The sequence below is a fragment of the Triticum aestivum genome, chromosome 1B (genome assembly GCF_018294505.1).
Source record: "Triticum aestivum cultivar Chinese Spring chromosome 1B, IWGSC CS RefSeq v2.1, whole genome shotgun sequence".
Taxonomy (NCBI): Eukaryota; Viridiplantae; Streptophyta; class Magnoliopsida; order Poales; family Poaceae; genus Triticum; species Triticum aestivum.
The window spans coordinates 675,399,419-675,469,526 of record NC_057795.1 but is presented as its reverse complement, the minus strand read 5'-3'; the positions used below and the strand labels follow the sequence as shown (position 1 = coordinate 675,469,526).

Sequence of the window (70,108 nt, the reverse complement as noted above, 5' to 3'; positions counted from 1 at the left end):
TTGATATTCTGGATTTTCAAGGGCGAGAAGAGTAATTTCTATTTTGTGCTAAATCTATGCCTAGTTACTAAGGGCATCTTCAACGCCGATTCTCAAACCCCTCCCGCGCACGTGCGCTTTCTCGCCCCAAGCTGGTCAATGCCGCTTCAGAGCGTGAGCGGACGCGACCGCTCACTCGAGCCGGCATTGAAGTGGCGTGCCAGCCGAGAGTGCTGCCGCGCCGCTTCCCAGTGCACATTCAGATGGTGCAGTTTGTCCGTCTCCCTCCATTAAACGTACGTGTTTACTGGCCTCGCTGCCTGGCCCGGCCGCTATTTACCCCCAGGCGGCAGCACAACCGCATCAATCCACCCTCCTCCGCTCTCTAGCTCCTCTCCTCACCACACCCGCCATGGCCTCCTCGAGCTTCAAAGCTTTGTGGGAAGGCCTCTTGTCCAAACAAGGGCGCCAGACGCGGATGCGCGTATGGCAAAGTTGGCCGAGATGGTGCCACTGTTCGCGCTGACCAATGTCGGCATTACCATGGGCGAGGCTTGTGCTCACTACATGGACATGGTGCTAGAGAAGCGGGAGGGCGCATCCCGACAGGGGCAGGCCGGCCAGGCCTACAACCTCCGCCTTGTCGACAAACACCGGCGTGCGGAGGAACTACTCGCTGCCGGCACATCATAATGTTGGATGTGGATGTGCCCGAGCAGGAGGCGCTTCTCGAGTCCTATCACTCCGCCCGTGACATCCACCATGACTGTTGGCGGAGTTAGAAGCCGCCTACACGGAGTTCAACGAGGCGGCGAATGAGGTGTTTGGTAGGAGCGAGGAAGAAGACGAGGTCGCCAGCTGGGCCGCGCCCTGTCGCCACCACCACGAAGCCGGCATGTCCATGATCGCCGTCGGCAGCGATGAAGAGTAGCGCATGGGAGGTCAACGGTGCTTGTATCCTAATATCCCATGAAGGCCAAGCTTGGTGGGCTCCACATTGGTGACCGATTAGCCTTGGCCAGCAACGTGGAGGCGGATAGCTTCACTTCCCCGCGCTTATGGCTGCGGAGGAGGCAGTGATTCATTTTCCGGGGCTCATGGGTGGCCCGGGATGGGTAACGGGCCACGGCCATCATTTTAGGCTAGGTTTAGAGTTCGGCATAGTTGAAATATGTATAAATCTAATAAATTTGCTCCCTTTGGATGAAAAGTATCTGGTTTTATGTAAAAGTTGTCCATGTATGAATGAATATTATCGGTGCATTCAAATATGCATCAAATTTGTCCATTTTCGTTTAAATCTTCCAAAATGTAATCGGACATATGCGAACAGCTTTGGATGGCTGGCTCTCGCGTTCGTGTCTGCGGACTAGCCCCCCCCCCCCCCCCCCCCCCCCGGGTCCGCGGACAAATGCAGTGTCCGGATTAGGGGTTGGTGTTGGAGATTCCCTAATAAAGGGAGGAAAGCTTCTGCTCCCCATCACGCATTTTTTCAGAAACCCTCCTGCCATTTTGATAATTGACTCATAGTCCACTTCTAAGTGACAAAAATGGTTTTTTTTTGCGTTTTTACGGAAACCCCTGCCTTTAAGTGACAAGAATTAAAGAGACACACCACCCCTTCCCGTCTATCTGGGTTAATAAAGCCGCGGTCCATCTAGAACAAATGCTTTTCAAAAACACCCATATCTTTTAAATCATGACTCCAACGTTAACAAATTCTATATGAAATTTGATTAGAAAAAGTTGTAGAATCTGAATATGATGTTATTTTATCAGTTAACCATTTTCCAAATGTTATTTAGGGTGCCAGCTTGATCAATAGCGCACGATCCGTATGTATGGAATTTGATTAGAAAAATGTGTAGACTCTGATGTTAATTTACCTGCTAAACATTTTTAAATGCTATTTAGGATGCAACCTTAATCAATCACGCATGATCCATCTTTCCTTTGTAGTGGTGCTGATCTAGATTGCAAATGAACTCCTCAGCAAAACTAGATTGGAGTTGAAAGAAATCATCGATGATCATGCATGCATGCCCGGCAAAACCTTGCAGGCAGTGGCGGAGCTACGTGCAAGCAAAACCAAGCCGTGATCCGCCCAGCTTTAATGCAGAAATAGTAGGTCTAAGGGTAAATGTAGGCAATGTTTGCAAGAAAAGAAAATTTCTTATCTTATGCAGAGAGGGAGAGAGAGAGAGAGAGAGAGAGAGAGAGAGAGAGAGAGAGGATTGACGACATTCAAATGCATTATGGTTGAGTGAGCACTGAGGCCACCACCGGCGAGAGTAGGAAGGATCATAAGTGGCAACACAGATGTGATGCCAAGTTGAAATAAACGACGTGGACCTATTGGGGTCTTGAGTCATGGTTATTCGGTTAGGGGCGTGTGATATATTGTTTTCTTCCGTTTCAACGCATGGGCTCTTTTGCTAGTGAAACCCTATTAGCCCTGTAAGAGCTTAATGAAAATATGTTTCTGTGCGTTGACGCCGCCAAAAGAAAGGAATAAAATTTGTAACTTTTTAGTAAATAATTTGACTTTATTTATTTATCGACCAGTACATCAGATCGAACAAACAGAAATAAAAGTTAAATCAAGCCTCTTCAACGTCATCTCTAACTTCACCTCTTGCATCTGCAGAAAATCAAATTTGCACAGGTTGAACTAACCTTTGAGATTTTGAAGAGCATCATGAATCGCCCACCATTTGTTGCTCCACCAGCACAACTTCTTGCCTCATTTATGGGGCCTCACGCCTGCCCAGTGCCGAAAGGTCAAGGAAGTTGGTTGCCATTGTAGCATGTATGTGGCCCAGCTCATAAGAGCTATGCGGACTTGACGCACGTCATCCTCACCTTCCTCCAATATCTCACTAGCAGTCCCTCGTGAGCCCAGTTATCAGACATTGCAAGCTTAGCATCTATTTTTTGTATAGGTGGAAACCTTTTCTTTGCGAATACTATAGGTGGGAACCTAAAGTATGGTTGAACGCATTGTGGCCCGGAAGACACCTCCCGCAAGGCAAGGTAACAGCTAATTCATCATCAACATGTTGGTCAAGACCGGGAACACAAAAAATCAAAGTAGGAGAACCTCTACCAAAACTCATGTGACACTATTGCCGCCATGGCCATGACTGTCAGAAGCAGCGGACGATGATCCACAAGATCAGAGATCATTGATCTGCGAGACTCGAATACCTTAGGCTCTCCGGAGCCGTGGGAATTATTTCTTTGTACGATGTCGTCTTCACAATTATGATGTCGAACACCAAGGCAATACGAACATAGCATAGTAAAAAAAATTGAAACTGCTCTCCAACATTAATCTATGGTTTCCCTTGTCTCTGCCAGCAGTTCCCCTCATCTTGTGATGCCTGGAAGGATGCCGAAGACTAGTGGAACTGGCGGACAAACGCGAGCTCTTCTCCTTTGGCAGCAATAGAATTTGTACAGTTCGAGAACATAAACTTCTCCTTTGGTGGCATCGAGATCTATCCCCGGCCCTCCATCTCCTGGTCTCTGGTGAAACCCGAAATCCCTCGGATTGGGCAGCGACAATGCTATGGTGTTGTTTATAATCTTGAAGGAGCTTCCTGGGATGGTGGAGTGGTGGTTGAGGCTTGGCGTGGGTGGTGGTCTGCCGGTGATGCATCAGCGGTTTCCCTGCTCGGGAACTTGCGGTGGGCTTCATGGTGCTTGTCAGAGGTGGTGACGATGTATGGGGTGTGGTCTCCATGCTTGTCATCCCCTCCTGGCAATAGGTCGGTCCTGTCCATGCACGTTCAGGGGTGAGTTTTTCTCCTACTGATGGCATGGTGTCCTACGATCCAGGACGAGAGGGCCGAGGGGCTTCTTTGGAGGAAGAGACAGACGGCGGGTCTTCCTCCGTCGACGGGCTGCTCCCTTGTTGTGGTTGCATCGATGGCATGATCTGGAGTTGCCGTAGGATTAATTCAATGGTCTACCTTGTTATGGGTCCATTGGGAGCCTGTTAGTAAGCTGTTCATTAGCATCTTGTATCATTGTCACTTTATTTTTTCTTCTTCTTTTTCTGTTGTTCGATGGTTGTAAGGCTTGGTTGGTGCTTTATATATAATATAAAGTGAGATGAAAGCCGTTTTCAGTAATTCTACACTATGCATGATGAATTTACTTTGGCTTGCTTACCACGTGACATATGTGGTAAGCAATTCAAATTAATCCAGTTTTTTTTTTTTACTTTTGCCTGCTTTATTTATTGAGAATAGGGCAGTAACCCAATGGCTGGGATCACAGTGGTGCACCAGGCAACCGGAGTTCGACTCCTGCGTGGAGCGAATTTATCTGGATTCTCACTAAGGAGTCATGGAATAAGCCAGCTATTCTATATACTAGACGATGCCCTGCGCTTTGCGACGGGATTTTGTATGAAATAAAAATTGTGCGGAACTAATCATCTAGCTACTGTGTGTACAATTCTATATATATGTTCAAAGTTAGATGAAAACAACATAAAATATGCATGCACGACTAACTTTTCTTCCATGTAGAGCACTGAAGTATGACGTTAAAAGTTGCATGCATGCGTCAATTTATATCGGGATTAACACAATCGTAGGAGGTAGTTACTGTGAGCATTCATCAGTTACCACATATGGTGGGTGCAGCATCTCTTAGTGTGTAGATCGGATAGATATTATTGACTGATGTAGTATATCCAAGGGCTAAATTAATTTGAGTGATGTGACTAAAGGAGAAGCGAGAGAATTCCTAGTAGTGGGGGCTAGCTATTTAGATATAGTAGATATGGTGCCGGGTTCAAAAAAATACTTTTGCCTGCTTATTTATTATGCAAGAAAGAAAGAAAAAATTAGAACAGCAAGAAAGAAATATTGAGCATGTGGGCCAAGCGCGCAGAGATATACTCGTACGTAGGAGTACTATTCCGTAAAAATAGTCAGACTAAATAGGGGTTTCATACTTCATCCACTAGTCGCGATCTCCGTCGATAAGCAGCTACCGATCGACATATCTCTATTGCGTTGGAAAGCGAACCACCGGCGCCGCCGCCAATGGATCTGGTCCCGCCCGTCTCCGACTACCCCAGTCCCACCGCCGCCCGCACCAGGTCCGTTCACCCGCCTTCTCTTCTCAACCCTTCTTCCTCTCCGGCCCGAAAACTAGACCGAGGAGGCTAAGCTAGCTTCTGCAGTACTATATGTACGTGTGCACTAGAATCTGCGTTGTATGGTGGCAGGATGTCGGTGCCGGGGTACGACGTCATGTTCGGGAAGCTCTCGCTGCGCGGCCTCTTCGACGACTACTTCATGCAGCGCGGCGGCATCGACACGCGCTTCGTGCTCAAGGCCAAGGAAGATCCTCGCCTTCAGCTGGCCGCCACCGTATCCATCTCCATCCATGCTATTTTGCCATATACAAAACAGAAGTTTATTTTAGTTCGACCAACCTAGCTAGCCTTTTCTATTCTATCAGTACTATGTAAATCTATCTAGCTAGATATAAACTAAGTAGCTGCTGGGTACATAAATTTATTTGCAAGAAAAACATAGTAGTATTGTACCTATTCGTTCCCTAACTTGAATTAATTCACTAGATTTCTACAAGCAGCGACATGGAGGCCCAGTTTCGGTGGCACAGGTACGTAGTAACCGAAACTTGATACATCCGTATTTAGGCAAATCTAAGACAAGAATTTTGGGACGGAGGGAGTATCTCTAAGTTACTTAATTATGTCATGTGCTCCAGCTTAGCTTGCTGTTATCTAAACATAAAATGTTTTTTGTTTACCTTTTTTAGGGATTTAGATAATCCACACACATTTGTGGACTTGACTGCGTCCGCTTCGGAACCGTAAGCGACTTCTTGCTCAACGGCCCACATCTAGGAGATGCAAGCTGCTTGCATCCTTGTGAAACTTGTGAGACATACATGCGTACATATGCTAATTTGGCTTTCAACTTGTATATCCAGCATGTTGCGGCTAAGATCATGCGCTTACTATCCAAAGTACGGTATTGGCGCCTTTGGAACATTCCCTTTCCTTATGACAAACAGGTAAACTTGTAAGGCTCTTGTTTGATCGCACAGCATGAATAATGCACGCAGATGTTACATAGCTAGCTTTCTAGCAAAATATACCTCCATGTGTTTGAGAAGCATGCATTAAAATCCATACTTCTATTAAAGTTATAGCCTCACTATTAATTCTGAATATAACTGCTAATTAACCATATTGATGACTAAATTCAGTTTTCTCTGTTTGACAGGGTGCGTTCCGAAGACTACGGTATCATGGGTTTAAGATATGGTTCAAGGAATCTGTCGATTGGAGCATCTTTTCTACCATTTGCTTGTATGTTAATATTTATATATTTTTACTTGACCGGATTATTATTTATAAAATCTAATAGAGCTTGGTGAAAGGAGTAAGAGATTTTTTTAATCCAGTTGATTTCCATCTTAGTTTGATTCAATTTTGGACCCCTCAAACAATCAAGTTTTGTATCTGGTCACCCCTGGAGATTCTTGGCTAGCTATGCTAGTGCATGCTACTATGTGCTAATTACATTTTTTTTTTGTACGCAGTATCTGGTGAGGTACCCTATAGTGCATGGTTGGTCGGAAGAAGAGGAGGTTTAAGTGCAGGGGTCCAATACAAGCCACTTAGTGAGTGTTACCAAACTTACACTATCACCGGACAGTAGTTTCTTTACTCCACTGTTCTCCCCTTTTATGTAGATTTAGTAGTGCTATTATGTAGCCACATGATGCTTTACAATTTTGAGGGTTTTTCCTTTACAATGTTTCATTCCACACGGAAATTAAGGACCACCATAACCATTCACATGGAAAATTTCTTTCAGATAAAGGTCTAGATGGCTTATTTTATTTCTTCTTGCCAAAACAAAAATGTCTTTTACGTTCCAGTCTTAATCAGTAGTGAAGCTAAGTCCAATATATGCAAATAAAAGATTGAACATCACATATCTTCTAGGTTCGCTAGTTTGGCATCAAGAATTTATTTCTCCTTTGTATTTCATATACATTTTTCGATAGGTGGAAGCAAGCATCCTGTGCCGTTTACTGACCCGATGAACTGGAATTGTGCAATCAGTTATTGCATGGGATCAAATAGCCCACTCAGCCCTTCACTCAATTTTGCCCTAGAGCTTGTCAGAAATACACAGGTTTGTTGAAGTTGTTGTTTATTACCTAATACAATACAGGTTTCACATTGTCCGTTAGCTTTCAACACCAAGGGGCGTTTTTTTATAGAAAAAAGCATCTGGACAAGATTATACCGAGTACACGTGCTTAAATATGATGCTTGCAAAACATGGTTATTCTCTCCATCCCTTTGAAATTCAGTTTCCAGTTCCAAGCTCCAAGTTTACATACAGAGAATGATTTATTAGAAATATTGCTACTTGTATAATATCTATACATACACATGTGTGTGTGCGCGCGCGCGCATAAATTTATCTTATTTAAAGAACTCAATTGTCGATCACAGTGAAACATGATTCATATATATGTTTCTTTCTCTCTTTTCGTCCTTTTCGATGTTGGATATAATTCATACATATGTTTCTCTCGCTTTTCTTTCTCATCCTTTGTTTTGTATGGAACTTTATTGTCTACTAAAAGAAAATGTTGTTGGATATCTTAAGCTACTTTTTCCTTTATTGGATCTCTCATACGATGCAAATTTACTTTTATTGATTCTGATGAAATTTCTGTTCCTCATATGCAGCTGGTTGCATCGTTTTATCGGAACCATGTTGTGGGCTGCACGGTAAGAGTAGTTATATTTCATTTAGTACCATAGATGTTTAACTTCCTACTTTACCAAATTACCTATGCAATTCTTCTGACGTCCGTTGAAAGTTCGTTTAGAGACTCAATAAAATAATTATGGATCTTGAATTGTCATATGCAATTATTCTGTTTAAACGTCTAGATTTACACTGTGTGTGTCCCTACCTGCAGGAAGGAAATACTGAATACGACTTCATTAGTCCGACAAACTCCATTGATCTTGGGCTTGAGCTGGCCAAAAGGTAAACCGAAAGAAAGAAAGAAAAATATTCTCATTTTTGCAACAATGCCCCTGACTACATTTCTTTATGGTTGATCTTTAGGTTGAATAGAGACAAACCACCAGAAAATGCAAACGATTTGTCGTTTCAGATAGCTGCATGTTGGAAGCCTAATGAACATGTGTTAGTAAAGGTCAGCTGCGCTTCTTTATCAGATGTTCCTTTAGGAAAAAATGCACCTATATATGTATATGATTCCCTTCTAGCATTTGAATATGTATCCTAGTTTGCACTTTGGACCATCGATGGGTCATTTTATCAAGAAAGAACGGCAACGTGTCATTGCTTAATTTTTCCCGTGAAATGTTGGTTTGCCGTAGGTCTTTCAGTTTAATTATTGTCTATGTATGTGCACATTTAATCATGCAAATAATTACTGCTTTTTTAACAGGGGAAGGCAGGTCTCTCCAAATCGTCCTTTGCTATGGTGCTAAACCATCCGATCATGACCTTCTTAACATTTAATGTCGCAGGTTTGCCTCCTTCAGATCCTTACGAAAAGACTTATTCGAAGAAAAATCTTACTCCCTCCGATCCATATTAGTTGTTACTGAAATGGTTGTATCTAGATGTATTTCAGTGCTAGATACATCTGTTTGAGCGACAAATAATATGAATTGGGGGAAGTATTATACTTTTGGAAAAAAAAAAGATAGTAACCTTGTCACCGCAGACTTTTAACTTCAAAACTATGTACTATATTTGTATAGTTTACTTCTTAGTATAGCAAATATCACCATGGATTGTCGGTAGCACAAATGATGGTATCATTTGAAGTGCCTATCGAAGATCTCAACAATGAATTCCTGTTTTGCAGTTGAACGTGACCACAAGCAGGGTACGGGGTCCTATGGATTTGGGTTTTGTTTTAAGGATATATGAGAACCCAGGTCCGTTACTGATCTTACTATGTTGCTCTGCTTTTTGTTCAAGAGTTCTTCTTGATGTTGTGCTACTAATACTATTTCTATCATATTATTGCAGTTAGCAAAAGCTTGTTAAACCATGTGGTCTTGACACAATACAATGATGGATCATGTTTTGAGCACTGAGCATGTAAAGAAGCGTGATATATGTTCATTACCACTTACCAACAAGTCTTGTAGCCTAAACATATAGACAAAACAATTACTTACAAGAATTATGTTTCTTTTGTGATAGCTCCGTTTTCACATAGAAAAGTAGCTCGTTATGAACTCTATATATAGAATACCATAAATGTTTGTTTTGTTATCTGCATTTTAAGATTGGAACAAGCATCAAGTATCACACAGGTCGCAAGTGTTAGCAGGTTGCTGATTGATAGGTAAAGTGGCAAGAGGTAGAACTAAAATGAACAACCCTCATAAACTAAAACATATTTTTCCACTGAAGCAGTCAATTCTATTTTTTTGAACTTCATGCTAATGATCGCTTGATTCAAAAAAATCCAAGAGAGAAGACGAATAACGAGGTGGTCTGGGTCACCGTTCTCACATGCCCACACATCACATCATCGCATTTCTCAATTTGCACCGAACACCCCCGCTGCCATGGCACCTCCTTTGTTCCTGCATGGTGACATAAACAAGGAAAATTATTTCCTTCACTGACTAATTTTAACGTTGCGTCCGCCACACACTACTCAGTCAATCGCGCTCTATCGTTCGATCAAGGCATGCAACCTTCCTAAATACACGTGTGTGGTCCCCCACTAGGCCACTACTTTCTAGTACACCAGCTTGCTTTTGACTTGTACTCTTTTGCTAGCACGAATTGATGTGTTGCTATATCAGAGATGAGGTAGACGATAACTACTGCTGCCACAGACCAATCGACTTGTGATCGTTGCTGTTTTGCACGCGTCGGTGTTGGAGCTGCTCCAGCGTTGCATCTGCTCGCCTCTCAGCGATGCGACACAAGTGTCGCTCTGTTTCTCATCCTTTTATGCTGATCGAGTGTGTGCAAAGTTTGCTTCAGGGTTGTAGGTGCTCGCTTCCAAGCCACCCGGTTGCACACAGAATGAGATTTTTTTTTCTTCTAAAATAAGCACCCCGGTTGTTCCACACCGAGCGACGTTGTTGCAAACCAAACACAATATCATTGATGTTGGGCCGATGAGCAGAGCACCACGAGCATGTTTGCAACATCACCAATATTGCAGACGTGCCCGATTGCAATATGGCTAATGTTGCGATTATCCCTGCATCATCGCCAATGTTGCAGACATCGTTGTGAGTCCGCGGCCACCGCCCTGTAGCAAACCAAGGCGGTGTCCTCACAACATTAGTGTGGCTGCCTCAAGCCCAAACGCAGCCAACCTGCAAATGGCGTACAACATTGCAAGTTAGACCACCAGTGCTGCAAAGGCGCAACATAGTACTTGCTGGAATGGGTGACCGTAACTTTGTCGATGTTGCAATGGGTGACCATACCTTGGTCCATGTTGCAATGGGTGACCACATGCCCGCATCATGGAAGCTCTGGAGGTGACCACAACATGATCCATGTTGCAATGGGTGACTGCAAAATGATTCATGTTAAAATATTTTATAATGTGTGACCGAAACAGACTACAACACACCTCATGTGTTGCAAAGCCCTAAGCAAAACATGGTCCGTGTTGCAAATGACCGCGGCTGACGTACCGTCCAACAACTGTGCAGGCAGCCAACCCAATCTAAATATCACCCGGCCGGCGACTTAGCGCCCATCAAGGATTTTTGTAGATATACATCCAAAAAAATCATGTACGATGATGTTGTATATGAAAAGAAATGTTGCGGAAGTTTTCCTAGTCAGCTGTCCTATCACCATGCAACCTACAATCACTTTTTAAGAGCATGGTTAATAGTATAGCCAACAACAGGCTATATGGAGTTGTCATGTCATATATAGTCAACATGTATAATAGCTAGTTGCTAAGTAGTACTACTTTATTAATGCATGGCCTAACTTACACTCTCATAATGTTTCTTGGAGTCCATGATGTAGTCGGTTGTTAATCTATGCATAATTGGTTTGCTACCAACATTTGGCATTGTCAATATTTGGCAAGCCAACATTTGGCAAAATTAAAAGTTGCCAACATTTGGCAACTTTTTGTGAGATTGGCAACGAGAATTGCTAAGCAACCAATCTCTAGCCAATATTTGGCAGTTGCCAAAATTTGGCATGCCAACTTTTGGCAGCAAACCAATTAAGCTCTATAACCCGCTTCCCTTCTCTCTTCTCTTCTCTCTCATCCAACTCAGCACAAATATAATAGCTGAATCCTTAAAGCCTGCTGACTGTATCTTATTGTACTTGCTCTAACACATGGGTCGAGTTGGTCCCACACGAGAGAGTGCATGACGTTCACTTGTTGGGAAAACATGATGAAAATAATGATACGGCATAATGGTAGTGGTGGGATACACCCACATGGAAAGGAGTCCTTTCTCCAATGCGGTTTGTAGGATGACACGTTCATCATCCAACAACAGTGATCTGACTTAGACTTTGTCGATCGTACGGCTGATCAGGCAATTGATCTTTCTTGGTTTACAACCGACGGACATGTAGCGTTGGCCCATAAACAATCGCCCCACCAGGGGCATCAACATCAACAAACATATAGGTGAACAGTGCAGGGAAGCCACTCATTCTCCGTTCCTCATCATCGTCCTTGTTGTCCCAACACTGCCTTGGGAGGTTGTGATCGCCGTGACGAAGCTCACTAAGCCTGATGCTCCAACGTGATAGACTCAATGTGTCACAGGTACGACCATAGCACTCACAAGAATCTTTTCCAGCACAAGGAAGTCATCCTAAAGCCAGTGTGTTTTATTGGATCCATATGAGAGGATTGTTGTAGTAGTTTGGCGGTGACGGGGTCAGGCCGTCGCGCTGGCCACTGCGATTTTATGATGACCCACAAATATAGAGGATCAATCGTAGTCCTTTTGATAAGTAAGAGTGTCGAACCCAACGAGGAGCAGAAGGAAATGACAAGCGGTTTTCAGCAAGGTATTATCTGCAAGTGTTGTAAGTAACAGTGATAGATAGTTTTGTAGCAAGATAATTCGTAACAAGTAACAAGTAAAAATGGTAGCAAGGGTGCAGCAAGGTGGCCCAATCCCTTTTATAGCAAAGGACAAGCCTAAAAATTTTCTTATATGAAGCAAAGTGCTCTCGAGGACACATGGGAATTGTCGTCTAGTCACGTTCATCATGTTTAGTTGATCCGCGTTCGCTACCTTGATAATTTGATATGTGGGTGGACCAGTGCTTGGGTGTTGTTCTTAGTTGAACAAGGAACCCACTTATGGTTACCCCCTCTCGCAAGCATCCGCAACTACAAACGAAGAATTAAGATAAATCTTATCATAGTATGAAACATATTGATCCAAATCAGCCCCTTATGGAATAACGCATAAACTAGGGTTTAAGTTCCTGTCACTCTAGCAACCCATTATCTACTTATTACTCCACAATGTCTTCCTTTACGCCCAAATATGGTGAATTGTCATGTACTCGACGTTTACACGACACCAATAAAGGAAGCAACAACATACATATCATCAAAATATCAAACAAATGTCAACTTCACATCATTACTTACAACAAGACTTCTCTCATGTCCTCAAGAACAAAAGTAACTACTCACAAATCATATTCATGTTCAAGATCAGAGGGGTACTGAATATCATTAAGGATCTGAACATATAATCTTCCACCAAATAAACCAACTAGCATCAACTACATGATGTAATCAACACTACTAGCAACCCACGGGTACCAATCTGAGATTTTGAGACAAAGATTGAATACAACAGATGAACTAGAATTTGAGATGAGATGGTGCTAGTGAAGATGTTGATGAATATTGGTCCTCTCATGATGAGAGGATCGTTGGTGATGTCGATGGCTTCAATTTCCCCTCCCAGAGGGAAGTGTCCCCGATGGAATCGCTCTGCAAGAGAGCAAAAGTGCTCCTGCCCAAGTTCCGCCTCGAGATGGATGCACTTCATCCCAAAAGTCCTCATCTTATTCATTTTTCTAGGTCAAAACCCCTAATATAGCAGAAGATGGGCACCGGAGGCCTGTTGTGGGACCCATAGGGCATCGCGGCGTGCCTGGGAGGTGGTCACGTCCTGTTGCCTTGTGGGCAGGTGGTGGCCCCCTCTAGTATTTCTTTGCTCCAACATTTTTTATATATTCAATAAAAAATCTCTGTGAAGTTTCAGGTCATTTGGAGCTCTTTAAAATAGGTATCTTTATTGTAGATTTTCTAGGTCCAGAATTCCAGTTGTCTGTAATCTCCCTCTCCATGTAAATCTTGCAAATTAAGAGATAAAATGCATTAGAATTGCCTTATAAATAACAGTAGGGAATCATGATGCAAAATGGACATATCAGTTTAGCGCATCTGATATGGCGACAACTAACACCTTATGTTCTGTGATTCTTCGGGGTTGTTTGTATGTTCTACTGCGAAACTTTAATTTCTCTCCCACAGGAATGAGTGGCTATTCTCATCGAGGGCCCTTAGTGACGGGTGATTCTTTGAGAGACTTGTTGTTCATGCTCACCAGAGTCTCGATTTCATCTTCTGTTTGCCTCGTTTAGTTTGGTAATTGTGTTTCCCTCTTCTAGATTTCTTGTCCGGATCGTCCTATGATGAAAGGTCCCATTGAATGGCTTCATGTAAGCCTATCTCTGCACACGCAGAGCTTCTTTACATATCTATAATTTTGCACAAATTGAACTGTCCAAAGAGTTGTATTAAGCAATAAGGAATATGACAATGGACAGTGATACCTGGCAAATGTTATGTTTCTTACAATAGCGTTCGAGTTCTATCCCATTTTCCTTTTTTTATTTCCACATGGCTCGGTTTTATGTCTCCTCTTTTTCCAGTTGTGGTTATTCTTGATAGGGGAGAAAAAGGAATGAAGTGCTTAAAGGGGGATTTGTACCTAGGACAATTGAGTAGTTATTAAGCCTGAGAACCAACTCAATCATCTTTATTTGTTGTCATTGTACTTAAAAAGGGTTATTTAAACCCTTCTTTCTTTCTACCATATTAGCCAAAAATAATAATTTTAGGCTTGGTAACTTTGGCATAAGCAACGTGATAACTTTGACATTACCATCCTGGTAACTTCAACATTAGCACCCTGGTAATAAATAACATGATAAAGGTTGATAACTATATTGTTAGAAGGCTGATAACTAGAACGTGAGAAGCATGGTAATTTTAGCATGATAAGGTTGATAACTTCAACATTAACACCTTGATAACACATATTATGGTAAGGTTGATACTATATCCTTAGAAGGCTGATAACTAGAGCGTCAGAAGCATGGCAAGTATAGCATTGGAAGCATGATAACTTTATAGATACATTATTGGGATATACTTCAACAACTCTCCCCTTCCCCCGGGTTTAAAATTACCATGTTGTCTGGACGTGAGTTATAAGTTTTTCAGCAACCCCCCCTCCCCCCAAAGTTACCATGGTGTCTGTACATAAGTTATCATGCGTGCGGTACATATATTACTATCATGTTTATGCAGAAGTTACCAGGGTATATTTCAACAACAACAAAATTCCCCCAGTCAAAGTTAACCTACTGTTTTATATGTAAGTTATCAGGTACGTGGTGCATATATTATATATTATAATGTTATTTATACATAAGTTGTCGAGAGTTATGTTTAAACTATTTTTTTCTCGGGTCAAAATTATCATGGTGTTTATATTAATTTACTTGGTTTTGGTAGGTAAGTTATTATGCAATTTACACCGAACTTAGAGCATCTCCAAGGGACTCGCCAAAAGACGCGCGCGCGGTAAACTGACATTTTAGCACGTGCGGCAAGTTTTCGCGCACTCCAGCGGAGGCAGAAAACTAGCGCTCGCGGGAAGCGATTGCGCACGCGTGGGAGATAGCGGCAGCTCGCGCGGTATATTTGGCGTCGCTTCACGCGCGCCTATAAAATGCGGTGCTCGCCACGTGCTCCACCACACTGCCACGCGCCCATCCCCTCGCCACCTCGCCACTTCCACCGCTTTCTCGCCGCTTCCAGCGCCCCGCCACCACCACGCCACCATGCCGCCGCTCCGCCGGGGATCTTCGGGCTACCGCGGCATCCGCGAGCGCCCCAACGGCTGGTACTCCGTCGAGATCCGGTCCGGTGACGTCCGGCTCGGCCTCGGCACGTTCTGGAGCGCGCACGAGGCGGCCCACGCGTACGACACGGCATCATGGCGCCTAGAGAGGTCTCGGTCACAGATGAACTTCCGGGACGTCTACACGCACAAACAGGCGCAGGCCGTCACCCCTTCGCATCGTCTGATCACGGACCAGGACCGTGCGAACTATCTTCGGCTGCAGCGCCGCCTCCTCGTCACCGAGGAGGACGAGCGAGCCATGGCGGAGTGGCGCCGGCGTCACCCGAAGGACGTCGCCGACGATCACGCCTACTGGGCGGAGAGGACCGCAAGGCGCCGCGCGGAGCGGGCGGACCAGCGCCGGCGGAAGGCATTGGCGATATCGCAGTGCGATATCGTTGAAGCAGGTGGGAGGTCGATCTTCACGTCAGACGATGAACGTTGGGAGGACATATGGATCGATACCTCGAACAACACCACCGAGGATGAGGAGGATGATGAGGACTCGGAGTAGTTCTAGCTGCACCGTAGTTTCTCTAGTTGCACCGTAGTTTAATTTTATATAGTTGCACCATAGTTCGGTTTTATCTATCTACTAGATGACCCGTTGCGCCAATGGCGCAAAGGACGTGAGCAAATCAAGTATTGAAAGAGTGAACATTAAAATATTTAGACACAGATTGAAAAATATGGAAATGAGTAGCAAGGAAATGATACATAGTGTTCTAAGAACCTTACAAACGATTATTTACAATGTTATTAGCAAGGAAAGTAGATACCCAAAGATACATCATATAAGCGTTATGAAGTGAAGGGACATTAGATGGACCCATTGCCGCGCGTTTCATTGGTGTTGAGAATGATTTTCTTGTCCAGGCAACTCTTCATAATAGTTGCGATCAACGGCGGAGCTTCGTGGCGGCGAACCTGGGCAGTCGCCCCCCCCCCCCCCCCCCCCCCCAGCGAAAGTGAAACTTTTTTAGTACCCCGTCATGTGGCAGGCACACTCGAGCGACCAACTCTGATCGCTCTCGTTTCCTATATTGTTTCCGCTTGTTCTCTTGAGTGGACTGAGCCTTGCTGCGTAGAGGTGGGCCATTGACCAGTGACCGTGCATGTGCTGGGGTGGCGAGCAGTTGGCTCTGGGCGGCCAGCCAGAGGCGGAGAGGCCAGAGCTGAGCTCTTGTCTCATAGCTGGCGCGCTCGAGCATCAAGCAAGCAGGCGACGTCGGCGCCGAACGGAGTGAGCTAGTGAGCAGCAAGTCAGCAAGAGTAGTCTGCCCTCCCTCTCCCCGCAGGAAATTTCTTGCTGGTCTAGATTCTTGCATCTTAGTAATTTGTTGGCGAAGTTTTGATTAGCTCATAGCTAGATTTTGTACTATTTTTTTGTTGTTGTTAACGGAACGGGCAGTGATGTTTAAAGGAAAACCATTGATCCATTTTATAAAAGAAAGAGAGTCGAATGTGAAGCCTTTTTGAGGGAACATTAACTGAATCAGAGTGTGAAGCTAATGAACCAACATTTTGAGAGTTGAATGTGAAGCTAATGAACAAACAGTAACTCAATCAGAACCCCCCTGTTCAGCCTCCTCTATTGTTGCAGATGTTCTTATGCAAATTTAGAGCATTAAGAAACGAAGAGCTGATCTATAGTGTGATTAATTCGATACTTCTTTGTTTAAAACTATTTTGGTACAATTTCATTTTTGATGGACTAGCTTTTATAAATAATCAAAGTTAGAAATGTATCTCACAAGTTAACATGGACAAGATTAATAGTATAATTATTTAAGTTTCTCAACTGCAATAACGAACTTGTGCAATTTCCTATTCCGGAGAAAAAACCATCTTCGCCCCTCCTGAAATTTCTTTCAAGCTCCGCCACTGGTTGCGATTGTTGGCTCACATTGCCCAGAGCAGAAATTCCTTCAATATGTAGTCCTTATTGAAATCTCTAAAAAGACTTATATTTAGAAACGAAGGGAGTATATAGCGAGAGAACATGATCATAAATTCAAACTTAATGTACTATGTAGCACCAACTAAATTTATGGCAACTCCAAAAACATAGAAAGCATAGAAAATAAACACCTATGCGGTAGAAATATGTTACATGAGGTTTGAGGGATGGAATTAGGAGGGTTTGCATGTGAGTGAATCAGTACATGTTTCTTTTAACAATAGTCTTAGTTTCTAAACCTAATATTGACCTGCAAATCAGAACATGTAATAGTCGAGGTCCATCAAGTTTATTCAAATTACTTCTTAATTTGGAGGAGGTAATAACATGCAACACCTACAATAGACATTGTATCTCGGACTATGAAAGTAGGATTCGAGCATGCAGGACAATAGGAGCCCCCACTTACTTTTCTACCTCTTTTCGCTGTAAATCGACCAATCTCATATTAGCATATTATGAGCAGATTAGTCTAGTTGAGTAGCTTTTGTCTCTTTTTCGAGGAATCTATATCATTTGCCTTACAAATGAAAAACTACACCTGACCTCAAAGCAAACAAAAAGTAAAGAGACAAAAATTTGTCAGGATTAGATATCAATATACAAAAGAACTTGTCCGACAACCTGCAGAAAACTACAATATCTGAAACCCAAATATAACATTGCAGCAGTAGACAACTAAAACAAAGAATATGATATGTGCATAATTCAACAAAGAATCATTGTTAAAAAAATCTTAAACGAAAGCAAATCGCCTTCCTGGATTATTTGTATTGGGGAAGGCAGAACTGAAGTTGCTAGTGTAAATAACAAATAAATTGTGCTAATTGTATAGAGAACAAAACTAAAACTAATAAAGAAGTATAGGTAATGAAAAATTATTTCAAAGTATTAAGTCACACGGGGGATCAAATTTAAAAGCACATTTTGTTCCCAGATATTGGATGAAGTAAATAAAAAGCAGAAAATGTTGGATATTCCAAACTCCTATACATGCGTGTTGATGTAGTTTGCCGAGTCCAAGTTGTAGCCAGTGTTAGGCTTGCCCTTGTCCGTCATGTCCTCTCCGCCATGCCCATGCACATCTTCTCAGGGGTAGCTTTGAACACCACCACTTGAGAGCCAACCGGGTGATCCGCGACTTCCTCTGGCACGGCGGAAAGATGTGGCAGCCGGATCTGCCCCGTGAACAGACATAAGGTGTGTATGCCTCTGCACCTGTTTGTGTTTGGGCTGAGCACCCCGGCTTCTTCTGCTCATTGTAGATCCATCCTCGCCCTCCGGTGTACGAGCTATGTATCTACCACCTTGTAAGTTGTAACTCTTGTTCTCCTACCTATCAATAAAATGATACACCGCTTGCGTATTCGCGAAAAATAAGGACAGAGGCCACCCAAGTGAGAACAATGACCAACACGAGGAAATCAATTTAAGTAGTTCCAAAGGCAGAAAATAGTAGAGATGGAAAAACAATTTTGCAAGCAGTCCATGGCCTCTGCCACATCGATCAAGAAGCGAGAAAAACACTACATTGAACTATAGTTTTTGTTAGACCTCATGTCCAGAACAGTGTGACAGTTTATTGAAGTTCAAAATTCTCATTGACCATAGTGTGAAATGAGCATCTATGAATAAAGAGCGTGCAGTAAGAAATGTGTGCACTGTACCGCCATTATTTCTTGACTGACTCTACCAACCTCACATACTTTCTCCTGCTAGCGATGTCGGTGTTCCTACAAAGGGAAGCAAAACATTCAACTATCACCACTCCACTTCCAGTATATATATATGGTACCAACAGCTTGGCATAGAACCTAATGTTTTTCTGTGAGTTCATGTATCGGCCATTACAGGGTGGAGGCAGAAGGAGAATAATTAAATAACAAGACCGTACATGAAAATAAGCTCCAACATGCAACTCATGAAAGTAGAAAAGAGATCTTACTTCTCAAATGTGCTTCATAGCCATCCAAACACACCCTTTTTGTAAACTTATACATTGTTTATCCCAAACCGTTTGGAACCCACACAGCAGCAGCACGATTTCTGCAGAAATTATCAAAGCAAACAGTCTTAGCATGTCTGCGTCTCACACTCGAGATTTATATATTCATATTCATTACTGCTAGCAAACAAATAAACTATCGTACCTAATAAAGCAAGGATCAGGAATGGTCTATTAAACCAAGAACTGAACAGGTCATGCATTTAAAACCACTCCCAGAGAGCACAAGCAGCAGAGGTCAGATATATTTGGAGCCCAAAGAACTCAACCTTAGCATGCTAGCATCAGAAACTAATGTAGAGAAGAACAACAACTGCCAATAACTTTTCTGCAAATCTAGTGGATCATCAATTGGACAGATATAATGAGAAGACATTTGTGACAAAGAGAAAGAAAGCTTTCAACGAACAGCGCCACAGGGAGGTGCCTCGCTACTGGTTGTACCGAGCTTTTGACAGACAGGACAAGGAGGCATGGCTCTACTGGTAGGACATAAGCAATGGGAGGTCCGTCGGCAAGAAGCACACAGCACACCGAAACAGAAATACTAACTGGAGAAATCTTGATGATGAAAAAAAATAAACTGCTGCAACAAAAGAAGCTTATAATCAATCGAGTTGTGGACTTGTTTAAATGAAGAAGGATCACCAAAGGAAATAGCAGATCAAGGAAGAAAACCAAAAAACACATTAGAAAGTAAACATGGGGCAAAATGAATAAAGTAAAACCAAGACAGAGGCCACCCAAGGCAGAACATCAAAGGTGCGAGAAAGGAACATCAAAGAAACACTAAAGAGAGAAAACAGCAAAGAGGAAAAAAGACCATGCAAATATAAAAAGAAGCATGCCCAAGGCCTCCAAAGAACTGATCAAGAACCGGAAAAACCAGTACACCGATCAACCTCGCCCAGCAATGCATTTTTCAGATTTAGAACATACCTAGGAACTTTTTTTTGAGAATACGAACATACTTAGGAACTACCCCGTTGGGTACTATTGGTGAAGTATCTTGATTCTTTCTATAACCTAGTACGGTAAAAGGAAAGGCACAGACACAGATTACACCCACAACACCGAAATTATATCAACCATGACCCATAGAATAAAGGTAAAACCTTGTAAACTCTGAATAAAAACTACACCCATTGGGCTTATAATCAAGTAAGGTAACATATATCTTTTCTTAGATAATACCTCAAACAGAACATTATATGTACATCTCACACTACAGGGAAAAAACCATACTATACACGAACTACATATGACCAGATTAGAAAGTCCACCATGCTGCAAAAACATTTAGCACCCATTTAAATATTGATTTGGGTTCATACCTACACAAAGCACAGTAATTATTGTGAAGCTAGAAAAAAATGCTCCTACCATAAAAAATATACGCCGACAACAGCATCATCCAATTAGAGCTCGAAAACATGAACAAAGAAGGCACCTATAGTTGTTCATGGAGCTGTGTCTGAACCTCTATTTGCATATGTATAGCTTCTGCCAAGTTCCTAAGAAAAGGCATTTGTTTCCAACTTGAGCACAATAGTTTAAACGCAGCCAACCTTCACTGAATATGTCTGTTCCCATCTCCCTGAATTTGTCTGTTCCCATCTCACTCTCAGAAGATATGTCCAAATACCAAACAACAGTAATAGTAACTGCGTTTCCATCTTCCAAGTAGCCAAGATAAGACTACTCCAAACTGACCTTTTTGCCAATGGAATTCTCGAAGCTATTTGTGATGTGGTCTTTAGTTCTTTGTAACTGAACTGACAGTTATCGAATTGCATAGAGACAGCATCTCCATTCTCTTCTTTTGAGTTATTTCCATTCAGCGGTCTGACAGAAGGATCTGCATAGGTACTACAGTATTAGCAACCAAGAACACGATACACTATATTTTTCCTGAACAATAATTATTCAAGTACTTGGTTTCCAGTCAATAGAAGTCACCATTTTCAGTTCTTCTCCTGCAAAAGCACAGTGTAATAATTACCACCACAACCACCAGTACATAAACTACAAAGGAAGCCCCATCCAAAGCTAATATAGATGAGCTCCGGATGGTGGCGTCGAGGGCGTCAGGTTTGGCTTTAGGCGTGAGCATCTTCACCTCGTGCACGATCAGCCTATGCTTATAATAATCCAAAGATTGGGGTCGTAGCAGCCACGGCCGAGCTTGTGCCGCTGCAACAACTAAATCTACTTTATCGATTGAATGCACTTCATCGATTGGAAAGTGGAAAAATAATCAGCCTGCATTGGACATGCAAAAATTCTCTTCATATATCTCAACTTGTGGCACCATAAGAAGAAATGTCATAAGTAAACTGAAGGGTGAGTTCGTATGTTGATGAGTCCGTAATGAGACAATTCGGCTCAAATGGCAAATAGCCAAATACGGATCAAGAAAATTGAGCATGCAAAGTTTTATAGCTCAATAGCATATAAAATGCCCCCATACTCTAGCATGCTCGAAAGCAAATTAAACTTTTCAACATAAACAGGCAGGATAACAATGCAATGGTTGTGATCAAAATGCAGGAACAAATGTGTGTGTGTGTGTGTGTGTGTGTGTGTGTGTGTGTGTGTGTGTGTGTGTGTGTGAGAGAGAGAGAGAGAGAGAGAATTCACCTTATTCTTCACCAAACTCTTCCCGAAGACTATTGCTCTTCTCTTCTTTCTCAAATCTGCACACATATCTAGAAAAACCTAAACATTATTGCTCTTCTCTTCTTTCTCAAATCTGCACACATGTGTATAGAAAAACCACAAATTGAGAAATCAAAATAAGACTATCAAGACCAGAAGAATCGAGGAGTAAAAACTGAGGGAGGAAGACTTCCATTTGTTTTCCGTCTTTTCTATAATCATGTATGATACCACAGGCATATTCCTTGTCAAACTAACAAGAAAATTCACTGAAATCTAGAAAGGGATAATTTCTTCACTCCCATAATCATGGGATCTAAAAGTTAAAACCATGTGAAATTAGTATAAGCCTGCTATAACACTAATCGGCATAAGGGTTGCCACTGTCCAACCTGAGTAAAAAAATCAGTTGCTTTCAAGACCATCATCCCAGTGCCAATAGTCCTCAGGTAAAAAATGCTTGTATCCAGTATTCAATTTACCTACTTGATGCAAATGTAAAAGCTCTATAATACCTCATAATGCAAGAAGATTTTCAGTATGATTGTTATAGAACTGAATTGAGTAGTTCACTCAGCCCTTCAGGTGCAACATTTTTATCTCTCTAAGCTTCAGTTTGGAAGGATCGGTACAAACAAAAACTGATACCCATGCAGCTACAAAGGCAATATTGTAATTCTCATTTGACACACATTGTAACCGAACCTTGCTGCATATTTCAGATTGAGTTCAGAGAACTACAAGATTTGTGTTGGCATGGACTCTCTCAAGATGCACAGTCAGAACAATTTTGTCAAAACTATGTGTCCTCCTCAATCTGCAGGCCATGACCATGCTCACGACCTGTGCCGTCCTCCTCAATCTGGGGCTGCTTCTCTCCCCGCAATAAGGCATCTTCCTCACTCACCGTCGAGGTGGTCATGGCCATCACCATCTCTCCACCAACGAAAATAGAATGAGAAAGAGAGAGTTAGCAGTCGCCCCGATCTGAAGGAAAACAAGAGAGAGAGAAAGGATGGACGAACGGCGGCATGGGAGCAGGACGGAGCCGGCCATCTATGCGGTTCGTGCTCCTCCTGCAGAGGACGACGGCGACAGTGCCGTGGACTATCACTGTGGCTTGAGCTCCTCTAGGTCGTCGCTGCACGTATGGAGATGGAGTACGGGAAGAAGGCAGAGCTGCTCCGCCCCGCCCCGATCTGAGAGAGCCAGGGTGGACAGACAGCGGTGCGAGGAGCTGCGCCGGCCGCCACGCACGGAGAAGAGGAGGGGAATCGGAGGAGGCGGCGCAGAGGAACGGGATGAGAGAGAGACAGAGAAGGTGGAGGCAGATACTTTTAGGCCTCGCCCCATCTCTCGCACGTACGCTCACGCCTTAGCCACGCTATAAAGTAGCTGATTCATTGGACGCGTAGCTAAAGAGGTCCGCCCTGCAGCGGCTTTCGAAGAGGACGTGAATGTATAAAAGAACGGGCGGTTGACCATGCGCCAGCAGCCAAAACGGAGGTATGGTTTATAGGTTCAATGCTATGAACTTGTTTATCTATCTATGCTATGAACTATGTAAAATATCTTTGTATCGTTTTTTATATCTATGTGAAATTTATTTTGTGTCCAAAATGCAACAAATATGGACATGCGCGGGCTGCTCGCGCGCGCTGCATTTTAGCATGCTGCTGAAGCTGCGCGCGCGCTGTATTTTAGCACGGCTGCTGGAGCCAGCGCTGTGCGCCGCGCCAAACCTGACGATGGGCGCGCCGCAAACTACTTTTTAGCGCGCCGCGCGTTGCGCGGCTGTTGGAGATGCTCTTATCGGAGTATGTTTCAAACAACATTTTTTGGGGTCAAAGTTACCGTGATGTTTGTATGTAATTTATCATGTATGTGGTGCATATATTACCATACTATCTACACATAACTTACCGGGGTATTTTTTTAACAACTTTTTTTCCTTTGGTGAAAATGTTATCATGGTATTTATACGTATGTTATGATGTCTGTGGTGCATAAATTACCATATTGTTTACGGAGAAGTTATGGCGGGGTTGGACTTAAGTTATCAGTTAAGAGGAATGGAAACAAGGGATGAAGGTTCGGGCTTTAATTTATTTGTACAATTCAAAAGGACCAATTCAAAAATCTTAGTTTATGTGCATGCAAGTAAAAAATTTAGTTGGAACCATACACATCCAATTGTTAGCTGAGTTGGTTAGTCTTGTATGGACTGATTGGTGGGGGCAAGAGTTCAATTCCTATTTCATGTCCACAGTTTTTTGACTTAAAAACAAAATAACATGTTTTAAATGGCAGTGCACGTAATTTAGCGGGAGATTGCACGATCTGAAATCGACTGGCATCCGGATCGTTCGGATCTGAAGCAAAAACTAAGTGGTTCTCTATGATAATTTGTGTGATATATTGTTTCTCTCTCAATGTGGCATCTGATTTTATTTTTTTTGCGGTGTATTCCATTTATATCTTTTTTTTGCGGAAAAAACTTCCAATCTATTCATCTTCAATCATGGTAGTACAACGAATACTAGAAATAATAAAAATTACATCCAGATCCATAGACCACCTAGCGACGACTACAAGCACTGAAACGAGCCGAAGGCGCGCCGCTGCCATCGCCCTTCCCTCATCGGAGCCGGGCAAACCTTGTTGTAGTAGACAGTCGGGAAGTCGTCGTGCTAAGGCCTCATAGAACCAACGCACCAGAACAGCAACCGCCGCAGATGATGAGTGCAGATTAAAAGGATCCAACCTGAAGACACACGAACGAAGACGAACGACGAACAGATCCGAGCAAATCCACCAAGGACAGATCAGCCGGAGACACAACTCCACACGCCCACCGATGATGCTGGACGCATCACCGGAACGGGGGCTAGGCGGGGAGACCTTTATTCCATCTTCAGGGAGCCGCCGTCGTCTCGCCTTCCTGAGCAGGACACAAACCCTAACAAAGATCGAAAAAAGATCTAAAAACGGAGCCCTCCCACCGGCAAGGGGCGAGATCCACTCCGCCTCCATGGCCCTAAGGCCACCGGAGACGGGAGGCAGAGTACCCTAGCTTTTGCGGTGTATTCCATTTATATCAGATTGGCACTTCCAGTACTTTGCCATTTCCTATGTAATTTTTTTGGCGAGGACATTTCCTATGTATATTCTAGCTTCTCAGATTTGCGCGTAGTACACGGCACATTTGACTCCCATCAACTACACACACATTTGATCCTTTTTCTGGATTTCTGAAAACGTGGCCGAAAAAATAAATCACATTACTGAGTGTTCATTTTATTTTAATTTTTTGACAAAATGCATGCTTGTAGGGAAAGGATAGGAACGTGTCTTTGTCTTGGTTTAAAAAGGATACGACTATCCAAAGCAAATGCTAGTAGTATAAGATTAGCCTTGCACACAGCAATCTCTCTCTGTCTGAAAAGAAAAATACCTTGTCGAGCAAGAAAGAAGGAAAGAAAGGAGATGTATAAATAGCAGGCGCGAACGAAGACGAAGGCATACACAAACCCCATCTCCCACACGTCGGCTAGCTGGTGAGACGAAGGCGAAGGACGATCGAGCAGGAAGGAAGCAAACAAGGATCGATGGCGCCAAGGAAGATGGACTCTGTGGTGCCGCCGCTCTCCGAGTTCCCCAGCCCCACCGCCGCCCGCACCAGGTCCGGCCGCCATACGTCTCCATGCATCTCCGTCGTAGCTTCCATGTGAATCGGTCATGCATTATAGTACCTTGCGCAGCATGCAAGCACAGCAATTTATTTTGAATCTTACTCCATGCAGGATGGCCGTGCCGGCGTACGAGATCATGTTCGGCAAGCTCCAGCTTCGCAGCCTGTTCGACGACTACTTCCATCAGCCAGGCAGCGTCAACGCCGGCATCATATTGAAGACGCCGGAGGATCCTACTGTTCAACTCAGCGCCGCCGTATCCTTCCACACAAGAAGAAAACAATTATGCTTGTTCGTTCAACCTGATACGATTTTGACCCCCTTTTTAGTTAATATAAAGTTCCGGGGATATGGAAAGATCACAGAAGTGCTGTTTAACTTTCCTAACTTAAAACTCACTAGATGTCTCCAGCTGGTGGGGAGGCCATGTTTCGGTGGCAGAGGTGCGTGATTACCTTCATATATATGTTCAACCAGCCTATTATATTCTGTGACATGTACCCTAAACACTGATTGGATTTACTGTTTTCTTTGCAGGGATCTGGATAATCCCAACACATATGTGGACCTGCTCGCGTCAACCGCAAAACCGTAAGCGCACGGCTAGCAACATTTACTAGTTGTGTTGTTGCGAGATGTGAATTGTGTTAATTTGGGGTTCTTATGACTTGTATATCCAGTATGTTGCAGGTGAAATCATGTGCTTACTATCCAAAGTATGGCATTGGCGCTTTCGGAACATTCCCTTTGCTTATGGCAAACAGGTAGGCTAACTGTATGTGTTTCTTGGTTGCACATCATGCCTAGAGTTGCTGCGTGTATAGCTTAATTCCGTTAATTCATGTTATGATAAGTGTGTATTTTCATGATTCACTAAAAGATTTTTCTCGTTGTTGATTGATTCTGAATATGATTGCACGCCGTAAGAATGACTAATGAAGTCGAATTTTCCTGGCCCACAGGGGGCAGGGTAAAGAAGATTACGGTGTCATGTGTGTAAGATATGGTTCAAAGAATCTGTCGGTTGGAGCGTCCTTCCTGCCATTTGCTGGTATGCTATTATTTATATCTCTAGTTGGAACTTCGAAGTATGGTACAGTGAAAAATCTATGCCCAAGTAGATGTTCATCTTAGCTTTGAAACAATTCAATTGTTCTATAGTATACTTCTAATTACATGCCATGATATGCTGATAGTATTACTTGTCTTTGCATAGTATCTGGTGAGGTACCCTATGGTGCATGGCTGGTTACGAGGAAAGGAAGATTAAGTGCAGGGGTACAGTACAAGCCACTTGGTGAGTGTTATAACTTATTAAACCTTCAATCGTCATTAGGATCTGTGTTTTACTCCACATAAATATTAATGACCATCATCAAAGTTCATTGCCATTCACATGTATAGTTAGAAACTTTGCCTTATATACAAAGGTCTATGTACATTGTATATTTCCTATATGTTACTAGTCTCAATCAGTAGCCAAGCCAAGTGCAAAAAATAAGCAAGAAAGCCTCGGTCAGATACATATCTTCTAGTTTATCTCTAGTTTGGGCATCAAGAATTTAATTCTACTTTTGTGTCTATAATACGTCAGCAGGTCCAGCAGGTGAAAGCGAGAACACTGCACCTTTCAATGACTTGAAAAACTGGAATTGCGCAATCAGTTATGGCACAGGGTCAACTAGCCTACTCAGCCCTTCATACATTTTTGCTCTAGAGCTTCTTCGAAGAACACAGGTTTGTTGTAGTTTCCTTCTTACCTGATAAGAGACTCGCATATTTTTGTTAACTTACAACACTTAAGGTCTTTTGACAAGATTGTAAACAGAGTATGCTGATGGACACTTGCAAAATGCTATTCCTTTCAACTCTAGTGAATATGAACTCATGTTTCTGAACAATGGATTAATCAACTTTCACTTCTACACATAAGAGTTATATTTTTAGAATTTAAAACTAGTATGTGCTTCATTGTAAAATATCTGGTTTTTGACTTAAAACAGAGTATTCGGTAAATGATCCATCAGAGTGAAATATGGTGCATATGCACGTTTCATTCTCTCTTTGTTTGTTTTAGGCTATTTTTATTTAAAGAGAACAATTCTATTGCTAAAACAAAACCATAGTATGTATTAGGCTACTTTCACCTTTATTGGAACTCACAATGAAATTTTCTTTTCTTTGACGTGCAGCTGGTTGCATCATTCTATAGGCGCCATGTTATCGACACAAAGGTAAGTGTAGTTATATTTCAATTCGTGGTCGAGAGATTATTTCCTCTCGTTTGCCAACTTATTTAACTCTATAACTCTGCTACTAGGGGAGCCTTTCTCCCCGTTTAAAGTTTAAAAAATCAAAAACTCTGACACTCCTCATACTTCAGTTTGACTTCTGTTTTGCGAAGGTTCAGTTGAGTTTTTCAGTTCCATTGAAATACCATGTCAATTTGTTAAAGATAGGCTAATTTGCCTTGTCTGAATGGTAGTATTTTAGCCTCTAGTTGTAGCAAAGCAATATCAGAATTTTATTGGATACCTTTTGTCCCTATCTGTAGGAAATAAAAAAAGGTGTTCCCTTTTTTGGAACCAAAGGCTACGTTGATTTTGGGCTTGAGTTGAACAGAAGGTAAATCTGAAATGCGGAGATATTTCTCGGTTTTGCATTGATCCACCTAAGCACCTGACAACCTTCAGTTCTGTATGATTTTTTAGCTTGGAGAAAGACAAGCCAGCAGAAAACAAGGCGGACGATTCCTTGTTTCAGGTAGCTGCCAGTTGGCAGCCTAATTCAAGTTTATTAGTAAAGGTTAGTTGCACCCCTCTTTATTAATTATATAGGCCTTCTTTTTTTTTGCGAGGTAATTATATAGGCCTTCATTGTGAGATGTTTTATGTATCCCTGTATTAGTATGTCCATATAGAAAAGAAAGAAAAAATCAGTGTGTGTGCATATGTATATACTTCCCTTCTACTCGAATTTGTGTTTCAGTCTGACCTTTGATAAAATTGCAAGCCAAAGTAAGACATGGCATCTGCTAAAATGTTCCCACTAAAATGTGTTATTGCAATGAGTAGACCTTTGTATATAGTTATCTATATCTATTTATGTCTATTTATATCTGAAAATCTGTATTGTTTTCTAAACAGGGGAAGGTGGGTTCCTCCAAGTCGTCTGCTGCTTTGGTGTGCAATTCTTGGTGGAAACCCTTCTTAACATTTAGCGCCACAGGTTCGCATCCTTCAACTTCTTAAGAAATAATCATTTGCGAATATAACTTTTTTATTCTTTTGGCGAAAGGCTACTACCAAACTCGTTTTGCTTCTATTTTTTCGTGTTCCTGCATAGGTCATTAATTATAATTTTTTTTGTTCATCGTGAATTGGGATAGGCTAGCGAAAAGTGTTTACCCTAAGCCTCTGAGTGGTACAACTAAATTAATTATAATTTCTTGCTTGCAGTCGAAAATGATCACCAGCAAGGCACTAGATCATACGGAGTTGGATTCCGTGTCGAGGATATATGATCAGAAGCCAGGTCCGTTATTTATCTTACTGGTTGTATTGTAAACTTAAAAATGGTGCTTTTATCCAAGAGTTCATATTGAATGTTGTGCTAATAAGACTACTTTCCCAATATTATTGGATTGCAGTTACCAAGTAGCTGATTCGGTTTAAACGAGGACTTTGCACCAGATCTTGTGAGAGAGAATGGGAAGAACCGCATATGTGCATTGTCACATTTACCAGCAGGGCTCAGAGCCTACACATAGGATGTTTATTTTGTGGTACCTCGGATTTCGTAAAAGTTACTTGTCAATAGAAAATTTTATTAATTATTATGCTTCATGTATTATTTTGCATTTAGTTAACTCCGGGAGATGATGATATTAGAGGCACACATCATGCAGTGTTGCAAAAATCAGCAAGTATAATAGCATGTTGCTGATGTTTCTGATTGATAGTTCATCAACGATTTCTACATGGACCAACATCTATTATTAGAGCATCTCTAGCAGCGACCCGCAAAATAACCGCCAAAATACGGTTCCGCGTGGAAAATCCTTTCCGACCAGACCTCGCAAACGCGTCCAACCCATAATTTTTTTTGCGGGGCGCGGCATAATTCCCGTCCCAACGCGCGAAAACGCGGGTTCCCCCCTCGGCCCGTCGGCGCCCTGAGGGGCGGGGGGACATTTCAGTCCGCGCTTTTCCCCACCCACCGCCGCCCCTCTCCTCCTCGCCCCGCGCTTTTCCCCACCCCCCGCCACCGGACCGCCGCCTACGATTCCGGCCAAACTAGCCGGCAGGATCACGCCGGAGGGCCGCCACAGCCCGAGCTTGCCCTCCGCCACTTCCTCCTGCGTCGGTGGGCCGGAAAGTTGCAGATCGGCGGTTGTTCGACGCGGCGGCCGGATTTGGCGTTTTCCGACCACCTGTGGCTGCGCCAAGCCATGGATTGGTTGGGGAGCACCCCGCGCAGCCCCGGCAAAGCCCCAACACCGCATGCAAGTACGGGTTCGTTCAGTAGCCGCCGCCGTCGGTTTCTCGGTAAGGATTCGGCCGGCCGGTCGCCGGGCTCAGCGCTCTCGCAGCGGCTCGCTGGCTCGCCGATGCAGCTCATACAGTACGACGACTGCACGCGGACAGTGTTGCGGCTAACTTCTGGCACACCGAAGCACCCCGGATGGTTGTTCTTTAAATGCGAAAACAACGGGGTATGTGTTGTTTCCACTCGGCTTTGTCACTGTATTCTTTGGTTCAATTTCGATAGCTCATTTTGAACATCTTCATGTGTGTAGGAAGATGGATGCTCATTTTGGTTTTGGGAAGGAGAATATATTGATTTATTGATAGAAGTAAACTTAATAGATGTTCGTGCACTCCTTAGTAGAATTGAGGCTAATGATGCGGCTGCATGTGCAATTAGAGAAGAAAGTAGAGGTGAAGCAGCATCTACTTCTTTAGAACCAAAGAAGAAGAACGAAGAATGCAAGATCAAGAATCCGCAGATCAACAACGAATGCATGGAGAAGATATTGGTCCAACTAGTGGAAGCAGTTATGGAAGTTGGATATCTTTTAAAATGCATAATTGTGGTTCTTGTTTTCTTTGGTCTTGCTATTCTAGCAAAGATTTGGTGAATTACTATGTATCCAATGCCGTTGAAGAAAATAAAAAAGTAAAGAAATGTATTTTCATGTGTGAAATTGAAATGCAAATTTCGGATTTGCGGGCCGGCAGGGGCGGCGCCCGAGCAGACCCCGCAAAGCCGACCCGTAAAAGAGCATATTCCGCGAATATCTTTTTTTACGGGTCCGTTTTGCGGGGTCTGACTGTGCCGCCGCCCGCGCCGGCCGCAAAGCCATTTTTCCGCGAATTGTATACGCGTTTTTGCGGTCGGGGTTATACGGGGTCTGCTAGAGATGCTCTTACAATCGCTTTGTTCCCTCATGTTGAATTTGATTCGTGTTAATTTTAAAGCCACTTATAACTCCAAGAGCTTTGTATGAGTTTCTCTAACATATAAACATTTCTTACTATAAAAACAACACCGAAATTGCAATTTACATGTTATAGTATATGTTATTTGAATGATGTTTCTAATATTATACTAATTCTGAAGCATCTTTTATGCTGTCAAATTGCAGATTCTCATGATTGTTGTCCTTCATGAATGTTAGGCTTTGCAAGGTGCAATCATTTCAGGGCTTGCCACTTTTTTTGCTCAGGTCGTATGTACTCAGCACAGGATTTTAGTTGCGTCTTACAATTTCTAGTTGTTTCTCCTTGGCATGGTACATGATAAGAAAAACTGGTGCTTAAATTGGAGAGGTATGGAGATGTAAGATAACGGAGTTGTCTTCCGATATACTCCCTCCGCCCCAAAATAAATGACTCAACGTTGTACTAACTTTGTACTAAAGTTAGTACAAAGTTGAGTCGCCCATTTTGGACGGAGGGAGTACAATATTGAACTTGCCTTGACGAAGGTGATTGTGGCCAACACTGCTGGTAGATTGGCAGAATACTTGAACATATGACAGTTGTAATCTTGGAGCCTCCAAGCAGAGACCTGGTTCTGAAAATGGCCCCTTTGTTGTTAACATCTTATTCTGTTTATTTTCTATAATATGAAAAAAATGTTGGCAAAAACATTCTAAATCCCCTCCAAGTTTATGTGGTTCTCCAAGTTTATGCATGGCTAATCAGGCCGATCCTCATGCTACTTGGAGGTTTGCAGTGGCTGGCAGGTGGGCCTTCGTGCTGGGACTGTGTGCATTCCTATTTGACGCTGAAGGCGCAACACAGTGCTGGGCTCGGCCCATTTTCATTTTCTGTTCTTTTTAAAGATCAGCCTAAAAAAATATGTGTATGGGAGGATTCGAACTCCAACCCTCCTCGTTCAGTCCGACAGCTTCTTCTCTTGTGCAAAATTATTTCTTTTTTTCTCTTCTTCAATCATAGAGCTTAAAAAATGACATCTTTATATGTTTTTTCTTTCTGATTTTTTTTCTATTTGGCAGTTTTTCTGTGATTTTTCCATGTTTACTTTTTTCCTTTTTTTTCTTTTGATTAATTAGCAAACTTTATTCAAAAAATTTGTCAACTTTTCCTGAGAATCTATGAACTTGTATTCAATTTCATAAACTCATTTTAAAAATTAACAACCTTTTTCCAAATTTTTGAACTCTATCAAAAATCGATTAACCTTTTTTTCAAATTCCTGAACTATTTTTCAAATAAATGAATTTTTTAAAATTAATGAACATTTTTTCAAGTTCGATGAACATTTGTTTCAAATCCGTGAACGTTTTTCAAACACATGACCATTTTTCATGGTTGTGAACTATTTTCATAACTTAGTGCACTTTTTTCATTTTCATGAACTTTTTTCAATTTGTCAACTTTTTGAATGCATTAACTTTTTTGCATTAGCCAAATTTTTTATGCATGTTCGTGAACTTTCCAAACTTATTTATCCAAAAATTCACGTTTTTCACTAATGTTTTCAAATAATTAAAGGGTCTCAGCGAGGTATGTTGGTTCTTAAAACAATTGGCGCTGCAGGGAGCCACTAGCACCTAGTTGGTTTAGCGGTTAGGCAAACTCGAAGACGAGTGGAAAGGCGTGAGTTTGATTCTTAGAGAGACATTCGTTCTGCGTGCGCCTTCATGGGCCGGCCCACCAGGCGCTGGTATAGGCGCCAACTACCCTCTGCGGCGTCGGATAGGCACTCCTTTCGGTATGACCAATTTATTGTGGACGGTCCATGTTGTGGGGCCATTTAGTTAAGCGGTGTGGTCATTGGCTTGTGGGATAGAGCTGGTTGTGTTTGCGTTTGTTCATATCAGTCGACGGTTTAGTGCTTGTCCACAATACATGAAGATCGGATGCTCACGTAAGATAGAACACAGAAGATAGTCCAGACTATGATGCCATTGTATAGGAGACCATTGACGATGGTGCTACTGTGCAGTAGCACGAGACATAACTACATGCAAATCGGGCCAGTACACAAAATATCATGTGAAAACTAGATATAACACATACTTACCAATTACCATATACCGCGTCAAATCAAGCACCCACAGCTCACCACGGACCGGTGTGCCATTCACATTGACCATCTTCCAACAAAAAATGAAAATTAAACAATTACACACACCCTGATCCACCATCAACGTTGCGTGGCCCAGGCCCACCTAAAATCACATATGAAGAACTCACGCTATAGCCGCAATTGCGGTCCCAGGTCCACCTAAATTACATTCCTATTAGCAATTGCCTACAGGCGAGAGAATCGGGGCGGCCCATCAGCGCAATAGCTTGTTGCCGCTCATGCTTCGCTGTAGGTTCGCTCACTCTCTCTGATTTTCTTTTTTATTTTCTTTTTAGTTTTGTTTTCTTTTTTTCTTTGTTTTTTCACCAATTTTCTTTGGTTTTTGTTTCTTTGTTTTCACTTATTTATGTCATTTCTTTTCTTTTTTTGTTTCTTTGTCAGTTTTAATCGGTATCTTAGTTCTAACACATGTCTAGTTTTGGTGAGTACAAAATGTACGTTTTTAGCGGACACGTGAAACATTGTTTTATCGACTTTGGACATTTTCAAATACATGATGTAAATTTTTTTAAATAGATGTTTTTGAAAAGCGGAAATATGTTTTTCATAGTCACAAACATTTTAAAAAGTTATCTACATTTTTTTAAAGCTGTGCTAACAATTTTTTATACTGTTTAAACATATTTCAGATTCATGTTTCTAAAGTTTATTTCCGCAAAAAAAATGTTTCTAAAGTTTGTAAGTAAATTTTAGTTTATAAATGTATCCGTTTATTTTTAAATAAAAATAAAAATAAAAAATTCAGATGATGCCAGCATGAGATCACAGATCAGCAGGACAAGTCACACGTTCTGTAGGCGGCACATAGCCGCACCCCAATGGTCCCGTCACGAACATACTAAGCGTGGCGTGGCGTGGCGTGGCGTTGGCCCAATCCTCGCGTCCGTCCTCTAGATGTCGCCTTCCGCTTCCGCCACCTTCCATCACTCTCCAGACTCCTCCCCAACCTTCCACCGCACACGCACTCTCTAGACTCCTCCATCGCCACCTCACCCGAGCCCGCCGGCTCCCTACATAAGCCCCGCCGCTGCGCCGTGTCGCTCTCCACCATCACATCCCACCCACACAGCGCGACTCAGAGTTCCAGACCAACAGCTACAGGAGAGGAGAGCTCACAAGATGGCGCACATGCGCGTGGTGCACCGGGACGAGGAGGGCCACAAGGTGGCGGAGAAGGTGCCGGTGCCGGAGACGAGGCGCCCGGACACGGCCAGGCACGTGGAGCGCAAGCTGGAGGAGCAGGGGCTGCACCGGCTCGAGCGCCACCCGGCCAACGCGCCCCGGGGCGTCGGCATCGGCGCGCCCCCGCCCAAGTCCGGCCGCGGCGGCAAGTACACCTGGGAGGGCCCCGAGGGGCTCGTCGACAGCGAGCTCGACCCCGCGCCCGCCGCCATCGACCGCAACGACCCCAACTACGAGGAGGAGGAGGAAGGTGGGGCGCAGGACGAGGCGGTTGTCGGGGAGGTGGAGGTCGCCAAGGTGGCCCAGGCCCGGGCGGGCGTCGCCAGGGTCGAGGTCGCGCCGCCGCTCCTCCAGGAGCACGACCACCAGAAGTAGGAGCTGATCGTGTGCGTGCGTGTGTGTCGTGTTGATCTTCGTTTCGTCTGCGCTCTGCTTACCAATACCATGCATGTGTGTAACAAAAGATAAATAATAATCAAGCGTGGAAGTGGATCAGTTAACCTCTGTCATCATGCATCCCTCTGGTTTCTTCTGATTCTTGCTCCACTGATTTTGTGCTTGGATGTCTTAAGGAGGGAGTATGCTTCCATAACCGATTTCAAGCGGCCGTCGACACTGTAACGGGGGAGTGGCTCGTGCTAACAGCCAGAGCATACAGGGAACTCTCAATGTCTGACGGGCAAATTGCCCACTGTTAGCACAAACCTCTCATCTAACAATTAAACAGAGTCGAAACACAAGTCTAGATGTGTCTAGGAATGAGATAATTTTCTTCAGAAAGGTCTCTCCTAGAAGCTTAACCATATCCACAGAGGCACACACGGTCAGAGCAGAGTTCTTTCTCTTCAAAAGCACTCGGGATAATTCAGACTACCACAGCTCGCGGAGAAACATAGGGGAATTTCAGCTTTTGGAGATTGCGGAAGAAGAGGGTAATATAGACAGGGGGGGCTGGGGAGAAATAGGAGTCTTTAGGGCTTCTCTTCTCCAATGCAATGTGATCCCTGCCAAGATATTAAGTGGTACAAGTTCACTTTATTTATTGCCAAAACAGATGTCAAAAATTATATTATTTTTTTCATGTACGCTTCTGTATCTACTATTTATTGGAATAATTTTCCATTGGTGTACTTTTCAGAGAAGATAAGTCAAGAGGGCTGCGGTTTCTGTACTTCAGAAAAGAGACGGCTTCTGAAAACAAAAAAGGCTACTAGCTTCGTGTATATCTTGACTGTTGCTATTTCTATTTTGTTCCATCATCCCCTTTGTCAGGTATACCTATAGTTTGTTGCCGCAGTTTGAGATTCAGCAAGGAACTGCAAGGAGATCCAACTGTTTTCTTTAGCTACTGATGATACCTGAGTTCTGAGTATGTATATACATCTTGAGAGATGTGTAGGAAGAGTGGTGCTCTCTGCTGCTGGAAAAACAGAGGGTGCTACTCCTGTAGCAATATAAATAGGCAGCCAAACACAAGCGTAGCCTCAAGTAATTTCTTTAAAAAATTGTTCAGTAGTTTCTTTAAAAAAATGTGCAGTCACTCCCTTACTTCTGAAACCCCAAATACTACCACTACACTGTCTTATATTAAAAAGAATGTGCAGTAATTTCTTTTGCATATACTGTGTTAGTGAGCTAAGTAAATAAAGTACACTACCTTCCCTAAGCTCTGCTGCACACCGTGATAAATTCCTTTTGAAGTTATCTATCCAGTATCCATCCTGGAAAACAAGTGCAGCATGCTGTTAGAGTGGCTGCAGTTTGGAATAAACCATTGCAATTACTGGCCTCTTCTATTTCTCTGAAATTAAAGCAGGACCCTTACAAGGCAATTGTTAATTGATTAATGATCTTTGTTGCAACCAGCATAGCATAAAATCAAGTCTGCCTTGCAAACAAATTAAACCAAACTGTTTCTATCACGCAACTTGAAAGCATCGTCTTGTTTTTCTTTGAAAAATTGCTGAGAACAGCTAACAAGTTAACAAATCTACGGTTTATACATGTTTACGAAGTTTGGGGCAATCCTTTGAACCACATGACATACTTCGAAATATAGTGTCCCTGGGCTGGTAAGAGAATTTTCCATACTGGCATGCACATCCCAAAAGTAGCATACATTCGACGATTCACAGTTCATGGTCTATCAAACAACCACCGTACCATAAGTGTAAATTCTTGACTTAACTGTTCACAGAACATCCTCCCAAACGGCATGTCTCAAGTACTCCCTCTGTAAACTAATATAAGAGCATTTAGATTACTAAAGTAGTGATCTAAACGCTCTTATATTTGTTTACGGAGGGAGTACAAATTTTTTGCAGGTACCGAGATTAGGTGTAATCTCAGCCGCTATATCAAGGTTTACAAATACAGGTACACGATATCATCGGTCGTGTATTAAGCACGGGACAAACTGCCTACTAACGTTTCAATCGGCCAGTACATTGTTACAATGCTACTACAGATATGGCTGACGGTGGCAGTAAATGGCAGCAACACATTGAGGTCATAGAGTATTATAGTTACACTTGCTCATGCACCATCGTCATCTTCAACAGTGTTGACGCGCTCGCACTCATCGATCCATTCGCTGTATCTGCAGGACAAGGGGTTCAATTTTCAGTTCCAGGTGTGGTGCGGATAAACCTGACGGAGTTGCAACAACGAGTAAAGAGTTATTTGTTGGATTCGACTTACACATCAATAGCTTCAGTCAGCGCTGCACCAAAGAGAACAGAGAATTAGTACAATTCTGAGAACATTAGCTCAACAAAGCTAAACAACTAGTACTTAACACTGTATTTCCTTTACAGGATATAACATTATCATACAGGTCCAGTTCTGATGAATGCAGGTTTGTTTCGAGTAATTCAGTTAACTCAGACTAGGGACATGATAAAATAGGGAGACACATGGCCGCTCTATTAATGACCTAGTTGATTAGTGACTAAACCCCCAAGTGTATGAAATGGGAATGGCTGTACGAAATTTGCAGATAAGCTATACCATGTTCCTAGAGTTGCAAGCAATCAATCAATCATTTGGTTGAGAAGGAACAAAACCAATGAGATGTCTGGTGTGGAAATTTTTTTCCAGCTGAAAGTCAATCAGTATGGCACCTACGTCTACATTAGATGGTACAATCTGCGGTTGCGTGTCTAATTCATACATACCATTTGCAGTGGTGCTGAAGCTTTCCTGGCAGATTTGACAGTTAGCCTCACCAATCAGATTCTTCAGATCACTGAAGGAAGAAAGAGAAGGCCAGTCACAATGTTGAATGGATAGCCATTCCAAATTAAGAAGACAACAGGTGAAGATAGTACTAACATCCGGCATTCGACGCTGCTCCCATGGTTGCAGAATGGGCAGGAGAAGACGGTATCGAGCTTGTCCATCCGCTTCCTAGGGGGTGGCTTAGCGGCCGCCTTCCTCTTCCCCATGGCTCGACCTCTCTCCTTACTTCAAAATCTACAAAGAGCAGCAGCAGTTATAATCTATCTATCAAATGATGATAAGACATAGAACACACTACTGGATATTCTAGTCGCGAAGAAATCATTACTGAATACTCCAAGTGCAGAGTATATTTAACCTAAAAGATGCAGTAACTGTACACACAAGGGTATCCAAGTGCAGAGTACTAATTATTACTACTGTAACTATTAACCTAAAAAGCATCAAGCTATCACGCATCATCTTGTACTAATAAAAATCATAAAATCAACCGAAATTTGTAACGACGCAAGATATAGATCGTATCATCCGCAGACCAATCGTACTCGTATCCACAAACTCGGATCCAGGAACACGCCCTGCCGCCATGGACACTGCAGGGGGAGCAGATCTACCCAGAATTGGAAGGTCCCGTCCCTACCCTAGCGGAACTAGCAGCCGATTGGTTTGACAGAGAGAATCGATGCCGCGAAGGAACAACCTAGCTAGCTGCTCATACATACATACCACAAAGGGAGGGAGGAGACCTGGTGACCTGCTTGCGAGGAAGAAGAGAAACGGCGACGTCGGCGCAGGTCCCCGATGGATTCAGGCGGCGGCGGGTAGATCCGCCCCCCGGCGCTGGAGGGGAAGGGGAAGGGGAAAGGGGAGGGACGAGGGGGTGGAAGGTGGGGAATCGACTAAGGCAAAAATTCTTCTTCTAAATATCCACACAAGAAAAAAAATGTAAGGGCAACCTCACACGCAATCGTCGTTGTTTATCAAACTGGGACCCACCCATGTTTCAATTTCAACTCACTTTGAGCATCTACAACCGAAATATGCAAAATCAAGGGGCCTTGGGCTCCGCATTTTCCATTCTTTTTTTCAATGTTTTTGATATAGCTTACCACTCTTGTCTTGTCAAGTGGTAATTTTCATTCTTTTAATTTGATATAGCAGCAGGAAGAAGCACGCAGCAGGCGAGGCGAGCGGCCGACGGTGGAGGACAGAGATGCGGCCGGCGTGGCTGAGAGGGCGGCCGGCAGAAGATGGCCGCGACAGGAGGCGGCGCGAGGCAGGGGAGGCAGGGCGTCACCCTTATCCATTCCCCTTCGATGCCGGCGAGGTGGTCGGGCGGGAGCCCGACTCTGTAGCGACGGGTTCGGGGAACAGGAGAAGACGACCGTGCGGGGACTGGACCACTGGGCCGGTTCGGTGGCAAGGCCCGGGGGTAAGGGAAATCCCCCTTTTCATCGTCCTTTTGGTTTTTAATGTATTCTAATATGTTTCTCCTTTTTAACACCATTTTCTATTTATTCTTATATCAACTAAATGGATTTTGTTAATTGTGAAACTATGCACACAATTCGAGCACAATATTTTTAGGTGGCACAAAAAGTTTGGGGCCAAAAGGAAATACATAAAATTAGGTTTATATTTAATTGGTTATTTTAACTACTGTTGGACCTCTTATTAATTTGACAAGATTTAATTTCTGGATCAAATAATGTTGGGCTCAACATGTCAAAGATCAGTGGAATTTATAGAATATGGTGAACATTTTAGTTTTACTGTTTGACAAAATAATTTATTTGACTTTATTTTAAATTTGAATTGGGCTTTGATTTTTATCAAGTGGCAGTTTGGCTTAGCAAGCCTGATGACGTGGCATCATTAGGGGGAGGTCACTGTAGCTAACGACTTGAGGTGTTACATAATCTTCCCAGTTCGGAAATTTCATTGTTAAATGATTGGGGAATATATCACACTATCCATTAGTTCAGTCAAGCTCACCACAAGTCCACACATTATTGCCAATTGAGTAAGTCTTATTGGCGGGGAGAATAGGCTATGTGTGTGTGTGTTAGAGAGAGAGAGAGAGGGAGAGAGAGCGAGGAAGAGGGAGGGGGAGAAAGAGTGTGTGTGAGGATTTGATGGTAAAAAAGGTCGCCAATGTCGTAATATTAAACTCTTAAAGTTAACGTGGCCCCATTGCAACGCACAGACGTTCTTTTAGTTTAAGTGGGATGGAAATGAAAGTTGAGGGAGCCAACTCCTACCCTTTTTCACCGATTCCCCTTTCTCACTTGTTTCTTTCTTCATATTTCACCGGTTTTCTTTGTTGTTCCCCCTATTTTTCAACACATGTCTAGTTATCTAATTAACATTGTATATTATCCGTACACATCAGGTACTTTTTTATGCGCAATTAACATTTTTCAAATACATGATTAGCATTTTCTCCAAACATATGTTTTGATGTATTTTTTTTCATACACATTGTAGATTTTGGGTACACAACTAAATTATTGTTTTATACATGTTTGACATTTTTAAGATACGATTGGTTTTCAAATACATGGTTTTGAACATATCAACATGGACTCTAGTTCAATACTTTTACACTGCATGAACATTTCTTTTAAATGCGTGATGAACTTTTTCAATATTCAATAGGTAATGTAATGCATGGAATACTTCAAAATGTAAGGAAAAAAAAGGAAAAAAAACTTGTTGCGCAAATTGTTTTAGGGGGGTTTATTTTATTTTTTGAGAATCCCAAATCTTAGGTCATGTGCTTGGGATACAAATGGGATTTGTTTTTTTTTTGTTTGTTTGAGGAAACGGGACACAAATGGGATTGTTTTTGAGTGCTGATGCATGCGCACCTCTGTTGGGCCGGCCCACGTATCCCTCTCCCTGAAAAACAGTCGCCCAATGGTGGAGCAATGTTCCCTAAAAAAACAAAAAAAAAAACATTGGTGGAGCAATGCGGTGTTGCGCTTCAAATGCCAACAGCTGTCATCCCCACGGTCCCAGCGTAACGGGCTGTTCTGTTTCTTCTTCTTCTTCTCCCCCAAGTTGATCTCCCCCTCCCCCAGCAGCAACAAACCGCCGCGCGATTCGCCGCCGGCGTTGAGCTCTCGGCCCTCGGCTCTCGGATCTCCCAGCCGCGCGCGCGTCCCCGATGGGCTCCCTGTTGAGCAGCCTGTTGGGCAAGCCGGAGCCCCCGCCGCCCATGGTGCTCGTGCCGCCGCTCTTCGACTACCCGCCCATCGCCGCCCGCACCAGGTCCGTCTCCCCTCCCCTCCCCTCCCCTCCCGTCCCCTGCGCGTCAAATCCGCTCCGACCCCTCCCGATCCAGTCGGTCGGTAGCGGCGACCGCGGGTCTGACTCCAAGTGTCAGTCAGGTTGCGCCGTGCGGTTTCATCAGTGGCCAAGGGTTCCTAATCTCCGTACTAATCCATCCACTAATGACCATGATTAGCGACCCCTCGTCGTCTATACAATATACATTCGCGAACGAAGCGATAGATATGCGATTTCTTTCTACGATGCCACTGACTCACACCTGCTGATCGATCAGGGCCATTGGGCGGGTAATACAGTCGTGATTCTAAAATTCTGACAGCACGTCTATGAGCACATGGAAGCGGCAATTGATCCTCCGTTGCGATTTACTCAAGTGTTTTTTTTTTGTCTTTTGTCTTGGCCACGCAGGATGTCGGTGCCGGCGTATGAGCTCATGTTCGGGAAGCTCCCGCTGGGCAATCTGTTTGAGGACTACTTCGATAACGCGGGGACCGTATCCTCCAGGATCATGCTCAAGCCGCTGGAAGATCCTCACGTCGATCTGGTCGCCAACGTATCCTTTGAGACATGAATTTTCATTACCACATTGTTTTCTATTCTGCTGCATCTGTCCAAGTTAGGTAGGTGGGCATGAGGATCAGTGGATCTACAAATGGTTCCTTCCTGTAACTTCTCAATTGCTTCATGGTGATAACATTTTTTGCCTGTTCTGTCAATTGCAATAAAACTGCATTCCATTTGGATGCTACCCTTCTGATGCAAACCACCAATCTCCACTGGGTAGCCTCGTCTACACTATGCACAAGCAACAATTTTAAGATTGCCAACAGTGCTTCATACCACCTTGGTGCTGGAAAGTATTTTCAGCTGATGTGCAGGTTTATAAAGCTGTACCCATACCCTTGTGTTCTTGACTTGTAGAATGATTATAGGTCTTGCAATTGAAGTGCCAAGATGTTTTATACTAATGCAGTACACTGTCGATTGACACCTAGTTATTGCAAGCGAAGTCTTTGCCTACCTTAATATCACTAGGTATCTGCAGCTGGAGATAAAGCTAGTGGAACAGAAGTAAAAGGAGACGCTCTATTTCGCTGGCAGAAGTACGTATTCCATAATTTACCAGCACTCTGTATTTATGCATTCTTTGTTCTATTCTGACACAAGAAATGCTTTACTGTCTTCTTTTTAGATATTTGTATGATCCCCATACCTTTGTGGATGTTCAAGTGTCGACTTCAGAACCGTATGTGCTTTCTTGTTGGTTGGATAATACTGTTACTGCATTTGTTATTACTTATTCTGAAAATTGCATAGATGATGCTATTTTGGCTCATACTTGTTTATTCAGCATGCTGAAGCTGAGGTCATGTGCTTACTTCCCTGAGTATCATCTTGGTGCATTTGGGACAATCCCTTTGCTAATGGGAAACAGGTAAACTACATATCTAGTTGCTGTTGCAAATCAGGGAAGCCTTTGTTATTTTGAGAAATGTTCCCCAATATGATGTTAGACGTTTTTTTTTTTGGGCAAACTATGTTAGACATTTTCATTGTCAGTTTCAGTTGATATAGTTGGAAACCATGACAGTGAGGGAATTATGTTTTTCAGACTGTCTTCTGAGGACTATGCTGTCCTGGGTGTGAGATATGGTTCAGAGAATCTATCAATTGGAGCGTCCTTTGTGCCATTGCCTGGTATGTGTCATTTATGTCTTATGTGCTTTCTGAATTGTGTTTAAAGATTATACATAACGAAGTAGAAAACCCACTTAATTTGGATCCATCTAAAGGATTAGAATTATTGCCGAATAATATGCTTATATCCAATCTTTTCTTGGTTATATTGAGTTTATTTTTACTATAATTTCAATATATATTATATTGAAAGCACTAATACCTGCTGACATTACCTTTGTTTGCAGAATCTGCTGAGGTGCCTTATGGAGCATGGTTGGTTGGGAGAAAAGGGAGTTTATGTGCAGGAGCACAATATAAGCCACTTAGTGAGTGTTATTCTCTGAATGATAACTTATTATTGTTAGCAAAATGCTCAACAAATAGTAGTGCCAGACTGCCAGTTCATCAACCTGTAAAATTCCAACACCTTAGTAGATAGGTAGAAGATGTAACTAAAAATCACTATCTTGCTGAGTCTCATTAACATTTGATGATGGTTCTGGGTTTCTGCTTGAAGCGGAGCATAGGAGCACCGTAAAGAGTTGCAGCACTGGTTGTTCATCTGTTACAATTCTTTTGTGTATAGAAACAGCCTCTTACAGAAATGTAGGGAAAGGCTGCGTACTATAGACCCAAAGTGGTCGGACCCTTCCCTGGACCCTGCGCAAGCGGGAGCTACATGCACCAGGTTGCCCTTTTATAGATGCATGTAAATTTCCCATCAGTTATCACTCTGATGATTTGCATTTGCTTCGTTTTCTTCACCACCAAAGGATGCATGTTCTATTTATCAAGCCCTATTAGCATATAGCTTCTTTAGTCATGAAATCACAAAGAATGGAAGTACGTCGCAATTCTGAATATTTTCTATTCCTATTCTATTTTCCAACATTTTCCCCTCTTGTTGTAATATTTGACTGAAATGTAATATTTGCAATGTTATGATATGTACAATCAGTTTCTGCTTTAATGGCAGTTGTTTTTTCTTCATGCATGTAGTCAAGGAGATGAGGACATTCAGTTTCTTATTTGCACTTTATGAGATTTTCTGAGTTATTAGATTTATTGCTCTTGTGACCATTCTGTAATAGGTGGAAACAAACATCCTATGCCATACACGGACCCGAAGAACTGGAATTATGCAATCAGTTATGGTGTGGCCTCAACAAGCCCTCTCAGCCCTTCATTCAATTTTTCCCTAGAGCTTGCCAGAAACACACAGGTCTGTTCTAGTTTTTGCTGTTTCGTTGATTGGAAAGTTCGCTTGCATTTGCTAGGATACTTTAATAAGGCTATAAACAAGACATTATGACAGATAATTTGCCCTTTCAATGGATGTGAAATCTAGAACTAGCTATATATATGTTGAGGTGTCTTTTTCTCAAGAAAAAAATGCTGGTTGGAAAACATTATATGTTGATATATCTGAATATATGTAGGCAACAGTGAGTTTGCACAGAGTAATTCATATATGCATGAGTACCTCCCCATGACACATCACTATGGGGACAAGCTTCAACACCTATTAGATAGTTAGAGTTGGACTAGTATTTAGAATTTGGAGACAGAGGGAGTACATACTGTGACAATACATGTTTCTTTGTGAAAAAATGTTTTTCACCTAAGCATCAAAGAATTCTATCTTTAGTCACATAGAAGCGTGCCATGAAACAGCTGGCCTGATACATATTGTTTCTCTTAATTTTCTTTCTCTTAGGGAGCAATGGTGCACTTCATTAAAAAAACTACTACATAAACTAAATTGTTATTTATTATGGTAGTTAAAGAAAACCTTGATATCTCTAACACTAACTGTGTTTACCTTCACCGAGTCTCATGGTCAATGGAATTTTGTTTTCCCTGATGTGCAGCTTATTGCATCATTCTATCAGCACCTGGTTGTTCAAAGAAGGGTAAGGACACTTCTCTTTGATTGTGTATTTTGCTTATTCGGAAAGAGTTATTGGTTTTCTGTCATCTCTATGCAACTAATTGGTTACGGAGGTGCCTGTCTTTGATAAGATGAAACTAATTGGTATTATCTGTCTTTGATTAGATAAAAACAAATAAGAACATCAAGCCTTTTATGCTGCATGTGGATCCTGACTTGTAGTTCCTTTGTCCTGTTTCAGTGTTGCAATAGTCAATATGTTAGACAAATACATATTAGTAAAAGAACTGAGAAAGCACAAGAATGATTATCTTTTTAGTAAGAGGGTAAGATTACAAAGTTCATAAGATAAATAACGGTCCATGCTACTTTGCCTGCTGTTGCCAATATAACAGGCACATAGTAAGAAGAGGTGCCAAATCTAATTTTTGTTAGAGGATAGAAGAATCTCCAAGAGATGTGTACTTAGCCACGAATTTGGTTAAACTCCACCATGCTTTGACTGAAATTGAAGATGCCAGTATGTCACTATGCGTACAGATGATGTTCCATGCAATTGGCAATTGATGCTTACAGTTAAAATTTCTGTGTCGCTAAGAAATGCTTTATGACTATTCATACGTATCATTCCTTTTCCCCCCTAGCTGTTTGCTTCTTATATTTCCTGGGTTTACTGTATGTTAATTTTAATCATGGTATCCAAGCTTGTTGAGAGTGTATGCTGCTTGTATCCATCAGATAAAAAACCCTTTTGAAGATGATCAGGTTGTTGGGATCACAAACTACATTGACTTGGGGCTTGAGTTGGCTACAGGGTAAGCCTTATACTGGAATAAACATAACTCTTGTTTTTCTTTCTCATGACATCAACTGATTAACTCCATTTTCACACTGTTGTTAGGATTGATAAAAGTAAACCAGCAGAGAGTGGCAACAACTCTTTGTTTCAGTTAGGTGCAAGCTGGCAAGCTAACAAGAACTTCCTACTGAAGGTTAAGTAGACCCACACGTCAATGGGACCTGTAAACAATTCTTATGTGGACTCATTTGCTTCTGACCACCGTTGCTCTGTTCTTGTCAACAGGGAAAGCTGGGTCCTTCCAAGTCCTCCGTAGCTCTGGCATTCAAGTCATGGTGGAGACCATCCTTCACATTTAGCGTCACAGGTGCGCAACCTTGTCTTTATACTTCTGCGTGCGAACAAGAGCGGACAGCAGCACGTATTTCCTGAAGCAAAATGGCTCATATTCAGAACAACCAAACCCACACTACCGTTTTGTGTGTCGATGTATGCATTCTGATGAAGTAGAGAAACTGAATCCACAAAACATAAAAAAATGATTCTGTGCGTCGATGTATACATTCTGATGACGTAGAGAAACTGAATCCACAAAACATAAAAATGGAAAAGTGGTTTCAAATTATCGTCTGAGGACTTGATACAACTTGGAGCTGACTCCTGCTGCTACGTTTGCAGCGGAGAACGACCACTCGAAGGGGACGACGTCGTGCGGCTTTGGAATCCGCGTCGAGGATCTCAGGCAGCCCAGGTACCACCGCTTCCTTCTGTGGGATGATTGCGACATCTCTGTGCGAGGCTTTCTTTCTTGCGACTGCCTTTCATCAGCGGCGTGGTGTGATGTATCGCTGGCTATTTACTGACCGAGGATGGATGCTATGGTTTGTTGTTTGTGAAAAAACAAATGCAGCTACGAGCGGGCAGACCCGAACTACGTGATGATGTCGACGAACAAGGAGCACCTGGCGCCGGCCGCCCTGCGCGAGTTCGGGCAGCGGCCCATGTTCCAGGCGGACGTGGACTCGGGCAACTTCGACCACCTGCCCACGGAGCTCAGGCCCATGAGCAAGATCATCTAGGAACTCGAGCCAGCAGTCGCCGCAGGACCTTGGGCGAGTAGAGTTGCTCTGAAAAGACTTGTAGATTTCAGTTTCAGGCCGGTTTGAGGTTGACTTGGCGAGAAGTTGTAGGTTTGAGGTTCAGTTTCAGGCTATTCCACTTAGTAGACATGTAATAGGAGGATGTAGGCAGTCAAGTTGTGGTGATGGTTGAGCCGAGCGTGCTGAAGTATTTAGTCGGCCAGATGGTTTGCTAGCCAGGCAGGACAGAGCAAAGGCCATTTGAACTAGGCATGTGAGTGATACATTTGCATTTCATTTACTTAGCCAGCTCTAGATTTTTGTTTTGTTTCTTGGGCGGGGTTGATAACCATGGAACCCTGGGATGGCGCTAGGAAGGACAGGACAGGGAAGCAAGATAAGTAAGGCGGCCACATCACACTTACTCCCTGTGGAGGTGACTAACAACAACAAAGCCTTTAGTCCCAAACAAGTTGGGGTAGGCTAGAGGTGAAACCTATAAGATCTCGCAACCAACTCCTGGCTCTGCCACATGGGTAGCAAACTTCCGCGCACCCTTGTCCATAGTAGCGAATTGTTTAGCATGTGATACACCCTGTGAAGGTGACTGACGTAAACAAATCAAATCACCAGAGTAGCAAATTGTTTAGCATGTCTTGGAAGATGGCAGTTGAAGTCAACAAGTGAAGGTGTCTGGATAGGCCACCTAGTAGCTCGCTGCCAACGCTCACAAATTGTCTATGCACCGCTGTCAAAAGATCGTCGTCGACATCCTGAATGAGCAACCGAAACTCCTTGAAAGCTTACATGTTGAGGGGTGAAAAATAGGCTTCTTTCGACTGAATGAGCAACTGAACCGCAGACCTCAAACGACTAAACTCTGCACATAGTGTGCCGTGCCCCTGCCCAAAAAATCGGATGCTTCGAAACCTGTGAACTTCAGGCCAGTGTCCATGCAGAATTGCTTAGTTAAGATTGCTTCCAAGTGCTTTGCAAATAGGAATATGCCCCTTATCGACCGTTTAGTGCACTGTGAGCAAACAGGTTTCATCCGGGGCCATGGAATCGCGGAAAACTTTCTCCATGCAACCGACATTGTTCAGACTTGCTTTAAGCGACGTCTCCTGGTAATTGTCATCAAGCTTGACTTCCATAAAGCTTTCGACCCAGTATATTGGACGACCCTCGCTGCTATGTTACATGCCAAGGGTTCCCCCCCCCCCCCCCGGCTTGGTGCCGGTGGGTGGACCACCTAAACACTTCCACCAGCTCCCTCGTTCTTCTAAATGGGAAGCCGGGCCCATGGTTTCAGTGCCATCAGGGCCTGCGACAAGGTGATCCCTACTCCCCCTATCTTTTCATTCTTGTCGCTGATGTCCTCAAACGCCTTATCATCCAGGCTTCCACCAATGGCATTTTATCCCACCCAATCGCGTCTGACATTCCTTGCACTGTATTACAATATGCGGACGATACGCTCATCGTCATGCCGCCGGATGCAACTCAGTTGAGGGCCCTAAAGGCCATCCTGCTGCAGTTCTCAGAGGCCACACGCCTCAAAATAAACTTCCACAAAAGCACCTTTGCCCCAATCCATGTTGACCCTGAGCTCTCCTCCAGCCTCGCGGCCATTTTGGGATGCCCGGTTGTAAGGCATATTTCTCCCTATGTGGTTTTGGTGATTGATGATAGTGCATCTGCGGACTAATCGTGTGCATTGAGCATTTTAGATATCTCATGTCTAGGCACAAGACGACTCGGTGCCCCTCGGAGCCTATCGAAGACGGCGGTTCGCTACGTTTCTTTTCGATGGATTTGAGCCGTAGGAAAGCCGTACTATTAAGAGGGGGTCCGCTTCGGAAAGGTTAGGGTGGAATCAACACGTACACATATGTTTCTTTGCACCACCTTTCCTTCGCTTTATTGGAGCACCATCCGTTTATCTTTGTGTCTGCAAGATGAAGGCTTCCAAGTGCTATAGTTTCTATGGCGTGCGGTAGTACTGCTCAAGGGAGCAGTAGTACCGCAGGGGTCTATGGTAGTACCGCTCAGGGAAGCGGTAGTACCGCTCCTTGCGAGCGGTAGTAAGACGGCCTCTAGCTCAGAACGCTGTCGCGCACGGAAGTAGGCGCGGAAGTAATTTTTTACTTCCGCCCCTACGCGGTAGTACCGCTCCCTGCGAGCGGTAGTACCGTGCCGGATTGTTGCACAGTCCTCAACTCAGCGGAAGTAGTCACAGACGTAATTTATTTAGTCCGCGCTTCTACCAGTTAGAAGAGCCCTGCCTTGCGGAAGTACCGCAGGGGCACGCGGTAGTACCGCTCCGTTGGTTCTACCACTCGTTTCCTAGTGCAACAGGACCTCTTCTGGCTTCTACTGCACGAGCGGTAGTACCACAACCAGAAGTAGTAGTACCGTAGCGCCTTGCGGTAGTACCGCAAGCGTGTGCGGTAGTACCGCGTCTCGCGGGCTGAGTAAGGGGGTAACCGTTGGATCTTTTCCCTCACTATATAAAGGGGATCTTCTTCCCCAAGAAGACTACCTCTTCCCTCCCTAAGCTCCATTATTGGTCAAAGCTCCATTTTCGCCCGATCTCTCTCCCTAGCCAATCAAAAGTAGTTGATTTTTTAGGGATTGGCTGAGAAGGCCCCGGTCTACACTTCCACCAAGAGAAATTTGATTCCCCCACTACTCCCTTGAGGATCTTGTTACTCTTGGGTGTTTGAGAACCCTAGACAGTTGAGGTCACCGCGAAGCCATATTCCATTGTGGTGAAGCTTCATGGTGTCGTTGGGAGCCTCCAATTAAGTTGTGGAGATTGCCCCAACCTTGTTTATAAAGGTTCGATCGCCGCCTTCAAGGGCACCAATAGTGGAATCACGGCATCTTGCACTGTGTGAGGCGTGTGGAGAATACGGTGGCCCTAGTGGCTTCTTAGGGAACTTTGTGCCTCCACACCGCTCCAACGGAGACGTACTTCCTCTCAAAGGGAAGCAACTTCGGTAACACATCCTCGTCTCCACCGACTCCACTCTTGGTTATCTCTTACCTTTACTTGTGCAAGCTTATATTGTGTTGTATATCTTGCTTGCTTGTGTGCTTGTTGTTGTTGCATCATATAGGTTACTCACCTAGTTTTATATCTAGACAACCTACTTTGATGCTAAGTGTAATTTGGTAAAGAAAAGTTAAAAATTGTTAGTTGCCTATTCACCCCCCTCTAGTCAACTATATCGATCCTTTCACCATTGCCACTTTCCCTCAACCCTACTTAGGCTTGCCCCTCTCCACCCACAGACTCCATCTTGCGGACTTCTTCTTCATCATTGACAAGGTAGACAAGCGATTGGCAGGCTGGAGGGGCCTGCTACTGTCGTTGGCCGGAAGAGCCATCCTTGTCCGATCCGTTCTCTGGGCCCTTCCAATCTACGCTATGAGTGTCCTTCTTCTCCCTGCAGGCACTGTGCAGGCCATTGAGAAGCACTGTCGGGCCTTCTTCTGGACCGGCTAGGACACGGTCACCGGTGGCAATTGCAAAGTGGCTTGGGATATTGTGTGCGCCCCCTTCATAAATGGAGGCCTCGGCTTCCTTTCGCTCACGCAAATGAACCTCTGCCTTGTCCTAAAGCACATCTCGAAGTTGCACGATGTCCACCCTTTGAGGGAACCCTCCTACATTGTCTCTAAGTATGGTTGGTCGGTCACTAATGACGTGAGCACGACGGACACACATCACACTCCAATTTGGAGCGAGATCATGAAAGGGCTTGACCTATTTAGATCCACCACCATGGTTCAACTCGGCAACGGGGCCACAACCTCCTTCTGGCTTGACCTTTGGCTCCCTAACTCCACCCACACCTTAGCCCATCTTTTCCCTGCGATGTTCTCCCACTCTAACCGGCCCAACACTACCGTGGCTCGTGATCTGGCTTTGCCGGCCCGAACCTGGAACTAACTCCGCGGCTGTCCCACACAGCCGAATGCAAATTGAATGAACTACGCAATATTCTGGCCATGATAAACGTGAATTTGCAGGTGCCTGACTGCAGAACTTCAAGGGAAGCATGCAAGCCGCTCACCACTAAACTGGCATACACGGCGGTTTGGAAGACGAGGCCCACAGACGCCTTAGCCTCGGCCATCTGGAGCAACTACGCCCCAATTGCATGATCTTCATCTGGCGTGCCAACAAAGACCGCCTATTTACAAACGCCAGGCGCTTCCGGCAAGGTATTACTACTTCCGACGCCTGTCCCTTCTGCACGCAATGCAAAAAATTCAAACACCTCTTGATCGAATGCCGACGGCTTCGCCCGCTATGGGCGGAACTGGATAGCCTTTGCCCAGTTGCGCCGCAGGGGCTACTCCACGCCTGGGACGGGAACTTCACTAACAAGACAAGATCAACTGTCCTCATGGCCGTCCTTTGGAATATTTGGCAAAGGAGGAACGCCAAAGTTTTCTGAGATCTCCACCTCAATTTACACACGACTACAACCACCGCGGCAAATGACCTTCGTCTTTGGTCTCACCGATGTAAGAATGCTCAGCACAAATTGTGCTTTGCGACTGGGCCTCTATGTTGTTTCACTTAGCTACGAGATTGTAGCCTCCAGCATTATGTACTTTTCTTTTTTTTTCTCTCTCTCTCTAATCCCTTGTACTTCCGGTGCTGAACACTTTGTAACACTTCTCGATGGTCGCAATAATGGTTCAGGCAAGCGTAAGCCCGCCGTTGACGCATCAAAAAAACATCAACTGATTAACTCCGTCTCCACATTGTTGTTAGGATTTTTTTTTGCGGGTGAGAAGCCCAACACTGTTGTTAGGATTGATAAAAGTAAACCAGCAGAGAGTGGCAACAACTCCTTGTTTCAGTTAGGTGCAAGCTGGCAAGCTAACAAGAACTTCCTACTGAAGGTTAAGCAGCTTCACTCGTCGGTTTGACCCATAAACAAGTCTCGTATGGCCTCGTTTGTTTCTAATCACCATTGAAATGTTCTTCTCGACAGGAAAGTTGGGTCCTTCCAAGTCGTCCATAGCTCTGGCATTCAAGTCATGGTGGAGACCGTCCTTCACATTTAGCATCACAGGTGAGCAAGCCCTTCTGAACACTTTTTGCATACAAACTCGTATTCGGAACTATCTATATTAGGTTGCCAAAATACAAGTGAATTAATCACGATAACCGTTTGGTATTTATGGTGGGAGAGACGCATGTTGGTTCATGAAAAGAAATCTCAAGAAGTGAATCAGATTTCGATGATGATTCGTGCTATAACTGCAAACTATGTGAATGCCCACTCCCCTAGTGCGACTAGTAGAAAAGAAGGATGGAGCCGACCTCCGATTGGTTTTGTTAAACTAAATGTTGATGCTTCTTTTGACCATGATCTACCCAGGGGCACGGCAGGTGTGGTGCTCAGAGATGACAAAGGAAACTTCATTGCTGGCTGAAATTGGAAGATTGATTGCTGTGCTGATGTACTAACAGCAGAAGCGATGACTCTTAGGTTTGGTTTAATTCTTGCACAAAAGGTGGGATGCAATCGTCTTATTATTAACTCTGATAATATGGAAGTCATTGATACAATGAAGAATGGAGGACAATCGGCGGGAGTTGCGGCGGCAGTATTCGAGGATTGCTACTTCATGGCATGCGATTTTCCGTTGACTAGATTTGAACATTGTAATAGGGAGCTAATAAGGTTGCTCATGAACTTGCTAGGCTAGCGAAAGCTTCTGTAACTAGAGATTGGTTTGAGGAGCCTATGGAGAATATTGACGATGTAACTATCATTTCCAATTAATAAAGTGGATGTTTTCTTTCAAAAAAAAAACTCGTATATGGAACAACCAAATCTGCACTACATATTCCATCGTTGAATCTGTGCGTTGGTGTATATATTCTTTTTTTCTGTGAATAGTCGGTGTATATATTCTGACGAGGTAGAGAAGCTGGATTTGTAAAACATGAAAAACTAAAAGTAGTTGTCATGCCTGGTCGGCAGGTGCTACGCACGACAGATCTTTCCAAAGAGTTCAAGCTGTGTCGGCTGGTGGTACTTGGCAGCATGGTGCTAAGGTGTATCAGTGGCGACCGCAACGTGCACAGCTGTTTGCACGCAGGAAGGAGGTGCCGTTGGGCGTCGTGGTGGCATCGACGATAGCTAGACCGATCAAGGTTGATGCATCAGTACAGTTCTGAAGATGGAGCGGTGGCAGTTGGCGGCGGCGGCCTCTTAGAGCACGCCGGACCGGCGAGATCCATGCCCGGCAGGCGTCCTGGATGGATCCTCGGGTCTTAGATGTTAGGTTTGGCTGCGATGTCTGTTTGGTATTAGGCCCAGGCTATCTGCGCCCTTCATCAAGTGGATAGGTGTAGCGACGGTTTGTTGCTTAGACGGCGGCTTTAGTCTTACTGTGGCATTACTTTGCAAGGTCTTGTGAGAATAATTAATAAAATATCTGTATGCATCGCCCAGATGCAGAGGAGGCCGGGGGTCATCCTCCTTTTCTAAAAAAGAAGAAGTTGTAAGGTCGCTGCAAGCTGGGCAGCAGAGTTAGCTGCTACCCAGGTCAACTTTGCTGCCTCACGCGAGCGCAACACAGAGCTTTTACTTCCTCCAACCACCGGTCCAGCAGCCGACAGTTTTTTTTACTTGTCCCATTGAGCGTGGTGGCCGACAGGTTTTTACTTGTCCCATTTAGCATGGTGGCCACCACGGACCCAGCTGATTTGCAGGATGAGCTGCGCGTCGTTTCCGGATTAAATATTAATCGAAGAGCAGTGCTATGCGGACGACGTCAATTGCACGACCAGCGCACACAATGAATTCCAGCCGGGAGATCTCGTCCACAGCTGAGCAACGTTCATTGGATTGTTTATCGTGCACATGACCAGCCAACGAAAAGGAATGCAAAAAGCATCCGGAGGGAGGGGAAGAGACCGACATTCGAGGCATTCATTACTTAGAGCGCTCCATGAATGGAACAAATAAAAGAGAACAGGCACAACTGCAGCGAACCATGTAAAGAAAATAACCACTATATTTGATCAGTGACTAAATGAACTTGCTCCAAAGCATGTTAGTTTTGATTAGCTTATCATTGGCCTCCAATGAATTAAAATAAAGGAAGTACAGAAGAATGGTTGTAAATGTGTGTTCCTTATGGTGGTCTTGGCAGCCGTGGAACAAAGAAACTGAAAATAGCATATACAGTATTAGTTTGTGCTTAGAATGAAACGAAAGCGTTTAGATCCCACAATGAACTTTTGTTCCTTCTTAGTGTCCTTCCCAATCCATAACTACCTGTCTCTGTTTGTAGATGACAATTACAACCGTGGCAGAAATACAAACGGCGCTCTCAACTGCAGCCCCCAGGAATCAAGCACATGGTGAGAGACGGCATCTCCAACGACAACTCGCAAATTTCCTCCCGTATCCGTCCACGGACATGGATGCATCTAATAGTAGTCGCATACATTCAAACTATTTTTCAACAAGCCGGATAAATTTCGTGCAAATAAGGCCGGATTTCATATAAACACATCTAGATTTCATATAAACATGACGAGTTTCATCACATTTACGTCAAAGCGGTGCTAGTCCAGCTCTAGAGGTATAATTAATACCTAATATAAACGTTCGCCGGCGCCCGTTCCCCGTGTCCGGCCATGAACCCCGAAAACTGAAGCTTCACCGTCTCCACTTCCTCCTCGGTGCTCTCCAACTCCGCCTCCAGAGACCCGGGAAGTGAAGTTGTCTGCCTGCATATCAGCGCCAAGCAACTAAACGGCCGACGATGTTGAGCCCACCAAGCTAGGCGTCGACAAGACTGGAGGAGCAGTGGCCTTCCTGGGACACGGGAGGTGGCGACCTATCGTGCACTATTCCTCGCTGCCGGCGGCGCCCGCGGACATGCGGACTTCGTGGTTGTCGCGGCGAGGCGCGGAGTCGGCGATGTCCTCCTTCCCGTCGTCGGTCACACCGCCCCGCCCGCGTGGTCGCTCTCCTTGTAGGCGGCCACCACCTCCTCCACCACCCGCTGGCGGTACCGTCAGCGGGCGAGGCGGATCTCACGTGCGGAGCGGTAGGACTCGAGCAGCGCCTCCTAGTCCGCTAGGTCCGTGTACGACGTGATAGCCCTGCCGGCAGCGAGCTACTCCTCCACCTGCATGTGCTCCTGCAAGCGTTGGTTGTTGTAGGCGGGGTCGGCCCGTGCCTCCCTGGACTGCTCCTCCCGCACCATGTCCGTGTAATGAGCACAGGCCTTGCCGATGGTCATGGTGCAATGCACGGGCGAGGGTAGCGCGGAGGAGGAGGGCGGCACCGGTTCGTCGTCGGTAGCGTCCTCCATTGGGCCGCTGTCATCCTCCGGCTGCCTGATTGTGAGGCCTTAAAAATTAGGGAGCATAGTGTATTTGTATAGGCAAACTGATTTGAAAAGCCGATAAATCATGAGCCAAATTTAAAATTGAATACTTCAATCGAATAAAAATGCTCCAAAATTAAGGAGCATAGTGACCTAAAAGAATTAAATGAGAGAGGTCCTTAAGAAATTGAAAGAGAGAGCTCCTTGCTACTCTTTGGGTATTATATTATGACTAAGAATACCTGTGGACAACTGAGGGAGTCCTAGATTAGGGGGTGTCCGGATGGCCGGACTATGACCTTTGGCCGGACTCCAGGACTATGAAGATACAAGATTGAAGACTTCGTCCCGTGTCCGGATAGGACTTTCCTTGGCATGGAAGGCAAGCTTGGCGATGCGATATGAAGATCTCCTCTCATTGTAACCGACTCTGTGTAATCCTAGCCCTCTCCGATGTCTATATAAACCGGAGGGTTTTAGTCCGTAGGACGAACAACAATCATACCATAGGCTAGCTTCTAGGGTTTAGCCTCTCTGATCTCGTGGTAGATCAACTCTTGTACTACCCATATCATCAATATTAATCAAGCAGGAGTAGAGTTTTACCTCCATCGAGAGGGCCCGAACCTGGGTAAGAACATCGTGTCCCTTGTCTCCTGTTACCATCCGCCTAGACGCACAGTTCGGGACCCCCTACCCGAGATCTGCCGGTTTTGACACCGACATTGGTGCTTTCATTGAGAGTTCCTATGTGTCGTCACCGTCAGGAAGGATGCCGCACCTCGTCTTTAAAGATGGCCCTGTTGCTAAAGGAGCTTTGGCTGTCGGCCAAACTCTCCGGCTAGGCAGTTTTTTAATGACCGCATGTTCGGCCGCCGCGCCGACGATGACTTCTCGGGTCATCGAAAGCAATCTCCACGTCAACTCGGAACTTGCCGAGCAGTTAGATCCGATGGAGCTCTCTTCCTTAAACGAGCTCTTGGATCACATCACCGCCCTGGGAGTCGGTACAGACTACGATCAGATTGGGCTTAAACCCGATCCGAGAGAGATTGACTCTCCACAGGTCACCCACCACGTCGAAGTGGTGGAGGAACAATGCGGCGAATCTTCACCTATCCTAAGGACCAGATGTGTCCGGATTCCTGATCCCTCGAAGCCAGACATCCGCGGAGGGGAGGACGTCACTCAAGCCCTGAACCTAAAGTCAGGCAGCGGGCCTGATTCATTGGATAACGTCCAAGAACCCAAGCTTCCAAGTTCAGAAATTTCTTGGCCCCTGAGTCTTAGATCGGGCGAGGTTCCGAATTTAAATCCACCCGCCCACCCAAATATAAGGGATCTATCCCAAATTCGGCAAGAGCCCAGAGAAAGAGTACACCATTACTGGGCCAGATCCCTCCTGGTTATGAACATGATAAAGGACTGCTGCGAGGGGGATGCAATTTCATTCTTCTGCAACAACTGCACGGACATCGGAATCCTCAACGCCATAAGTCGCCGTGAAATTACAAGCTTCGCGACTTGGCATCCATAGTACGAAAGTACTGTGCGACAGAAAGCGTTCGGAAAACCGAAACAAAATTCTGGGACAATCTGACCCTGAATACAATCCCAGTCCGAAACAAAAGGGCGCATTATCGCCAGGCACCTGGGCCAAACAACAAAAAACAAAAACCCTCTATAAGGTATGGAACCGTACTGGAGGGATGGCTCAATGGACCCTGTAAAATTCATAGTACAGAGGGCGCCACAACAACTCATAGCCTTAGAGCATGTTGGATACTCAGTGACGAACCAAAATTCCGGACAGCCCGAGCACCAGCCGCACTGGTCCTCAGTCCGATAGTGGACGACTTTCGGCTTACCAAGGTACTCATGGACGGTGGCAGCAGATTGAACCTCATCTATGAGGAAACCCTACGAAAAATGGAAATAGAATGGAGCCACATTGAGCGAAGCAACACAACCTTTAGAGGAATAATCCCCAGTCGGGAAGCGCGCTGTACAGGAAAAATCACACTGGATGTGGTGTTCGGCGCGACGGATAATTACAGATCTGAGGAGGTCACATTTCAAGTGGCCCCATTCAACAGCGGATACCACGCTCTGTTAGGGTGAGAGGCATTCACAATTTTTCAAGCTATACCCCATTACGAGTACATGAAGCTCAAAATGCCCGAACCCAACGGAATCATCACTCTTGCTAGCGACCCGGACATAGCGCTCCGCGCCGACAAGACAGCCGCACTGGCCCTCGAGGCATTATCCGAAGCCCTAGCGGCCGAGGAACTAACTGCGTTGCGCTCCACAGTGGACATGGACGACGTGATACTCGACAAAAGATCCAAGTCCACCTCCTTCAAGCCGGCAGACAAAATAGTCAAGTTCCAAGTCCATCCAACGGACACTACAAAAACGGCCTCCATCGGGGCCCAACTAAACCCTGATGTAGACGCCGCACTAAGAGAATTCCTACGCGAAAATTGGGACATTTTTGCCTGGCACCCTTCAGACATGCCAGGAATCCCACGCAGGCTGGCCGAGCACAGCCTGAACATCCTAAAAATATTCAAGCCTGTTAAGCAGGCTCTTCGGCGTTTCTCCGAACCTAAGAGACAAGCCATGGGAGAGGAACTAGCCAAACTACTGGAAGCCTGATTCATCAGAGATATAAAACATCCGGACTGGCTAGCAAACTTGGTGATGGTACCAAAGAAGGACAAATCCTGGCGCCTATGCGTCGATTTCAAAGACCTAAATAAGGCCTGCCCAAAGGATCCCTTCCCCCTCCCCCGCATTGATCAAATCATCGATACCACCGCAAGACACGATTCATTGTGTTTCCTCGACGCATACTCTGGCTACCATCAAATCAAGATGGCAGAGTCAGACCAAGCCGCAACGACATTCATCACCCCATACGGCCCATTCTGCTTCAACACAATGCCCTTCGGGCTCAAAAACACCGGCGCAACATATCAGCGCATGATTCAGACATGTCTGGCCAACCAGATCGGCAAAACGGTTGAAGCATACGTGGATGATGTGGTCGTCAAAACCAAGCATGTCGAAACTCTAATAGACGACTTGAGGCTCACGTTCGATAACCTCCGAACATATGACATTAGGCTTAACCCGAAAAAATGCGTTTTCGGCGTACCAGCCGGAAAGCTCTTGGGCTTCATCGTATCCGGTAGAGGAATTGAAGCAAACCCAGCCAAGATCCGAGCTCTGTCACAATTGGATATTCCAAAAGATCTCAAGCAAATACAAAAATTTACTTGATGCGTGGCGGCTCTAAGCCGCTTCATCTCCCGCTTGGGGGAAAAGGCATTACCCCTTTATCACCTCCTCCGGCGCACCGAACACTTCGAGTGGACGGATGCCGCCACCGCCGGACTCGAAGAAATAAAAGCCATACTGGCAACAAACCCGGTCCTGGCCATGCCTAACACCGGCGAACCAATGTTGTTATACATCGCGGCAACTCACCAAGTTGTAAGCGCAGTCCTCGTCGTCGAACGAGAAACGAACGGACACAAATTCCCTGTCCAAAAACCAGTCTACTACGTGTCGACTGTCCTCACTCCATGCAAGTCCCGGTACCCGCATTACCAAAAGATAGCATACACAGTGTTCATGGCATCCTGGAAGCTACGACACTACTTTAAGAGTGTTCAATAACAGTAGCCTCCGAAGTACCTCTTAATGATATCATAAACAACCGCGACGCAACGGGCCGGATTGCCAAATGGGCCATTGAGCTCCTCCCGTTCGACATAACCTATAAGCCACAGCGAGCCATCAAGTCGGAAGCCTTGGCCGACTTTGTCACTGAATGGATTGAAGCCGAACTCCCTAAAGAGTACGACACATATTCCAACTGGATCATGCACTTTGACGGCTCCAAAATGCTGGCGGGTCTGGGGGCTGGCATCGTTTTGACGTCCCCAACAGGAGATACAGTCTAATACATACTCCAGATAATGTATACGGACTCCAACAATGCAGCCGAATACGAGGCCCTTCTACATGGACTCCGGATGGCAGTCTCCATGGGCATTCAACGCCTAGAGGTGCGTGGGGATTCGAACCTCATGATATCTCAAATAAACGGAGACTTTGATGCCAAAGATTCGAAAATGGCAGTTTATCACAACGCCGTCCTAAATATGTCAGCTCGGTTCGAAGGGCTCGAATTTCACCATATTGCCCGGGAAAACAATCAGGCAGCAGACGTCTTGGCACGCATCGGCGCAAAGCGCGATGCAGTCCCCCCAACATTTTCCTGGAAAGGCTATTCAAGCCATCCATACAATGGGAAGGGGAATCCGGAAATTACAATCCGGACCTAGCCGCACCACCCGAAATCGAACATTCTGACGCAACGGAAGACTCCGCCAACGAGGTAACACCCTCAGCCCATGTAATAATGGCAGTAATTGCCCCGTGGACAGAACCATTCTTAGCCTACTTAACTAGGCAGGAACTTCCCGAGGACCAAAATGAGGCACGCTGCATAGTACGGCGATCTAAAGCCTATAAAGTCCACGAAGGAGAGCTTTACAAGAAAAGCACCACCAGAGTCCTTCAAAGGTGTATCTCCGAAGAGGAAGGGCGGAACCTTCTGGCTGAAATTCATGCCGGACTTGGCGGGCACCACGCCGCAGCTCGGGCCCTTGTAAGCAAGGCCTTCCATACTGGATTTTATTGGCCGACGGCCCGGGCAGATGCTCAGGACTTAGTCCAGCGATGCGTTGGTTGCCAATTATTTGCTAATCAAAGCCACATGCCACCTACCGCCCTCCAAACTATACCCATTACCTGGCCTTTTGCGGTCTGGGGGCTTGACATGGTTGGACCCCTTAAAGGAGGAACCCACAAGCAAAAATATCTACTGGTCATGGTGGAAAAATTCACCAAATGGATAGAGGCCAAGCCTGTCAAGACGGCCGAATCCGGACCGGCGATAGACTTCATATCAGGGGTCGTACACCGTTACGGCGTCCCGCACAGCATCATCACGGACAACAGCACAAACTTTACGGCCGACGAGGTTAAACTCTGGTGCAAAAACATGGGCATTAAGCTCGATTACACTTCAGTCTATCACCCATAAACTAACGGCAAGTCGAGCGAGCCAATGGTCTAATCATGAGCGGCATCAAACCCAGATTAGTGCGATCCCTCGAGGAATCTAACACGCACTGGGTAGAGGAGCCCGACTCCGTACTCTGGGGGCTACGGACCACGCCGAATCGCACTACCGGATTCACACCATTTTTTATGGTATACGGCGCAGAGGCAGTCCTGCCCTGCGACATAATTCATGACTCACCTCGCATGCGCATGTACAAAGAAAGAGAAACCGAGCTCGATCGGCAGGACAGCTTGGACACATTGGAGGAGGAGCGCGACGTGGCAAAAGCCCGTTCCGCATTCTATCAACAGCAGGCTCGAAGATATCAAAGCAGAGAAGTACGGGCCAAAACTTACAATGTTGGCGAACTAGTTCTACGCCTGCCGGACAAGAAAAAGGACAAACTCAAGCCCAAATGGGAGGGTCCCTTCATAATCGACCAAGTCCTGACTGGTGGAGTGTACCGTCTGCGAAACGCATCGAATAACCGACTCGAACCGAACCCATGGAACGCAGCACGCCTATGAAGATTCTACGCCTAGCGCCGGACTCCGTGTTCGTCTCCTTCCTCTGTCCCTTTTTTTTTACAAATTAGCTGCCTTATATTTCTCTCCTTCTCCCTCCCTTTTTCTTACAAGCCTTTAAGGGCTCGCTTGTGCATTGTTCGCACATAATTGACGCGCCACCCGCGCTCACTATACTTGGGGGCTTCTTTATCAGAAGCTTATATACACGGGCCTCATGCCCAATACATGTGTGACACTTCCGCATGAACCTTTTATTCACCATTATATGCATTGATATGACTTAAGTTTTGGCCAAGCTGGATTGCCTGGCTCCTGTGCTTACCCCTACGTTCCCGATTGTTCGGCTAGGTGGTAAAGGGAGCACCTCTGCGATTGTTACTACCGGGTCAGCCGGATGTGTACCTCAGACTGGGTGAAGCCGAAAGCTAGCGTTCTTAAGGGAATATTCGGTCGGTGAACTAAAAGATGATTTTTCACTTGTTTATTTATCTGCCCCCACATGCTTTTCTGCTTTTTTCGCAGTCCGAACATGCACTTTAGGGCATGCCTCCCAGGGAAAGGAACCCCTAACAGAACTATTCTCCCTGGAAGATGTTTCTTACTAACCATGTAATATAACATAACTAGTTGGGCACTTGTCTGCTAAAGCACTTATGACCCCTACGCCTGGTCTCCACGCATGCCCCGGTTCTTACATAATCGAGAGGGTATTCGGACACACTCCGGACTATCGGTCCAGAGGTTGAAGTGAAAAGGTCCGCAATGACAAATGATCTACAATTCGGCTAGAAGGCATTTTACATGTCATTTTAAATTACATAGTCAATTTGACTGGGTATATTCTTCTTCAATACCATCCAACAGGCTGTCTAATTTACAGTCCTGTTGGGAATACTTGGCGGCCGGCTCTACCTGGCCGTACACTAAACTGACATGGATCTCCTTCCCGTCGGGCCCCACAGGGCCGACCTCGGCCATGTGGTTTGGGTCAGCCTTCGTGTACCGCGTCTTCATCATGGCCCAGGCCTCCCTGGCGCCTTGACAGCAGGCCGATATCTTCCATAATCGGAAGCGCTGTCGCGCTCCCTTCAGCTTCTCTGCAAGCTCTCCAAGGCCTTCGGGCATGGAGAGGGATAGCCACAAAGCTTGGACGACGCCTTGCATCACTTGCCGAACTCGTTCGTGCAGTTGCGATAGCTCGGGAAGAAGGTCACCCGTAGAACCGGGCATTTCCTCCGCAGGCCGACCTGTCAGCATATCTACAGACATAACTCTGTCAATCGACTTCCTCGCCGAACTCTTTTTCGAAGATTCGTTCAAGAACTTACTAAACATGCCGCATCGAAGTCGCCGATTCACCTTTATGGAATCCGACAGCTGAGCACGAACATCCTTTAGTTCCTCGCCCAGCTGGTATTGGCATCTTGAAGCTTGTTCTTCTCTTGCCTCACCCTCGTAAGCACGCTCTCGCCGGCCTTTAACTGGCGCAAGAGTTGTTGCTTGTCCGGATCCACTCCGGCCCCATCTGCACTGTTATTGTCAGAATTGCACACATGCCGCACTTCACAACATACTTATCTTTCGAAGCATATATTACCTGAGGGGTCCCCTTGGCATTCTCTGTAGCGGCTAGTGCGGCCTCAAGTTGGGCCTTGCACTCTTCCAGCTCCTGGGACAGTTGCGTATTCTTTTTTGTAAGACCCTGCATAACAAATGATCCTTAAAACAGTTATTTTAACTATTTCAAGTCTCGGGGGCTACTGACATATATAACCATCAGATTTACTCACCTGTATGTCTTTTACATACTGTTCTGTGGCTCTGGCTAGACCATTTTGAGCGGCACGGAGGTACGCATCTCCCGTATTAAAGGCGTCCAACGCCTCTTGGAAAAAACATGCGTCACAAAGAATAGTCCGGCGACGCCTGTGGTTCATGGCACTCTCCACCTCTGAATTGGTGGCAGATAGCCTGTCCGCGTCCTCTATCGGAGGAATGTCCGGTGCGCGCCCCGTGTTTGCCTCCGCTTCCGGACCCGGCCTTGAAGCCTGGCCGGTGGATATAGTCCGGCGGGCGCTCTTCTTCCTGAAGAGAGCATGATCGTTAGTATGCCTTGAGGGCATAAACCCTGGGCATTAAAGTTGCATGCCATATCGTTGCGCCGGCGTCTCGATCCGGTCCGCACTTCTTTTTAGCCTGCTGGGCCTCGTTGGCCCTTGTTGACCCGCCATCGCGGGCTCGGCCCTCCGCCTCAAGGACTTCCCCTGCAAAAAACACCATTGGTATGCGGCGCTCAAAAATAAGCACGAATGGATCCTCTTGAAAGTACTGGGACTTCGGTCTCGGTTACCTTTGAGGCTGGGAGTAGTCCGGGATAATCGACCATAATGGCCACTAAGGTGTTGTCCTTACTCAATTGGTGAAACACCCCATCAATTAGCTCCACACATAAGTCCGAGTCCTATTGGGAGTCTGGGTCGAGGGACCTTCCGGGTCCTCGGGTTGTGGAGGAGGGTTGTTTATCTCCTTTATAGTCTGGCGTAGCTCATGCGTTAAAATTGCTAGACTAAGTACTCAACTATGGGAATTTGAAAACGGATAGGCAAGTGAAAGTGTTCGCTCACCCAGCTTGGAGGATTGTACATAGAGAATCCGCCCCGTGGGTTGACATGGAGGAATTCCTCCTCTTTTTCCTTATACAAAGCGGATACGATCTTCGTTAGAGTGGCAACCGAATTCGACCCCTTGCGACCGCACCGGGTGGCATCGTCCTCCCCGTTGAAATCCCACATGGGGTGGCCTCTGTACTGAAGCGGCTGCACCCCCCGCATAATGCATGTGGCCATGACCTCGATCATGGTCAGTCCGGAATGAGCTAACAACCTTATCCGACTCATCAGGTAAAGGACGTCCCTGTCAGTTTCCCTCTGAGGGCTCCGTGGACGCCAGCTCAGGCGTTTCTTCAAGGGAGCATTATTGAACTCAAGGAGGCCGATCCGTACAGGGTCCGGCAGGGGGACGTCATCTATATAAAGCCATTCTGAAGGCCAGTCCTCGGACGCCTTCTTTGGGGTTCCAGATAGATATCTGGTCCCGTCGATGCGCCATAGTTCGGCTCTGCCCACTTGATAAATCGACCCCTCTTGAGAGCGGGGCACGAGGCAGAACAACTTTTTCCATAGTGTGAAATGGGCCACGATGCCCAAAAACAGCTCGCAAAGAGCCACGAAGCCTGCAATATGCAGTATGGAGGCAGGCGTGAGGTTGTGTAGCTGGAGGCCGTAAAACTCTAGTAGCCCCCGGAGAAACGGATGAATTGGAAATCCGAGCCCTCTTATTAAATAAGGGACAAGGCATACCCGCTCTCCCTTGGAGGGATTGGGGACGCTCTCCGCCTGCTCTCCGCCACTATAGGTAGCAAGCCCGGCTCGAACTGGGACCATATATGCTGGGGGGAGGAGCCCCTTGGATTGGAGCACTACTAGCTCGCTGTGCGGGACGGAACACCGCTCCCAATCTCCGGGCCGAGGGCTGGAGGGGCGAGAGGAGGAGCTGCGTCGACCGGCCATGATGGAATGGATCTCTGTCGAATGCGCTCCGATGAATGCTCGCGGAGGGAAGATGGTGTGAATTGTATCTAAATCCCCGTCTTTTTTATTGGCGGCTCATTTACACAGCTAGGGGGGTAAATGAAAAAACTCCCTAGCTTTTCGCATTCATTTGACACGTGGAAGATGGTCATTATTGGGCACAGAAGCCAAGGAGCGCAACATGCACTAGAAGCCGGGCACTATTCGACAGGTACATGGAATTTGGAGAAGAACCCGCCTTGCAATGCCGAAGACAAATTTGCGTGCCGGACTCATCGTCATCGAAGCCTGGTTCGGGGGCTACTGAGGGAGTCCTGGATTAGGGGGTGTCCGGATGGCCGGACTATGACCTTTGGCCGGACTCCCGGACTATGAAGCTACAAGATTGAAGACTTCGTCCCGTGTCCGGATAGGACTTTCCTTGGCGTGGGAGGCAAGCTTGGCAATGCGATATGAAGATCTCCTCCCATTGTAACTGACTCTGTGTAACCCTAGCCCTCTCCGGTGTCTATATAAACCGGAGGGTTTTAGTCCGTAGGACGAACAACAATCATACCATAGGCTAGCTTCTAGGGTTTAGCCTCTCTGATCTCGTGGTAGATCAACTCTTGTACTACCCATATCATCAATATTAATCAAGCAGGAGTAGGGTTTTACCTCCATCGAGAGGGCCCGAACCTGGGTAAGAACATTGTGTCCCTTGTCTCCTGTTACCATCTGCCTAGACGCACAGTTCGGGACCCCCTACCCGAGATCCGCCGGTTTTGACACCGACAACAACCTTTGTCAGAAAGTCTGAACCGATCAACAGAAGCTCATGTATCTCCAAACGATCATATTTTTCTGATAGTTGAAGCCCCCATATTTCTTTTTCTTTTGAGGAAAAAAGCCCCCATATTTCTGAAAGCAGAAAAGCCCCTATATGCTTAGGGCGATAGCCCATATTTATGCATTGTCCCAAAATATACAGTGCCCATAGGCACACATCTTACAACTCAAGCGCCTAGCTACAGTAACTACAACTAGGGTGCATCAGGCCTAGCCCCCCCCCCCCCCCCAAAAGACGTATACTTGCCACAACAAGAAGTGCATCGTCTTGGGATGGACTTCACCTGTAGTTCAGTGCTTAGTTTTAAAGGTTGTAAAACCACAAAAAGATCCATTTTTCTATTATACCCTAACTATTGATGTCCCACGACATCTAAGGCCTCATCGTTTATCATCTAAGGCCACGATATCCCACTTTTATGGTTCTACCTATCTTTCAGACTAAAAATTGTGTTCATTTTATCACCCATTCGTATGATGCAATGAAGGGAGAGGGTTGTTGTGCCAAGGAAAAAGCTGGTTTTGTCGTTCACTGGCATCGGAATAGGCAAAACTACAGTCACCTGGAATTCCAAGACATCTCAGTCCGGTTCAGTGTCATGTGTAGGATAACATGCTTGTGTTATATTACTTGTTTAAATTTTGAGTAATATTTATTGGTCTTTAGTTTACTAATGTAGCGCACATGGGAAAGGGTGAGGGTTGGTTGCGTAAAGCACAAGGAGATTTTTTTATCAAACTCCGTATATATTTATAGTAAATATTTTTACTTACCATAATTGTGATATTGTCACTAAATATTATGTTGTTTGCTGTTATTTTAATATATTTTATTTTGTATGATATTATAAAGTATATCTTGCCCAAATAACAGTATAATCATGCTCATGTAGAAGTACATATTGGTAATCAATTCTAGCATTAACCATTGAAGTATAACTTTTTGAGTAAGACCATGTTTATATTTTGTTGTTTCTATATGCTTTCGATTTTAGTTTGAGATGTTTAATTTTATTTTTCGTCAAAAACAAACAAATGTATTGCATTAGTCCACAAATTGATATATGTCCATAAATGTGTTCAGATATATGTACATTGTATTTTCTCAAATATCTACAAAATCACATAAAGTTTTTAAAAAGTATATGAATAAAACAAATAGTATGGTAGAGGATTCTAGAGTATAACAATATAGACAATATAACTAAATTATTAATTACAAGGTGCATGAGGTCTTGTTACTCACAATTTTCTGATGACTTTTCTTAAGTTTTTCGCTTTGTTGGCCCCTTATAGACACAAAATTAGGTTTGTCATGCAATGCAGTCATATAGAAGGATACAAATGAAAAGTTTTCTTCAGTGTAATTACCACGTGTGATAAAACACGAATACTAGTCTCTGGTTGATGTCTTGGGTCAAGTTGTGGCATGACATATTTATTTTAAATGTGCTAAGCAAACAAGAAATAATCATGTCAGTGATATACTTGACTTTCTTTCGGTCATCATATCTTATGGTTACTTACAGTTAGTACCACAATGATGAATACATTAAGTGAAATGTGTAGAATCGAAAGGATCGCTAGGCGCTAACTAGTTTGAATGTTGCGTTTATCTCAACAAGGCCAACACAAACTAGTGATCAATTAATTCCTTGACTTGCTCCCTAATCCAGAAGTGTTGTGTGGTTTTAGCTTCCTCAAATTTTCTTGTTGCTTCGAAACAATTAATATAACTATGTCTCTTTCATGGTTGCATTCTCCAGGAAATCATGTTAGCTTTTGGGCTAAGACTTGTCCCGAAAATTTAACCTTTCGACCGTGTTTTATCTTTTTGGGGAATTGTATCAAATCCTAGGATTTGCAAACTACTCGTATGTTTTCACTCAACTTTTCCAGAAAATGAATGTAAGATTTTTTCTTCTGTTTTTGGTCCACTCTTGCAATTCAATATTCTTTACTTGATATATGCCAAGATTTCCAACTATGTACCATCTTGCATTTTCACAAACTATGTTTTTCAGAAAACTTTTTCATGTAAATGGATATAACATTTTTCTATGTTTGTCCTCTCTTACCGTTCAATATTCTTTACTTGGTATGCCAAGATTTCCAACTATGTCCTAGCTTGCATTTCTCCATTGGAACTCCTGATAATTGAGCCCCACAAGCTTCCTCCCCCCACTTGAAAAGCTTGTCCAACGTGTCCTAACTCTAATGTGAGAATGTATGTACAGACGAGGTATGTCTACAACTAGTGAGCTGATAAGGTCTAGCCTCCCAAAAGGACAAATAGTTGCCAAAGAAGTTCACACCACACCATCAGCACAAGCATTTCCTTAGTACTCCCTCCGTTCTAAAATATAAGATGCGTTAGTTTTTTTCCAAAGTCAAACATGTGCATGTTTGACCAAGTTTTTAGAAAAAGGTATCAATACTTTACCAAATTTGTAGCATTCGATTCATCATGAAATGTATTTTCATATTGTATTTATTTATATTGTAGGTGTTAATAGTTTATTCTATAATCTTGGTCAAACATACATGAGTTTGACTTGGACTAAAAATGATGCACCTTATATTATGGAATAGAGGGAGTACCTTCTTACATATGGCATGGATTCACCCATATTTCCATACGCAAGCCTCATTTGAGTAGACCTCCCCAGTGCCCAGAAACCAATGGTTTTTTTTCATCTTCTTCCTTGCAGCCTCAATATCTTCTTGATTGGATGGCGATACATATCTTCCTCAGCCTGCAGTTATGCAAGATAAGGGATTAAGCTAGTTCTAGTAGGAGTGTGTTCTGAACTGAAATAAGCATGCCTTGTGATTCTGTTGTAGCATGATAGGGTACCACTACTAGCAATGGCAGAACTTGATGGAGAATTTGAGGTGGGCAAACGAAGTCGAGGAGGCCAAAGAGACAACCAATGCTACAATTTTGAGTAACATTTGAATATTTGATATTTAAGTTTGACAATTAAGGGGATACTTGAGTGTTTCTATAGAGTCGGGGAGGGGGAGCATGCCCCCTCTGGGCTCTAGTGAAGCCCCACCCTGCCTGAAAGAAAGTAAAAGTGGTCTTGCTTATAGGTGTTCGACATGATGAGAATTTTCACCATCTCTTTGTTGGCGTCAAGCACGGTCTTACTTATAGGCATTCGACATGATGAGATTTTCATCCTCTTTTTATCGCCATTGAGCATGATCTTACTTATAGGTGTTCAACATGATGATGATTTTCACCCCCTCTTTGTTGCCATCGAGCACCATCTCCATGACACCCACCATACATTGTTTGGTGGGTGCACGCCAGCAGGTATACTCCTTGGATAACATGCATGCATTATATTAAATATTTAAATTTTGAGTATGTGGTGGTGGTGTCACAAGTTGACTTCAAACAGTACAAAGGTAATTGGAAAGGTGATGTTCCTAGCTAATTAACCCTAACTATTGATGTTCCATGACATCTCAGGCCTCCCCGTTTATCACCTGGGTTGACTTCGTCTGACCTACTGGAGTGCACCCGCCGGGCACCTTGGTGGTGTAACTGGATGCGAATGGGCACTCCCGGGACCGTCCAAGGCGCTGTGGACATGGTACCTAATGGCAACAAAGAGAGGGTGAGGATTATCATCATGTCGGGCGTCTACAAGTAAGATCTCACTTTTATGGTTCTACCTATCTTTCAAACAAAAAGTTGTGTTTATTTTATCACTTGTTCGTATGATGCAATGCAGGGAGATGGTTGTTGTACCAAGGAAAAAGCCGTTTGTGTCATTCATTGGTACATGAACAGACACAACTATAATCACCTGGAATTCCATGGCATCTCAGGCCAGATCAGTTTCATATGTAGGATAACATGCATGCATTATATTACAAGTTTAAATTTTGAGTAACATTTCATATTTAAGCTTGACAATTGAGGAGATTCCTTACCATTTTTCGGGGGGGGGGGGGGGGGGTGTGCATGGCCCCCTTTGTTCCTAGAGAAGTTTTGTCCCTGCCCACAAATCTAGTCAGTTATGCCCTTTATATCACACTCTAAATAGTATTTTCCATTTTGGTCATATAGTGTGCCTTAGCTTCCTACTATGCTACACTTGCAACATGTACAGCTGGCGCTAAGGCGCAACGCCACAACATGCTGACCTTTTTCTCCTGTCGATGGTCCTGGAGCAAAGTTTTGTGGATCAAACATAGAAACATTAGTTTTTTATGAAGGCATATACTCCACAAAGTAAGGGCAGCCGAAATGTGGCGTTGTGGTTCATCCACATGCACTGTCCATGCTACTTTGCCTGCTGTTGCCAAGTTAACTGGCACATAGTAAGAAGAGGTGCCAAGTCTATTTTTTGTTAGAGGATAGAAGAATGTCCAAGATATGTGTACTTAGCCACGAATTTTATTAAATCCATGCTTTGACTGAAGATGCCATGTCACTACGCATACAGATGACGTTCCATGCAATTGGTAATTGATGTTTGATGTTTAAACATTTCTGTGTCGCTAATAAAATGCTTTATGACTATCCACATGTATTATTCTTTTGTTCCCCCTAGTTGTTTACTTTTTATATTTCCTGGGTTTACTGTGCGTTAATTTTAATCATGACATCCAAGCTTGTTGAGTTTCTATGTTACTTGTATCCATCAGATAAAAAACCCTTTTGAAGATGATCAGGTTGTTGGGATCACAAACTACATAGACTTGGGGCTTGAGTTGGCTACAGGGTAAGCCTTACATTGGAATAAACATAACTTTGTTTCTTTTCATGAAATCAGCCTACTAACTCCATGTTCACTCTTATCAGGATTGAATAAAGTAAACCAACTGAGAGTGGTAACAAATCCTTGTTTCAGTTAGCTGCAAGCTGGCAAGCTAAACAAGAACTTCCTGCTGAAGGTTAAGTAGACCCACACATCAATGGGACCTGTAAGCAATTCTTTTATGGACTCAGTTGCTTGTGATCACTGTTGCTCTGTTCTTGTCAACAGGGAAAGCTGGGTCCTTCAAAGTCGTCCGTAGCTCTGGCATTCAAGTCATGGTGGAGACCATCCTTCACATTTAGCGTCACAGGTGCGCGACCTTGTCTTTATACTTCTGTGTGCGAACAAGAGTGGACAACAACACATATTTCCTAAAGCAAAATGGCTCCTATTCAGAACAACCAAATCCACACTACAATTTGTTTGTGTCGATATATACATTCTGATGAAGTAGAGAAACTGAATCCACAAAACATAAAAAAAATGATTCTGTGCGTCGATGTATACATTTTGATGAAGTAGAGAAACTGAATCCAC

General features: G+C 44.4%; 5 protein-coding genes and 1 long non-coding RNA gene across 10 annotated transcripts; 4 read left to right on the top strand and 2 right to left on the bottom strand.

The window, feature by feature from the left end:
• The first annotated feature begins 4,847 nt into the window (after positions 1 to 4,847).
• LOC123147865 (uncharacterized) lies at positions 4,848 to 9,243 on the top strand. The gene is made up of 14 exons (XM_044567187.1): positions 4,848 to 5,095; positions 5,225 to 5,369; positions 5,582 to 5,625; positions 5,785 to 5,838; positions 5,959 to 6,042; positions 6,255 to 6,340; positions 6,574 to 6,654; positions 7,045 to 7,175; positions 7,742 to 7,783; positions 7,978 to 8,048; positions 8,130 to 8,220; positions 8,479 to 8,560; positions 8,905 to 8,977; positions 9,072 to 9,243. Exons 1-13 carry the CDS (start codon positions 5,040 to 5,042, stop codon positions 8,967 to 8,969), a joined length of 1,032 nt encoding a protein of 343 aa, XP_044423122.1. The 5' UTR covers positions 4,848 to 5,039; the 3' UTR covers positions 8,970 to 8,977; positions 9,072 to 9,243.
• An 8,777-nt stretch (positions 9,244 to 18,020) lies between these two features.
• LOC123147871 (uncharacterized) lies at positions 18,021 to 23,267 on the bottom strand. Of its 2 annotated transcripts, XR_006473507.1 has the most exons (4): positions 21,832 to 23,267; positions 20,642 to 21,453; positions 19,132 to 19,232; positions 18,021 to 18,919 (listed from the first exon to the last, which is right to left on the bottom strand). It is a non-coding gene; the product is annotated as an uncharacterized lncRNA (long non-coding RNA). The 2 variants fall into 2 exon arrangements; XR_006473506.1 differs by having other exon boundaries at positions 19,132 to 21,453.
• A 2,043-nt stretch (positions 23,268 to 25,310) lies between these two features.
• Positions 25,311 to 29,430, top strand: LOC123147852 (uncharacterized). 2 transcript variants are annotated; one of them, XM_044567168.1, is made up of 14 exons: positions 25,311 to 25,531; positions 25,653 to 25,797; positions 25,944 to 25,984; positions 26,079 to 26,132; positions 26,222 to 26,305; positions 26,504 to 26,592; positions 26,758 to 26,838; positions 27,136 to 27,278; positions 27,734 to 27,775; positions 28,096 to 28,166; positions 28,253 to 28,346; positions 28,688 to 28,769; positions 29,000 to 29,075; positions 29,191 to 29,430. In XM_044567168.1, the coding sequence occupies exons 1-13, from the start codon at positions 25,458 to 25,460 to the stop codon at positions 29,062 to 29,064; spliced, it is 1,065 nt and encodes a 354-aa protein (XP_044423103.1). In that variant the 5' UTR covers positions 25,311 to 25,457; the 3' UTR covers positions 29,065 to 29,075; positions 29,191 to 29,430. The 2 variants fall into 2 exon arrangements, with proteins under 2 accessions (XP_044423103.1, XP_044423111.1); XM_044567176.1 differs by having other exon boundaries at positions 25,312 to 25,531; positions 27,139 to 27,278.
• Positions 29,431 to 34,169: 4,739 nt separating this feature from the next.
• On the top strand, positions 34,170 to 34,847 carry LOC123147843 (uncharacterized). The gene has a single exon (XM_044567158.1). The coding sequence runs from the start codon at positions 34,281 to 34,283 to the stop codon at positions 34,716 to 34,718; it is 438 nt and encodes a 145-aa protein (XP_044423093.1). The 5' UTR covers positions 34,170 to 34,280; the 3' UTR covers positions 34,719 to 34,847.
• Positions 34,848 to 36,482: 1,635 nt separating this feature from the next.
• LOC123147824 (transcription elongation factor 1 homolog) lies at positions 36,483 to 38,539 on the bottom strand. 3 transcript variants are annotated; one of them, XM_044567153.1, is made up of 5 exons: positions 38,338 to 38,539; positions 37,677 to 37,817; positions 37,520 to 37,590; positions 37,044 to 37,065; positions 36,483 to 36,942 (listed from the first exon to the last, which is right to left on the bottom strand). In XM_044567153.1, exons 2-5 carry the CDS (start codon positions 37,787 to 37,789, stop codon positions 36,879 to 36,881), a joined length of 270 nt encoding a protein of 89 aa, XP_044423088.1. In that variant the 5' UTR covers positions 37,790 to 37,817; positions 38,338 to 38,539; the 3' UTR covers positions 36,483 to 36,878. The 3 variants fall into 3 exon arrangements, with proteins under 3 accessions (XP_044423088.1, XP_044423081.1, XP_044423073.1); XM_044567146.1 differs by having other exon boundaries at positions 38,310 to 38,522; XM_044567138.1 differs by having other exon boundaries at positions 38,330 to 38,522.
• Positions 38,540 to 40,609: 2,070 nt separating this feature from the next.
• On the top strand, positions 40,610 to 46,627 carry LOC123147815 (uncharacterized). Its single transcript, XM_044567129.1, has 14 exons — positions 40,610 to 40,856; positions 41,286 to 41,430; positions 41,913 to 41,980; positions 42,070 to 42,123; positions 42,229 to 42,312; positions 42,490 to 42,575; positions 42,803 to 42,883; positions 43,649 to 43,779; positions 44,429 to 44,470; positions 45,187 to 45,263; positions 45,350 to 45,440; positions 45,533 to 45,614; positions 45,926 to 45,998; positions 46,158 to 46,627. Exons 1-14 carry the CDS (start codon positions 40,753 to 40,755, stop codon positions 46,324 to 46,326), a joined length of 1,287 nt encoding a protein of 428 aa, XP_044423064.1. The 5' UTR covers positions 40,610 to 40,752; the 3' UTR covers positions 46,327 to 46,627.
• The last annotated feature ends 23,481 nt before the right edge of the window (positions 46,628 to 70,108 follow it).

Bases quoted from the DNA above. Each gene is read 5' to 3' on its own strand.
- LOC123147865 (XM_044567187.1), top strand. From the start codon at position 5,040: ATGGATCTGGTCCCGCCCGTCTCCGACTACCCCAGTCCCACCGCCGCC. The intron at 6,043-6,254 runs GTAAACTTGTAA...TCTGTTTGACAG, and splicing joins CCTTTCCTTATGACAAACAG to GGTGCGTTCCGAAGACTACG. The intron at 8,221-8,478 runs GTCAGCTGCGCT...CTTTTTTAACAG, and splicing joins ATGAACATGTGTTAGTAAAG to GGGAAGGCAGGTCTCTCCAA.
- LOC123147843 (XM_044567158.1), top strand. From the start codon at position 34,281: ATGGCGCACATGCGCGTGGTGCACCGGGACGAGGAGGGCCACAAGGTG.
- LOC123147852 (XM_044567168.1), top strand. From the start codon at position 25,458: ATGGCGCCAAGGAAGATGGACTCTGTGGTGCCGCCGCTCTCCGAGTTC. The intron at 25,798-25,943 runs GTATCCTTCCAC...AAAACTCACTAG, and splicing joins CTGTTCAACTCAGCGCCGCC to ATGTCTCCAGCTGGTGGGGA. The intron at 26,839-27,135 runs GTGAGTGTTATA...ATAATACGTCAG, and splicing joins GGTACAGTACAAGCCACTTG to CAGGTCCAGCAGGTGAAAGC.
- LOC123147815 (XM_044567129.1), top strand. From the start codon at position 40,753: ATGGGCTCCCTGTTGAGCAGCCTGTTGGGCAAGCCGGAGCCCCCGCCG. The intron at 42,313-42,489 runs GTAAACTACATA...TATGTTTTTCAG, and splicing joins CCTTTGCTAATGGGAAACAG to ACTGTCTTCTGAGGACTATG. The intron at 45,615-45,925 runs GTGCGCAACCTT...CTACGTTTGCAG, and splicing joins CTTCACATTTAGCGTCACAG to CGGAGAACGACCACTCGAAG.
- LOC123147824 (XM_044567153.1), bottom strand. From the start codon at position 37,789: ATGGGGAAGAGGAAGGCGGCCGCTAAGCCACCCCCTAGGAAGCGGATG. The intron at 37,591-37,676 runs GTTAGTACTATC...TTCTTCCTTCAG, and splicing joins AGCAGCGTCGAATGCCGGAT to TGATCTGAAGAATCTGATTG. The intron at 37,066-37,519 runs GTATGTATGAAT...TCTTTGGTGCAG, and splicing joins CTTCAGCACCACTGCAAATG to CGCTGACTGAAGCTATTGAT.